Below are 60,948 nucleotides of genomic sequence, written 5' to 3'. Positions count from 1 at the left end.
AACCACTGAACTACAGGCCCCTGACTTGGGACAGGCACAGTGATACATACATACATAACGTGATGGGGTTAAACATATTAGCGGTACCCTAACACTCACTTAACCTTGGACAGTGGTGTAACAGTACAACATAAGAACAAACTATAAAAATCATTTTTTTTATCTCCTCAAATTGATACAAATGGAAATAGATCTAACAGAGTGGACGTGTCCGGGTACTTGTACATGAAGCTTCTGGCATTTATGAACTAACGCTCTTCTTCTGAATCTGAATCTGAATTCTAAGACAAATCATTTGAAACAACCTGATCATCCGCTGTCCTATCACAGTCTAAAATCTCATCTTCTTAAACTGATTTAAATGGACAATAGTTCTTCAGTTCTCACTACACTGAGGGTTTACACTGGGAATAGAAGTAATAGGAAGAACCATATTTCTATGGACCGTCTTCCGAGCTCGATCATGTTTCTATCTTATTATATAAACAAACTTATAAGTAAGGGTTATCGTACCAATATTGTAATTAGATCTCTGAATATAGTTTACATTGGCACTAATATCGATTTTGTCACTAGCAAATTAAAACATAACTAAATTGTATCTTCTTTTGAGGCGGGATGTATAGAGACACAGACACGTTAATTTTCATCTCTATAGAAGTCGCTCCTCACTATCCTACTACCTACATTTATTTTTGGCATTGCACAAGTCGTGACTTCTCTGACTGTTTATGACGTTAAAAAACTAAATCCCTGGGATCCCAGATGTTGATTTTAGTCTCTGATGCATGATTTTTTATTATTAATTGTTTTTGGCTTTTAACTAGCTGTCAGTAACTGCGAGTACTCTCAAATCGTATTTTCTTGTTTATAATGCTTTTTTGTTATTTTATTTTAAGAATTGAATGCTTCTTTTTGTAATTTATTGGGGTGTAAAAGCGTTGACCGAAATACATTTTGTATGAAGCGCGGAAGCGCTTCATTCTATAAATGTGCGCACGGTCAACGCTTTTACAACCCTATAAATTTAAAGCCAACCAATAACATGGGCTGTATCTAGTTGTTTCGTGTTTTGTTGCTTTATAAGGATGTTCTATCCAGTGGTGCAACATACACTTTTCAATTGGATTTTTTAATCCTCATCATGAGTACCCATCATGTGTATTAAGCTTTGGTTAAACCGCTCGCACTGACCGTTCCCTCGCAAGTGATACGACGATATGTTTAGGCCGCCAAGTCTGCACAGTTCCTGAATAACCTTACTCTCATAATAACGCCCCATAACTTTTCCCATAATGCTCTAGCCGTGGCGGACTGGGTTTTCGAAGGTATAGATTGAGTGTAAAATGATCAGTAATGACCAATATATTTTCATATCCTCCCTTTGATTGCTCAAAAGTTAGAAAAATATACAAATGAACTCCAACAGATAGGAGGAACATATTATGACCAATTATGTGGAATCATGCACTTCGATTTTCTGAGTATGCAGTTTTGACAATTCAAATTTGCCTCTCTACGTCTCTATCAGTACCTGCCCAAAATATCGTGATTTCACAACTGATAAAGTACCATCGCGTCCCTGGTTACATCTTCAGTACTGGATCCTTGTAAATGTCTCTAGAATAAAAAAGCTATCAAATAGAAGATTTTATATTTTGTATAGAAGCACCGTTACATTTTTAGCATAATGAAAGTTTGTCTATTTCAAACATGGAATACTGTGACCACTATTGGTATTATATGCTATACCGACATAAACTGATCAATCTGTTTATTCACGTAAAATTAAACTAGAAATATTCAGTATATTGGTTTTATTTCAATATGTTTAAGCTGTCGCATATTTCAATCAATCAAAAAGTATGGTTGTCTTTCCTTACCTACCGACTTGCAGACATTTTCAGACACACCAGAGGACGAGATCTTGGTAGATGTACAGGTTGCTGATGGAGTAAATACTAATTAATAAAGGTATGTTCTGCTTAATATTTTATTATAAAACGTTTTATTGTACTTCTGAAATGTTTTCTGCAGTGTATAAATTGTCAGATAATAATGAAAAATAATGAAGTAAATTTACATAGTGGAAAGCTATAGTGAGGTTTGCATCGATTTTACGCGATTCGATACTCATGATGTTATTACAATGCTATACGTTTGTATACAGATCTTAGTACACGTTAAAATACAAATATTTCCTCATAAACAACACTACTAAAAAATAGTTAAACATAATTGCTAACAGAATATTATATGACCTGTAATGGGTGAACAATATTCTTGGCTCTGAGAAATTTTGAAATTTGTTTTTGAATATAAGTATATTAGAGGGACGAAAGATACCAGAGAGACAGCCTAACTCACAAATCGGAAAATAAACTATCAACGCCATGGCAAAAAATGAAAAAGACAAACAGACAAACAATAGTACACATGAGACAACATAGAAAACTAAAGAATAAACAACACGAACCCCACCAAAAACTAGGGGTGAACTCAGGTGCTCCGGAAGGGTAAGCAGATTCTGCTCCACATACGGCACCCGTCTTGTTTTGCTCATGTTACAACAAATCCGGTAAATAGTCTAATTCGGTAGGGCACATTCATGAAAGGGAAGGGGATTGTAGTTACGACGTAAGGAACATATCCGATATCATTTGTGAAAAGGTTATTCTATAACGGGCAACCAACTCATGATGGCGTCCGTAAAATTTACGAAGGGATGATTTCAACTTCACCATTCGGAACTCTTGGTTTTATAGCTTCCTTGTGAGCAGCAATCCCCTATCAAGAAAGTCATGATAGGAAATGCAAGCACGGGAATATCGTATCAATTGGGAGATATAAACCCCGTATGCAGGTGCTGCTGGAATGTTGCTACTTAGAAATGGAAAGTTCAAAATTGGAAAGCTGAAATCATCTCTTTTGTCTTTTTTTTTGTCTTCTTTTGTCTTTTGTCGTAAAGTTTTGTTTTCAAATGTATATAGGGCCGTAAGTGTTCACAACAGTAAAACATTATACATATTTGATTTTACTGGTCCGAGACCACAATTGTCGTCCCTGTCGTCCCTTGATTTTCGTTGTTCATATAGTCCCTAGTGTTGACAGTGGGTTACTTGCCATTAATTTTTATACCCCTTCCAAATTTATTTCTGTAATTTTCACTGTAAAAAAAATTTGGGTCCAGAATTTTAAAGAAAAGTAGTGATTTGGTCCAGCTGAAAAAGGTTTAAAATTAGCACTTCGGAAGCTGTCAACAGATTTCAAGACGCCCTAAACATAAAATTGTCCATATTTTGAGTTAGAGCCGATGAAGTTTTCTATAATTTTGAAATAATTTGTCCCAAAAGTAGTACAACACACTGTGAAAGTTTCTTTGAGAAAGCGCAGGTGGGATTTTTTGAAATTTTCATTTAAGTCCTAAAAGAAATGCACTACGAAATAATTGTGGTCTCGGACCTACTACAGTACCAAACAACGTCGCGTCGTAGCTACCCGCCTCGAGTCGAAGAGGTTGAGTCCCGGTCAAGTGAAATCAATGATGTACTAATAGGCATTTGTTGATCCTCCCTTTGGAATGCAAGGTTGGTCGGCCTGCATGTATTCGTAATAACGTGTCAGGATAGGGTGACATTATACCTTGTGAACTAGCATGTTGAAAATCCTGCTAATTAAGGGTGTCAAGCATCAAAATGTGTGCCTTTAAGTTATTTTTGTTATAAATCTGTTTAAAATAATTGTATATTATTAAACTTGACAAGAACAAATCGTAAACATTAATTTAACGAAGTCATTTGTTTTTAATTTTCAAATCTGTTTCAGAATAAAACCCAGGATGTTTAGCATGAGAATAGAAGAAAATTACACAAAAATGGCATGGGACAATATATCACAAATTGACAACAGAACCGTCATCTTTAGAAACTGGACAAACCCTGTAATTGGCTGCTCCACCTGGACGTCACCCAATCATTTTCTTTTTCAGCTGGCAAACTGTGTTCTATTAATAGCCCTGTTTGCTCCAGATGGAAAGAAAGGAATACTTTTCATGCATGGGTTCTTTGTTTTGGGTAATAGTCCTATTGTTATCTTCTATTAAAATATTGCTCGCTAACAGTTTCTTTATAAATTAAAAAATATAGTACTATGCTGATGGTATATTGTAAATTAATGTAATACAAAAACCTTGCACGAATGTATTTTTTATGTAAGAATTTTTAACAATGTTACAGTTGTTTTTTTAAGTTTAAGACAAATTATTCAAAACCGATAATTTAAATTATTAACATATTTAAAAAAAACGCCAGAAGTGTTTTTTTTTACGTTCACATTGCATATACCATTTATAAATCTTTTACAGGATTTTTACTGTTATCGGTGTGGTCATGGGTTGTACTATGTGCGCCTGATTTCTTTTCCTGGAATTTTTCTTTCATGGTTCTGAATGCGATTCAGACATTATTCCTGATGTACCACATTAGACCAGTTAAGTTTTGTGATGAATTAGAACAAGTTTATGTGGCTCTCTTTCAACCGATGAAAATACCAAGGTATGTACCAAACAACCTTTTGATCAGTGAAAATTGAAGACGAGTTCCGATTTAATCTGATTTGCGATTATTGTATAGACGACATACTTTTAAAAATGTTTCTTAAAAGTAATATAATTTTGTAATAAAGAACTTTCTGCAATTCATCAACAAAAAATAAAAAATAAAAAATCAGTAGAATTCTTTTTCAGCTGACCACAAGTGTAAGCCTTTTTCATACGATCGTATACAGTAGAGTATAAGAGAAATGTTATGAGTATTATTTTCAAAATAAAACTATTCTTTATCGGTCTTCCCTATACCTGCATACGCCTGCGCAGCTCCACGCATTTGTTGCTATATCAATTGTTTATCCTGGCCTTTATAACTTAGACCTTGACTTATCACCACCTATGTCACAATGATTGACTTCCACTTCATACCATGTTAAACTATTGTTACGACTTATACAATCCGGTCACTCGTTATCATATTGCCCTTATGTATATATTGCAAGATATCAGCTTTCGTGTCATTACAGTTACAAAGGTGTGAAATAACTAGGCTTATGCCAAGGAAACATATTTTCATTTGGGACTATTATCATCCCCTAAGGAATTCACATTATACATTTGATAATTCCATCATTTTATTTGTCATAGATTTAGTGAGGCCTCAATATAAGCTTAGCCATGGGAGGTAACCTTATAATCAGTGATCCATGTATACACATTTTAGTAATGTGAACAAGAAGATGCAAATTTTCGTGCGGAAGAACTAAGCTTATTCGTTAGTTCAAAGTAGGCCTCAAATTACAACTTATAGTTACTGCCAGTCTGAGTACTCTTATATATATACTCTATGGTGTTCTTAAGCAATCTGGGGTAATATCGAGCTTCCAACTTCCAATACAAATACGCCTTTGTTCTCGAGAGGAGTCAAACAATTTCAAGGTCCACCAGTTGATGATAATAACTGAACCTTTGTTAAGATTTTTTGCAAATAATATGAATGTAATATTTGCCACTAGACAGTTAATGACTAATGATCAATTAACTCATGTTTCAGACATTTGTTTAAGAAACTGGTCTCCACAGATTATTGTACTTTGACATCACTCCACGAAGGCGAGGCATACGCTACACAAGGGATCAGTAAGACGGACAGACTCGGTCTTTTGATGTCTGGAAAGTAAGCTGTCTCATTTATATGTACTTTTAAACACTTCAGTATACTCCCGCGGATCAAGCTATATTGTCAGAAGGATATAGCTATTTGTATGAACGTACTTCATTTTCGATTATTATGTGAAAGAGTTTGTCCATTACTTACCAAATATTGGTCGTTTACCTGTAGGTTGAATGCAGTTGCAACAGTTATATAATAAAGTTTTTCTGTCATTGAATCAAGGTCTGAGGTTGGTAATTTACCAGTATATGCTATAGTTTATGTAACTTTGTGAGTTTGTCTTTTACTTACAGTAGGGAAGCCACCCAGCAATATTTCTACCGCTACAAAACATTACAGATTACAAGTTCGGCACTAAACAGTATGCACCCAAAGTTTCTTGTTTTGTCATATCGATCCATTATAAGCACATCAATTTCCTTATTCACTATAAAATTGTAAAAACATATAACATCAAGGAAACATATATGTCTTTGTGTTGAGGTAGCATTTTAAAAGTTACCTTCATGTCCGTTTTTTTTCTAAACATGTCACATATTCATGATTTTTTTCTTCTCTTTTTTTCTTCTTCACAGAATGAATGTTTACAGTCATAACAACCTCCTTCACCAAATACACGAAAAGGAATTTATTGACTCACCTGAATTTGAATCTGGTGTTGGCGGCGACGAGAAATACCAGGTAATAATCATTTCATTAAAAAATATAGTTTTAAAACAATATGATTAATTGAAAGTTAGTAAGATTTGGTTGAAAATATTATTTTGATAGTCATTCAAAACTGAATCACACTTAGCACCAAACGAGGCAACAAATAACAGCTGTGTATGTTGCTCTTTGTTAATAATCGATAGTAGGTTTCAACAGTTCTGGGACGAGATTTGCGCTTTGACAAAGAAATTAATACCATGCAAAAAAGTCGGACAAAACAGGTCTAAAGTCATTTCATTTTATATTATATGTTTCACACAGACACGTCCCGATTAATCGGTAATCTATTATATTCCGCATGTACGTATACATTCGTAAGACATCGATTGACCGTCTAGCACTTATTAGTCGGTTTATATATATATTGATATTGAAATATTTTTACACTTACGAATATCATAACATTTTGTACAAATACGACTACAAAAACTCAACACCAACAATATATTTAAAAAATCTTACGTTGATATGATTGAATGTATACTTCGCTTTGTAGGTATCAATCTTTGCCGGATCTATGTGTAGATATATATTTTGGTCAAGACACAGTTTGGAATATTTGTTGATAAAAGAATCTTACCTTGCTAACGTATTCAACATTATCCTAGGTCGAGATATTACCAACAAACTATATGCTTTAAATGAAAAGGTAACAATACAGATTTTGAAAGTTTCAGGATGTTATACTGATGTTGTTAATGAAAAGAGATTTGGTATAATTGTCATTTAGACGAATCTCCTCCGGAAATCAAAATGACACAGACGTAAGCAATTTGGATGGTTGTTTGCTTTTATTTAAATTCCTTGATTATTGAAATTATAATGAAAGACAAGTATGGTTCACTCGAAATAGATACAAATCATATATTAGCATGCGGTACCTGTTATTGTATTTGAATTTGAAAACAAATATGTTTTTTGAACTGAGACATACATATTGAAAACGTAAACTGGTCTTGTCAATTAGGGTTTTCACTTGGAATAATAGCCCATTAGCAGTGCTACCAAACAGGAAGTGGTACACTGGTGTTGACTCGACGATCTTCTGTATTGAATTTGAACGGATATATTTTTTTCGAACGCTTTGAATCTCAGAAACAAAATACAAAATCAGTACTGAAATATACTTTAATGAAGCATTTTCAATTTTGATAAGCATATTAGCCATTGTTAAGAAAACAGAATCAAAAGTTTTTATAATCTATAATTCTGCAGGTAGCATTAAGAAAAGGGTCACGAGTTGACATCAGACTACCGAGTGTTTCGTCCTCTCTAAAGGCGAAACAAGATTTACGTAAAACCGTAGCTGGTGTAGGAGATGAAAGTCCGTCTCATGCTCCACAAACCATCATCGATGACACAGGAGACGATGACGTGTATCTAGATGGTATGTGTTCATTATTGCAAAACGAGTTAGTTGTTATGATTTTAATGAGTATTTCAACACTAATTGATAGAATTGTAAACCATAAATTCTTAAAGGGGCACTAGCTACGAGATATATAAAAATCTAAAGTTTGATTTTTTCCTGTTCAATCAATAATGAAAGTGAAATAGTGAAATAACAATTCACTTTTTGCAGCCAAAAAGGTTCAATTTTGTCAAATGACGCTAAGAAACATTGATAATTAGTAATTCACTTGCAAGTGATTCAATTTAACCCCTAGCTAGAGATTGACAACGCATGCATTGTACGTATACTGGTTATTTTAAGAAAAAGAATGTCAACAATGAAAGTGAAACTACGGTAAATCATTTGATTACTAATTCGATGCACATAAAATCCTTCTTATACGGTTAAAAACAATGAGAAACATCTATTTTTAATCTATAAAATAAAATCAAACAGATCTATAAAAATCCAATTGCACGTGCTGGTTTAATCTATTCATATCTTTATTTATGTTTACATCGCTTATATGGTCATCTGAGGTCAAATCGGTAGGTAATTAGATGGCGTCTGGACTAAAATAAACACGAAACGAACCTATATATTATCTACCCCATGCTCTGTAAACTGTTTATTTTAGACTTCTGATAGTTTGGATAAATGTTTTACATTGTTATAAATCAAATATGAGACTTTGAGTCAAATCGGTGACCATGAATTTGACAGCTAGTGCCCCTTTAATGTTTCAAGACTACCATACGTTTAATTTTAAAATTCGAGAACACGATTTGCTGTGTAAATTTGGGCTGATTAATGTTCAGTGACATTTAAACAGTTTAAGCGTTGATAAGATTTAAAGGGGCACTAACTGTCTAAAAATTCATGTTCATAGATTTGACTCATATTTGATTTATAACCATGTAAAACATTTATTCAAATTTTAAAAAGTCTTAAACAGACAATTTAAAGGACTTTGGCTCCATACTATGTAGCTTCGTTTCGTGTATGTTTTAGCCCCCACGTCATCTTAATAAACTATCGAGTTGACTGAATACCTTCGATGGTCATATAAGCGATATAAACATAAATATAGATGTAAATAGAAAGCGAACTCGGTTTTCGTTTTTTTAAATGATTTGTGCACGAAAATGCATGAATGTTACTTAACCTTCATAGCTGTTGCCCTCATATCACCAGGGCCCCTGTTTTTTTTTATAATTTTGCTCTTAATATTTTTTAATAAACATTTGGCAAACAATACATTAAATGATATGAGGGCAACAGCTATGAAAGTTAAGTAATGTAATGATCCAAAACTTGAAAAATGAAGTTAATATTATCATTTAAAAGTATCATCGATAAGAAATGTTTGATTGCGATGCGGTTTTATAAAATATATTCACAATATAACCTTAATCAAACTTTGACACAAAATGGAAATGAATTTAATATTTCAGTCATTACTAGAACAACTGATTGGACATTGGACCTTGTCATGTTACTAGAACAAAAACTGAATTGTTTAAGATAAGTTTTGACATATTTCTGCATTGTACATTTGACATATTTAATATGCAGTATCAAAGTGCAACGTTAACTTATCGAAAGAAAGATATACGAATCCTTTTATATTGATTACCCTTTATCTGTTTTTCTCTTTGATAAGATGCAACCTGTATTTGTACTCCTGTATTGACGCGAAAAATCATTGGTGCACTCAGGTGTGTATTGTTATTCTTTGTAAAACGGAAAGTTTTCTACACTTAGGTACTCATAAAACTAATTTTATGAAGAAAAAGAGAGACCCTGGTGTGTTGTGGGTTTGCTTTTTGTCATAATTTTATCTTTTTCTTGCATATTTCTTTTAGGTTTCATTCCGAAAAAAATAAGATTTGAACCAATTTTTCTTTATTGTGTAACATCGTCCTGACAATACGGGGCATATTATTTTTCTCACCGACTATTCTACATAATATTTAACCTCGCATAACATATTATAAAATGCCATATATATAATACATTTTTAGAGAGTGTTGAAGACCAGGAAAAAGAAGGGCTATTGAACGGTCATCTAAGACAACCATATTTTCGGGGTCCAAGTCTATCAACTTGTAGTGAATTTTCTCGTGGAGAGTCACCAAGATGTTCCATTAATTCTCATTCAAGCAATTCTGGCATTCATATCAAAATGTGACTACAAAACTGTTTTAGTACCGTTGGATGATCATTTTAATCACTAGCTAATGTGAAATAATTTTGATAACTTGAGTAAATGAATATATATAGTTCTTCATGTCAGAGAGGTATTTGTATGTGCACACATATGTCAGGATAAAATTTGAAGATCTAATATTGTTGGGATACATTAAAGACGAGTTATACATAAATTATTGTGTAGGCCAACGGTTATCGACAGAGAACGTCTGTCGTTAACTTGATACATATTTATACGTATATAATATACTTATATGTTTCCATACTAGTACTAACATACTCGGATACACACACTTTTTTTCTTGTGTCGTTTCACATTTTGAGATCTACAGTGTCAGTAAGATCATATTCAACCCCTCCTAAAAACTATTTCATAAGGTTTTTTTCTACCAATAGAAATTTGACCCAGTTCGAAAAAGAATGTTGTAGAAGCTTTCTAACCCAAATGTTAACAAAAAATGTATCAAAAATACTAAACAATGTTCATTAAATAAGTGACAATATTCACAAACCGAACAGCTTAAAGCAACTGTAATATTCTTGACTTTGTATATGCATCCCGAACATAATGGTGGGTTAAACCTGTTTTTATAGGTAGCTTTTATAACTTTAATGACAGCTGTTGATAGTTCCGTCGTATTGATACATATATAGTGTAAGCAATCCAAACAGCCATTGTTGGTTGGCTGACAGTATTAACGGAATCCGGCAGCCAAAATTCCGTTAACATACATCATAGATTAACAACACATCTGACATAAAAAAAAACCAAAAAAACATACAGAATTATCTCTCAAAGATGCAAAAGAGAATTTTGACCAATCCGCATTAGAAATACAACAGCAAAAAATAACAGCTAGATACACAAATACTGAGCCGGCCCACGTTCACAGTCATACGACAAAAAGGAACAGAGAAGTATTGACTTTTAAAAGACAAATAAATGGAACATATTTTAATTGTAATATTGTGATCTCATGTGCTCCGGAATGGTAAGTATATCATTCTAAACTTTTGTCACTAGTAATTTTGCTTATGTAAGTACAAACCCAGTGATAAATTCAATTTGTAGGTCATATTCGGGTAAAGGGGACGGGATTGAAACAAATAAATGAACACTGAAAAGTCAATAAAAGGATAGCAACGTCAGCACCGAGACTATCAGATAACTCCTTGTTTTATCTATAAAGGGGTTCAGTTTACTCTTGCTTTAGGTTTTATTGTTGTTTCTTGAACCTTTATCTTTTGAATGTCTGTAATGTATAAACTGATAACCGTCTTGCCTATACTTTATCATGAAAAACTTTGTTTCAGTTTCTAAATTTCACACTCCGTCAAGTTAAAAGACTAGAAAGTTTATGTGAGCGATTGTTTATGAATTTGATGACGTCTTAGGGCTTGATAATAGTCCTTTGCGAATCTGATATAGCTTAATCTATTGATATTAGTAATAAACATGTTGAAAATGAAACTGCGACTGGTGTCACATGTAGAGCAGGATCAACTTCTCCTACCTTAGATTACATCCAGTTTTTTGTGTGGTACGTGTGTATGAGTGTTTTATTTTCTATGTGTGATTTGTAAATTGTTATTTGTTCTCTGGCGTATTTTTTTTTGGATGTTATGGCGTTGTCAGTTTGTTTAGACTGGTGAGTTGGAGTATAGGTATATTTCGCCTCATATTCCCAATGCTGCGTTCACACGCTGTATCGTTGGTTGGTTTTACGTTTTTGACCTTTTATTTTTTTGCGCTTGTGTCAGTTTCCTTATTCTTTTGGCTCAGATGATATTGATATTGATATATTTATATTTTTTCTTTAATAATCATCATTATATAAACACGCTTAATATCACATACACAGCCTGAAACTTATTTGAATTGTAATATTGTGATCTCAGGTGCTCAGGAAAGGAAAGCATATCATTCTCCACTTGTGTCACTAGTTTAATATGCTCATGTAAGTACAAACCCGGTGATAAGTTCAATTCTGTAGGTCACATTCGGGTAAAGGGGACGGGATTGAAGCTTCGACATATAGAACACATCTGTCGTCATCTGTAAAACAGAATGACTTCATCTTTAATACTTGCAATTGGTTTAATAGCTTCCAAGTGAGCAGCAATCCTCTATTTAGGAAAGATGAAAGAAAATACAAGCCCTGGGATATAAAATTAACTATAAGATATATACTCCGTATGCGCTGCTGGAATGTTGCTACTTAGAAATGGAAAGCTTACAATTAGGAACTAAAATCATCTTTTTTTTCGCAAAGTTTTGTTTACTACCGACCCTCTTTCTCTATTTCGAAATGTAAGTTAAGATATGTGGCAGACTCAATTGTATATGTTGTATCTCAAGTTCGATGAGATAAAGGCGTTCAACATTTATCAAATATTGAATTATTTACGGAAAACACATCATCTCAATAGCGAAAGTGAATCTAAAGGGTGCTACTAACTTCTGGTATGAATTCAGCTTCATACGAAATATGAAACAAAACTGAAACAAAAGGAGCACAGTTTATTGTACAGATTGTTTGTTGAAAAACACATCCTGCAAACATAACAAATATGTTTTCAAACAAGTAATGAAGCCTCTTGATAATGTTTGTTTCAGAGAATTTTTTTTTAAATCAGAGACATTTTGTACAAGATACGTTTCATCCGTCTCTTCGACACGATGTATGTAAATTAATTTAAACACTGTTTGATAGTAGGGTCTTTGCAATTGTAATATATTTTCGTTTTCTCCTGCCAACTTCTGAAAAGAACAAATAATTTGATCTTTTTTCGTTTTTTGCTTTATTTCACACCGTCTGATAACAATATATAGCTTAGCACACCAGTTGACATTTGAACAAGTGAATGTAATATTTATTGCATTATATTTTTCTTTGAAAAAGGCACTATTTATAATCAATCGTCTATATACCAAGTGTTGTTTTAGGCATTTAGATAAATGTGTTATAGCGTTATCTTTATTTCTTTGTACTTATGATGTGCAGTTATTCAGCTTCTCAATGGTTTGTTTCAAAACTATTCTTATCATATAGTTTCTGTTATTGATTATTACATTTTAAGACAATTTCCATTCTCTATGTGAATGTCATACATGTAAACACATCAAGTTTAAAAATATTAAATACTTTTGTGTACTATCTTTCACATATAAAAATACATTATCAACCACCATGAAAGAATTATACGGAATACAAATGCACTACTTCTACTAATGGAGCTATAACGTATATATTGTGACATTGATATAAACAGTTTGAAATTGTCCTTTTGGATACCGTTTCTCCTCACGCGTTTATACAATGTTCAAACATAAGCAAATACTTCTACTTCTGCTACTGCCATCACAGCGTTTTTTCCAACTCTTGATAATTTGACAAATCGACCATCTACAGGTTTCTTGCATTTTAATATCAGATGGTCCTTGGTACTAGCAGGTCCACTATAATGTGTGCACAGTGTCATATTATTAGTTGTTGGCCCAACTGTGATATCCATATCACGAATGTAATCCCTTTTGAAAGAAACAAACAGAAACTGATTTACATATGTATATGTAAAAGCATACAAAATCTATGTCGGTTTGGATTAGAAAATAGAAAACATAATAGAAAAATTACACGATTGCTTTATGGAGTAATCTCAAGACAATACTTTGTATTAAATGAAAATATTATCAACAACATGATGACAACTTTAATAAAGTTCCATATTCATGCATATGAATCTATGCAGTTTAAGACCCAAATAATGGGGTAAATGAATTTTAAAGAAAACGTTCTCTTTGAATTTTCCTTTGATATATAGTATTGATTTCAAACTTTTACAGGCTCTTCTTGGAAGATAACCTATTTTAATTAGATTTTTTTAAAAGGTTTTGTTTAATTAAACAGCCAGGTAACAATGTATGTAGTAGTTCAAATAAAGACAACAGTAGTATACCGCTGTTCGAATTTCATAAAATCAATTGAGAAGAAAACAAATCCGGGTTACAAACTTAAACTTGGTACAGGACATTGTAAGAAAAAAAATGATGGGTTGACCCTGGTTGTGTGGCTAGCCAAACCTCCTACTTTTATGACATTGTTAAATATAACATTAAAATGACAACATTACATGACAGGACTTCAATACAAATAAATGGGGAAACATACAGGACAGAGAAACACACAAATAATAGCTATCAAAAGGTACCAGGCTTATATTTTAATACGCCAGACGCGCGTTTCGTCTGCATAAAACTCATCAGTGATGCACAGATAAAAAAAAGTTCGAAAGCCAAAACAAGTATAAAGTAGAAGAGCATTGAGGACCAAAAACTTCAAAAAGTTGTGCCAAATACGACTAAGGTTATCTGCCTGGGATAAGAAAATCTTTAGTATTTAGAATAATTCATACTTTTGCAACCAGTTAATTTATAAAAATGACTATATAATAGATATACATGTTAACACTGAAGTGGTGATTGACTACAGAATAAAAACGAATAAGTAAAACAACCTAAATCAGCACTTAAAAAAAAAACACTGCCGAAAAACGTATTATATGTTAGCCAAAGAGATCGACACAAAAGTGACGTCACATTTAAATTCCAAAAAAATTCCAAAAATAGGATAGAGGTCAAGATTAGGTTTGTAATACTGATATTACATGTATTGATAACAATGAATATTACAATGCTTATTAATATGAAATTGTGGTAGTAATTAGGTAATTAATTGTATTATCTAGCTATATCGGTATTTAATCTAAATCGAACAGTAAACCAAATACATCGTGTAAATTTAGTTTACCCAAACTTAAATCTTATAAATGAACTGGATGGTTAATTATATTTCCCCTAACACACAAAACTACAAACGATAAGACATTTGACAATATCCGATGAGAATAAAAAATATAACATCAAAACTAAATACATGAATTCTGGATTACACAGAAGTCCTATTTTTCGATCCAACTCTGTTTTCACTTTGAAGTTTCTTCCGGAAACTATCGTGTAAGTGTAACTAAAACTTTTACCAGTATGTCATCAATGTCATGTTCTTTAATATTTTTTAACAAGTGAGAAACAATTTTTATATAAATGGTTTATCAGTTAATTGATGTTCCAACCTCATGTATTATAAAGAGGACAAATAATGGTTTACTTTTACAAAGTGTGACTTGGATGGAGAGTTACCTCATTGGCACTCTTACCACATCTTCTTCTAAATCAATGTCACAAACAAAAACTAAGGGAATAAATACAACAAAAAGAAGTACCACAACAAAAGTAAAATAACAAAAAATACTTAACTCCGAGGAAAGTCATAAACTGAAAGTCCCTAATCAAATGTCAAAATCAAAAGCTCAAACACATCAAATACATCAAACGAATGGATAATAACTGTCATATTAATATAAAAAAAGAAATGCGATCGAGATCATTGACAGGATAATTGTACTCTATTATGCATACATTATAGCATATTTCAAGAGATCTTTACTTAGTTGTCCATGTCTAGCATTTTTTGAATATTTTTTACGACCATAGTCTCGAGATTCCTAAATCCAGGTTTGAATGTTTTCTTCTATTGGAAATGTTTTTGTTATCGTTTCTGAAACTTGCGACTTGCGTTCTCATCAATAATGGACGTCAATTCATCACAAAAATAGAAAATAATTTAGGTAATTACAAAATGAAGAAGAATGTTTAAGGAACTATATGCAGCTGTCGAGGTTTAATGTTATATATACATTTTACTTTTTATACACAGCGCACAACAGTGGATAACCATATTTCTGTAAAAGGTTTAAAAAACAATCATGATATCGTTCACATTTTCACAATGAAAAAGAATAGTTGTCACCAGTTTTTTTTTTAACTTACCACAACAGTCTGTACGAGCAAAGACTTGTATTCTTTTCACTGTAAACACGGTTCCCAGGTCAAGAATCCAAAATGGATTGGTTTGTGACGACGTATGTGAGAATGTGGAGAGATCACCATCAATGGCATTACTTGCAGGAAACGTCTTGGTGTAATATTCTGAACTTTGCTGTACATGTTTGTCATCTAAGGAAACTTCAATGATGTACTTGTCTAAAAAAACATTAAGTTAAGAAATACACTATAATTCGAAAATGACACACTTAGACAACACTTCAGAAAGCTTTTAATATGATTTAAGTATCATGATCATATAGCTTGATGTTTTTACATTGTTGTTTATAAATCCAATTTTAAAGTGGACAGAAGAATTTCGTAGATTTAAAAATCTCTCTCAAAAATAGTTTCTGACATGATGTTGAATGTACAATCGTGATACCCAAGATGTATCAAGTTTGAATGTAAACTAGCACTGTTTCTCAACAAAAAATTGTATGTTTATTGAAGTAGGACATCAACAATAATCTTTGATATGACTTTACATAAAGTTTGGATACAAAGGGAACGAATAATTGCAATAACGAAACCGATATTACAATTAGATTAATAAAAGTCTAGCATTGGTTTTATAGATTTGTATGTTTTTGCAGTTTTTGCCGATTGCCTTTTCCCTAGCTACTATTTTCTGGTATGTTATATAAACACATATAAAAAGAGATGTGGTATGATAACCAACTTGACAACTATCCAACAGAGGTCAAATGAAGTGGATGTTAGCAGTTATTGTGACTTCTTTAATACTTTGTTGAAATTTTTTTTTCGTGGATACAGGTGCACCACGAATTCAAACGTCGACGAATTATACATTTCGCACAGGCTTTGTATGCAGAGATTGGCAAAACTACGAAATCAAATATCTAAGATTATGAAAGTTTTCCTTTAACCACAAAAATTGATACCCACGAAAATAAATGAATCCACAGTATATGCCTGCAACAAGGAGAAAAATCAGTAGCAATTGACATGATAAAAAAAACTAAGTTAAGGTAGCTGGGGTATCTTCCTCCTTCTTCTATTTTGAAAAAGCAGATAGCAAGCGGTCTAGATATTAAATAAAATGTGCAAATTTCGATAGATGTTTGTTATTCACGTGAAAGACTTTTCATATTGATAATGAAAACTATGTGTTTATCATATTTTAAGGCTGTATTTTACATAGAAAAAATTCCAACAGAATATTTTTGATAACTATTCACACCACTGGGTCGATGCCATAGCTGGTGGACGTTTCCGTCCCCGAGGGTATCACCAGCCCAGTAGTCAATTTGTGGTGTAATTTTCTATTTATCACTATAAAAAATGTATTTCCCGTTTATAGTCTATAAACAATATGACAATTTTGTATCGTTAAAAAAATTACCTGACCAATATTTATAAAGAAGAGGGGAAAGATACCAGCGGGACAGTCAAACTCAGTCATAGATCGAAAATAAACTGACAAAGCCATGGCTAAAAATGAAAAAAGACAAACAGACAAATAATAGTTTACATGATGCATCATAGAAAACTAAAGACTAAGCAACACGAACCCCACCAAAACTGGGGGTGATCTAAGGTGCTCCGGAAGAAAAAGTAGATCTTGCTTCACATGTGGCACCCGTCGTGTGGCTCATGTTATTACAAACCCAGTAAACAGTCTAATTCGGTAGGTCACATTCATGAATATGGGAGGGGATTGTAGTTACGACGTAAGGAACATATCCAATATCATCTGTGAAACGGTTATTCCATAACGGTCAACCAACTCATGATGGCGTCCGTAAAATTTACGGAGAGAACATCATCTATATAGCGGAAAGTAAAGTTAAAGGATATTGATAACTTCTTATCTTTCTTCCTAAGAAGTTCCAAAACAGACATTTTAAACAATATGTAGTAAAATTATGAAAAGAAAAATAAGGGTTAGCGGGGAAGTTTTTGGGGGCACTAACATGGATAAAACTAGAGGATTCTGAATATTTGACAAAAAGTCAAAAACTAGAATAGTGAACATTCTTAAGTTAGTAACATCGGCTTACCTAATAATGTTTGGGTGATGTTATTTTTCCAGTCATCTGTACTTTCTTGAAAATCGACGAATTCCTTCTTCAAACGATCGGAAAGTTTATTGATTTTTTGTTTGTAATGTCTGGTCATATTAAGAAACACTGCATCAAGTTTCCCCTCGACATCACGTACCAAATCTATCAATGTTTGCTCAAAGTGTTCAGCAGAAATAGATAAATTAAAGGAATATTCCTTTAATTCTGTTTGTAGATAATCCTGTCTTGCTTTCAAACTATCCAACATATTAACAATTTGAATATCAAACATATGTTTTGTGCTCTTTTTTTCGTTTGAATATTCCTTTAACATCATAGACTTGAGCACTCCTAAGTTTTTAACAATCATTTCTTCAATATTCTCATTGTACGTTGAATTAATACTGATTTCGATGTATTGCTTCAGTTCTCTATTAACTTCAGAGACGTCAAGTTCTGCTACAAGTGGAGCCTTCATATTGTCTAGTAACGGCATCCGTACATCACATGTTCTCCCTTTGCAAGACTTTGCAGCAAACATATGAACTGTACATGTAAGGCAAAACAGTAAAATTGTAAAACGCTCTCTAACGATCATCATGTTAGTATACCGATATACAGCTCTGAAATAAAGCTTAATCCGTCGTTTCTTTAACACTATAAAAAACTGAATGCTGTAAAGGCATGAATCATAAGGGTTTTTATACCAAATTGTTTATATGTAATTCCATTTGATAAATGTCAGACGCCTATCAAACGAACCTGTGTATATTCATCCTTAAGTTTTGTTTCATAATGTTTACAATTTATGAGCCGTGTTTCTATTGATAAAGATTTGAACGAGCGATGAACTTTCTCCAGCTGTTTAAGATTTAAATGTGTGTAACGGTACAGATTAGATCTGTCATAGATGCAGAATTAGAACGACTGATGAAGTATAGCAAAAGAGGGACGAAAGATACCAAAGGGACAGTCAAACTCACAAATCCAAAACAAACTGACAACGCCATGGCCAAAAATGAAAAAGACAAACAGAAAAACAATAGTACACACGACACAACACAGAAAACCAAAGAATAAACAACACGAACCCCACCAAAAACTAGGGGTGATCTCAGGTGCTCCGGAAGGGTAAGCAGATCCTGCTCCACATGTGGCACCCGTCGTGTTGCTTATGTGATTACAAATCCGGTAAATTGTCTAATTCGGTAGGTCATATTCATGAAAGGGAAGGGGATTGTAGTTACGACGTAAGGAACATATCCGATATCATTTGTGAAACGGTTATTCCATAACGGTCAACCAACTCAAATTGCCACCTAAGTTAAAGTAATCAAATCAATTAAGAATGACTAATATTTATTATATATAATTACACAGGCTTGTATTCAGGACATAATATTTATACAAAAGTAATAAAAACATAATATAATAAAAAATACAAAATATAAAATTGACGTTACGGGCAACATGCTAGCAATTGATATGTATTTAAAAAATAAAAAATAAAATACATATCTCAATTAAATTCACATTATTCGAGCATCTATCGCGGCACTTGCACTTGACGACAGAGTGTAGATGTGGTACCGTGACTTCAAATAACTTTCACCATATACTTTAAGGAGAAAGTCACGAGCCACTTTAGTATACATCAAACAGAAAAATAACTCGTAGAGTATTGAATGAAACCTCAAACAATGTGAACCTAATAGCAAAGCGAGCCTTTTAAAAGAGAGTATTTACAAGAGCCCGAAGCATAATTCAAAGAACAATTATATGTTACTTCAAAATACCTCTCTACGAGTGACATGTTGAGCGCTGGCCCATCCCATGTCAAACATATGTAACTCAAGTATACCCACTCTTTTAGTTTATTTAATTAATTTTAATACCTGCATGTTGAGCGCTGGCCCAGCCCATGCTTAGAGGGTATGGGCTCACTTTGCAACCTGAGACGGATAACCTCGAGTGAAAAAACCATTTGCAAACTAAAACATGTATCCAAAAGAACTGTCAAATGGACAAACAAATGATTCGTTCACCCGACGAGAGGGCTGCCTAGTTATCCATTTTATTCAGGGCTGCCTGAGAACTCAGATAATAATTTTGTGACAAGTAAAGAATGGATGAAATTCATTATTACATTGCCCATGCAAACGAAATGCTACACATGCTGCCCTTGTAACGCATTGAGTATCCCCAAAATTATTCCGAGACAGTGGTTGTGCCAAATTGAATATTGGTACTTATTTATATGTTTTCGACTAATTAGAGCAAACTTTACAAAAATAAGCAGAAATCGATAGTCTTCTTAAATACAAAACAAAAAATAAAAATTATAATAACGAATCACTAATTTCCCTTCTAACAAAGTTTGAATCGTAATTATTTACACATTTTCGAAAGAGCTTGACGAATGTCAACTTCAGATGTTCTTATATAACGACTGTAGCAGTCAGATTTCCAACGTCCTAAAGTTTGAATCATATGATCTTGGATACCATTAGAACTACAAGTTGTAGCTGCTCCTATTCGGAAAGAATGTCCACTATATTTATCGGCATTTAAACCCAAGTGTGATAGAATTGTTTTCAATTTGTCTATAAATAACGATCGGCGTAAAGCTAAATTACTACTGTCAACCAATAGCGGATCATTATCTGTTGCACCGTTCATTTTTCTGGATGTTACATATTTTGACAACTGTACATATGGACAAATATTGTTATTAGTTTTAAATAGATTACTCCATGACGGAAAATGTCGGTTTTGGATGCCTTCAAACATAGATTAACTTGACAATCAGATAAAAATACTGCATCATCCATAGTTAAATTCAAAGCTGAATCAAATGACTGTTTGCATGTAAATTCAGAACAACGCAGGAAACCGAAAAAACCTATAACAGATGCAGTTAACATAGTAAAATCTAAATGCGGATCGAAAATACTTTTCTGTAAATGTTGGTAAATCTGTTGCAGCACACTATAAGTAATCGGTAGTTTTTGTCGCACACTTTTGTTTTCAGTTTTCTTTATACCATTTAGAATATTTTGTAAACGTAGCAAAGGTTTACCTACATTATCTACTAAAGGATTGACACTACAATTTGCAATAGAAAAATGACATATTCCAGCTAGATATAACTTGATAGTAGAATATTTCAAATCTAACACTGACTGACAATATGATACAAAACAAATTAATATATCCTCGGAAATATTAGACATTACATTTCCAATATTTTCTCCCTCGAATTGAGAGGTACGAAATTTGAGAAAACACTTATATCCAGATGTGTACACATCTCTTGTAGCACTATTAATACTTTTACTCCACAAATTATTAATCACACAACTTAATTCCACAGAATTTCTGAGTGGGGCGGGCAGTGACAAGGTTCCTCTGATGCTGTCGGACACAGTTGACGAAAACGATCCATCTGAAATGGAGAGAGAGCATCATCTATAGTATTACATTTTCCGGCTACATGAGTAGCGTGAATAATAAAATTATATTTTGCGGAACACCAAGTTAGACGTCTCATTAATCTCATAATTTCTAATGATTTTGATCTCCCTTTCTTTATAATTAAAACTGTTGCCATATTATCACAGTAAAATAGAATACGCTTCCCTGACCACTCATCACCCCATATAATAGCAGCAATTACTATAGGATATAATTCCATGTAAGCCATAGACATTGATAATTCCTTATCTAATTTCATTTCTTTGGGCCATAACGCTTGAAACCATCGATTTTTGAAATAACCTCCAAATCCCACGGTTGACGCAGCATCAGTATATAAATCAAAATCAGACGCATTTACTATATTATCATCAATAAAGAAAGAAATTCCATTCCACTGATCTAAGAACTTATGCCACAATGATAAATCATTTCTACAACTAGAATTTAAAGTGACATGGTGATGAAGTTCTTTAACAGAGTGAGCTATGTTAAGTAGATAAGATATAAACGATCTCCCAGGAATAATGACTCTCATAGCAAAATTTAAATGCCCCAATAAACTTAACATCTCACGTTTTGTACATGTTTTGCGATTGAGGAAAAACAATAGGTATTCCTTAATTCGACATAATTTCTTTTCGGGTAATCTAGCTTCCATACGAATAGTGTCCAATATTATACCTAAGTATTCGATGCATGTTACCGGTCCTAAAGTTTTATGTTTTGCGATCGGAATTTCAAGTGAAGCAAACACGGAAACTAAAGTTTTCATAGTAGCGTCGGCATTTGCTGACGGTCTGTCGATTGTTAAGAAATCATCTAGTAGATGTAGAACTGTATTAATTCCATAATTATTGTGTAAAATCCAACACATAGCGATAGATAAATTGTCAAAAATTTTAGGACTGGAACGACACCCAAATGCTAATCTAGTGTAAAAGTAATACATATTTTCCTATTTAAATCCATATAAATGCCATAAACTCGGATGAATAGGGATTAATTTAAATGCATTAGATACGTCCAATTTACAACATCTTGAGGCAAAACCGTATTCTTTGATGATTTTAATGGCATCATCGATTTTAATATACGAAAACGAAAAATCTTCTTTGTTGATGAGGTCGTTGACACTACTATGCTCATCACTATTGTGAGGTGCAGATAAATCAAGTATAAGTCTTTTCTTTTTAGAATATTTACCTTCAACAATGCCAACAGGACTAACCCTGTATATATCAAAAGGGGCTTTCGTAAATGGGCCTATAACAAAATTATTGTCTAACTCTGATTTGACTAATCCGGACACGTCATCTGGACATTTTGTAGTAGAAAGCAGGTTTTTACATTCTAAAACCTTTTCCGGTAGAGATGAAACGCCCGTAAAAAATCCTTTACGTAACCCGTTAATTAATGAATTTACGAAATATCTATCAGGATGTCTCTGTAGCTCCCATGCTAACTTATCTACATTAATTGGTGTCGTGGCATGCATTAACACATTATCATTATCTAGTCATATATTTGCTTGTTTGGTTGTTTTTGGTACACTTGTAGAGGGTTTGATTTGAGTTGACGATTTCATATTCATGTCAACATGAGCATAGCGGCACGCGGATCCCCTGTAGCAATTACCAGCGAGATAATAGTTGCAGATTTCTCTCCCTTTGTGGAATAGCTTTGGTCTTCCGTACTGGTCAATATCGGCTGATTGTGGTTTAGAATACGGTGTTGTAGGATTGCGCTTTTGTTGGGAATGGTTGTTTTTGCCCTGTGATGTATCGGATAAATAACACATTTCAGTGCTATGCAATGAACTTCCACATACGCCACATGTATTGATAGCTCTCCCTAAGCAAACTGAAGAATACAATTTCTCATCTCTGATTGACCAGTCGACGGTCAAACCTTTTGTTAATTTAATTGCCGCAACTTTCTTAGCGAAGGCCTTATGGTATTCATAGAAAATGTTACCTTTGAACTTCGTTGCCATTTCTATGACATCTTGCAAAAACATGTCAAGTTCTACCCGACAATCTTCGAATTCGCACACAATGTTTTTGTAAATGTTAAATGCCTCTATGTATTCTTGGATAGATAGGTCACGCTGCAGGCGATGATCTTTTGGCTTAAGAAGGAAAATAGATCCATCTGCCTCTATTTGCTGTGTATCACTTTGATTTTCATTTACAGGAATAAGCAAAGAAACTAAATTAATGTACTTACCTTCTTTAATATTTTGTCGCTGGATTTGTGACACTGTTTGTATGTGCGGAAACATACCAACAGACACTTTCCCGGAAGCACTATATCCCTGTGTTTCGATAAATTGAGATGACGATTGAATTTGAGTACCAGTATGCGATACATCATTCCCGGTAGCATTCTTTTGAAGATCCACTACTGTTTTAAGAATTTCTCCTTGACTTTTAACTGTTTCGGTCAACGATTTAACATTGGCCGATAGTTCACGAATAGTTTTCTCTGATATGATATCATTGACTACTTCTGTGTCATCATTTGTTTGCACATTAACAGCAGGCATAGGTTGACGATTTGAGTGTAACAAAGCTTGTAATTGTTTTTGGCTAAATGAAGCAGGAGCATTAACTCCAATCACAATTAGTTCTGCTATTAATTCCTCTTTTGATTTTTTGCTAGAATCATTTGAATTTACAACATTAGCGGATTTTCGTTTCTTTGAAGCCATTTTAAATAATTACAAAATAAAAATATTGCATAAAAATAAACATGTGTATCTAATCCATATAAAAATTACATCCATCAAACGAACCTGTGTATATTCATCCTTAAGTTTTGTTTCATAATGTTTACAATTGAAATATGCCTTAAATAGATTGTACTAGGCACGAACGTCCTTGGTGATCAACCAGAAAACAATAATTGTGTTTTATGTGAGAAACAAATATGACTCGAAAAACATGCAGTTACTTAGTACTTCGAGGCCTCAAATTCAGTGACCTCGAAATCCTTTTCTTTATAATATATATAAAAAGTAATAAACCGAAACAAAGTAACATATTCCAGCAAAGTTGTTTTGAATTATTTATCATTTAGCAGTATAATTAGAAAATTGATAAAATTTAAATTATACAATGCAGGCAATGAATATATCTGTTATATAACATATTGTGAATTATATACAAACACTATCTAAGATGATATGATTGTTGCAATAAAGGTGATTTCATTTAAGTACATGTCTTTCTATTATATCTTTGTTTACAGGCAGTGAAAAACATACTGAACTGGGAATAAAAATTTAGTAAAACGATGAATGGCAACCATTATAATATACAAAGATAAATGCCGATCAAAGTGTACTCAGATGGTCTAAATTACAGACTTTCTTCAGACACCCGCATGTATTCCCAGTAATAAGCAAAAAAAAAAAACAAAAAAAAAACTTGTGATAAGTCAGATTCGATTATAAGTCATACAGGAGGTAAAGATGCCACATCTTAAAAAAAAAGTAAGATTACAGGAATAAATAGTACATTTCCCAAAAGCCAGATTTAGATTAGAACCATTAGCAAGTTATTATATTATACTCAAGTCTCTTGTATTTCTATCATATTGTGGTTATGAAGTGACCCACTATTGGTTATATCTCACAGAAACATAGAAAAACAACCACAATATGTCATCACAATTACCCAAAATCAGTTTAATGTGTATGATTTTTTTTTAAAGTAAAATGCATAAACGCAAAAATCATAATAAGCTTTGTAGTGTATTTTTTTTATAATTATTTGTCTGTTTGTCTTGTTCACAGGCGTTGTCGGTTTATTTTCGATTTTTGAGTTTGACTGTCCCTCTGGTGTCTTTCGTCCCTCTTTTATCTTACCTCCTATACATTTCTAGGAATATGATTGGTTAAACGCGTTCGCGTGGAGACCGTGTATATTTAATATTAGATTAGAAGAGGCGGGGTTTATTTCAATACGGTAAGTAGTGGTATTACGTCCCTTTATAAAAACAAAACGATACTGAGAACAAATATTAAAGGTTTCAACAGATGTAGAAATTGATGATGAAGATTGAAATAAATTCATAAAACACATTTAAACCTAACAAGTTGTTATTGTTGGCATCTGTTTTTGTAGGATCAATATAAGTAGTTTCTTAATGCTAACGGTATAGAAGACTTGCTCATTTTATAGGTCACTTGTCTACATTTCACACGTTAAGATAGTCGGTAAGATAAATTCGTTACAAAGTGTACTATTGACGTAATACGATCTATATGGGATCAGTAAATTCCATATGAGGATTTGAGCTTCGCTCTCACCCCATATGGAATTACTGACCCCATGTATACCGTATCAGGTCACTAGCACACTACGTAAATAATAGTATCCCCTTTTGGTATAATCTTCGATTTTCAATTATGTAAATAGTGGTCAAAGGTACTCGGCTCATAGTTTAATACGTCAGACGCGCGTTTCGTCTCAATAAGACTTCATTGGCGCGCAAATCAAAATAATGATAAAATCAAAAAAAAGTACAATGTTGACGAGCATTGAGGACCCAAAATTCCGAAAGGATGTGTCACATAACATACAGCTAATATATTCTATGCCTGGGATAAATAAACCCTAAGTATTCCGAAAAAATCATACTTTTGTATACAGGAAATTTATATAAATGACCCTTTGATTGATATTCATGTTCACACCGAAGGGCTGACTACTTGATTGGTGATACACCCAGGGGCGAAACGTCCACCAGCAGTGGCATCGACTCAGTGGAGTAAATAGGTATCAAAGGTACCAGGCATAAAGTTTAATGCGCGAGTTTGTCTCCATAAGATTCGTAAGTGACGCTCAGATCAAAATAGTTATATAGCCAAATACTTACAAAGTTGAATGTGGATGGGTGTAATGTGGTGGCGTTTTGATGGGTGGTACGAGATATTTTTATATCTCTGTTTTGTACCATGTTACAGATGATAACAGTTGACTACATTGAAAAGAATACCACTATAAATGAGTTGCATTTGAACACTTTTTAACTAGTTTGTCAAGTGGAGTAGCTCCAATACCAAGGGCATCCAATAGAAATTGAAAAAAAAAAATAATGTGAAAAATATCATTGATAGTACCTGATTTAATACCAAAGATACAAAGCTGAATTGGTTATGGGTTTGGAGATTAATATTTATCATTTAAAAGAGTAATAGTATGAAAAGTTTTCACCAGGCTGTTAAATAATTCAATGATTTCTGCTGCACGAATTCAGACCAATACGTATTCTAACAGTTGAAATATAAACTGTCGTCTATATTAATTAATTGGTATAGTTGAATGTCTGTTGACGACGTAATCAACTACATCAAGAAATTAATATAGACGACAGGACGTGACCAAGGTTTCATCAAATTGTGGATAGATAAAAACTTAAAATGATTGGATTATCAGTAAATAGCATCAACGGTTCCATTGTAACTGCACATTATGCGCATTTTGAAAATTAAAGTTTCTTCTGTGAAGCTCGTGGCCAAAATATAATTGAAAAATCGAACACCTGCTGATCAGGACAATGAAAAAATATCTAACTCAGTAAGACATACATTTAAAAAGAAAATATGTGGATTTGTATAAAGATCTGTGCTGAACCTTTTAGCACCAAACTACCACGTTATCATTTTCTTACTTTTGTTATAGACTAACTGGAAACAATAGCAATCATAATTTGCTTCTCCGTAGATATACATGATACCTTAGCAATTTTCATAGCTTATTTAAAATAAAATTTATATTGATATAGTTAGGTACAAGTTATATTTCCAAGTAAACCCAACAGCAAACAATGGAGGTTACACAAAAGATAGCCATAATATTTGTCTGAATCAATAGGACAAGTTAAATAGTGTTCCTGGTCTAGTCAGACCGTGAATATGAATTCAACAGATATAAACAAAGATCTATAATCAGGACTAAAGTTTCTGACATAGAAAGAAGGAAGAAGAAAAACATTTCTAAACAAGTTTCCGACTGAAAGCAAGTTTGTAAACATAAAACAAATTAATGTTAGTATTTTTATTTAATACTTTATTAGTTGTGATAATACGCAAACACTTTTAGTTCTGCCAACTGCATAATGCCGTTACCAATTATGGACAGTTTCACGAACCGGCCAACCATCGTAGCTTCGCATTCTAAGACGAGATGTTCCCCTGTTTTTGCAGGACCTTTGTAGTGGGTGCATAAAGACATGCTGTTAAGGGAAGGTCCGACAGTAACGTCCATGTCGTGAAGATACGAACCTAGAAATATATTTATATTAATGCAAGTTATTAAATTAGAAGATTGAACTAGATGTTGTTAATTGTATTTTTTTCAAATAATTTCCCTTTAAATAATATCTACTCATACTAAAAAAGGTGGTTTTTGTAAAAATAGAAGAACGAAAGATACCAGAGGGAGAGTCAAACTCATAGTTTGTCACTTACAGCAGCCTAACACATAATAACACACACATGGGAAATAGAGATATAGCTATTACTGTATGTAAAACTTTGTATTTCTTATAGATAAAAGTAATAGTTTGTTTCATAAAATTTTGTCTCATAACCGTTTTGGCAATCTACAATATTTAGAATAATACAATATAAATTTTTCATAATTAAAGAAAACATGAGAATTCGTTTGTATTCATGACCTAAGCTGAAAACAGATATTTTAAAAGTGTCGACGAAATCTCTTCATGTGCCAAACGTTTTTTTAGCTACTCAAAATTATCTTATTTATTTTATGATATTGTTGAATTTCCATTGAATGTGTACAATTTATTATCTTGAATATTATTATATATAGCAATGAACAGTAAACAGCAATAGTGTTCAGAAAAGTAAGAGCTACAAATAAGTTAATATTGTCAAAATTGTCAGTTGACCTCTTAAGGAGTTATTGCCCATTATAATCAATTTTTAACAATTTTTCGTAAATTTGTTTTATCTTTTACAAAAATCTTCTACTACTGAGACACACTTGGCCACAATCATCATTCGGTATCTAGTTTTAAAAATGTGTCCTATGACCCAGCCCACTAACCAAGATGGCCGAAATAGCCGATATATGATTTCTTACATCCACTGCATTTAAACTCTGGTGGATAGTTGTCTCATTGGCAATCACACCACATCTAACTTTATTTCAACTCCTATGTTTCGTTTTGTATACTGCAACATTGTTTATTTAGTACGCATATCCCGGAGCCCTCTTTTCGGAAGCCCGAGCAAAAGCCCTTGTTCCCGGCGATAGAAAACTTAATTACGAACTCAAAAAGACATATAAAATAGCTCGAATTTCAGCTCGAAATCTTAATTAATATAAATTAGACTAAAATTCGAATCCTACTCAAACTCTACCTCAAGAAGTAACTCAAATTCAAAGTTGCAACTAGAACTCTGCCTTTAAATGTGATTCGAACTCGAAGTCCAACTCGAAACTCAATGCTAACTAGAACTTTAATTATAAGTATGTATTGTCTTGAATTCGAAAACTAACTAAAAGTTTAACTCAAACAGTACCAGTAACCCGAACTTTAATTTGAACACTAATTAGATGGATGGCCAAACGCATTCAAGGCACATACAATATGGAAATCTATCTAAAAATAGAACAGGTTTTCCGAATTGGTCACGTGGTTTTACCTCTTCAAGTAATGGGATAACCACATCAAAGAATGACAGGACCACATCAAAGTATGACAAGACCACATCAAATAATGAAACAAACACATCAAGTAGTGTAAAATGGCCAAATTTTGAAACATCATTAAGTAATGTTAAAACCATATAAAGAATAGACAAATCATCATTACGAAATAACAAAACCACATCATGTAATGAAACAACTACATTGCGTTAAGTCACATACACATCAAGTAATGGTAAAACAACATTGACTTATGACACAACCATATTAAATAATGGTGAAACCACATCGAGTAATGACAAAACCATATTGAGTAATGACAAAACTATATCAAGTCAATACGAAATCATATCGTGTAATATCGAAATATCATTAAGTAATGACTATTCATATTGAGTTATATCAAAACATCATTACGTAATGTCAAAACCATATCAAATAAAGACAAACTATTATTAAGTTTTGATAAAACAAAATAAAGTAATATCAGAGAACCACATAAGACAGCTGTGGCGTTCCATACATATCTCTGAAACCAAAGCATTCAGAGCAAATCTGACTGGGTAAAATTGTTTATTAGGTCAAGATCTATTTGCCCTGACAAATCAGGCAACCCGTTGTTGGGTTGCTACCCCTGAATTGTTCATTTTAATGAACTTTTGCAGTTTTTATTGGTTATTATCTTCAATATTATTATTGATGGATGACCAAAATGGTCCATTGATCCCTTGAGGAGTAATTGCCCTTGATAGTAAATTTTCAACAATTTTCCTAAATTTTGTAAATTTTTGTAAATTTTTACAAATATGTTCTGTCTGAAACTACTGGACCAAATTCATTTTAGATTAAGATAATTGTAAGCAGTAAGAATGTTCAGTTAAGTAAGATCTACAAACACATCACCATCACTAAGACACAATTTTTCTTGAATTAATGTGTGTCCTTTGTTTAATATGCACACCGACCAAGGTGAGCAACATATTATAACTAGAGCCTCTAGGTTGTTTTACCACAAGAACTTACCACAACACTCCCTACGGCTATACACTTCAATCCGTACAACTCTGAACAGTCTTCCTAGATCAACCCACCAAGACGGATTTCTTTCGGTATTGGTGTGAGAAAAAGTACCAGTATTTCCATCAAGGGCCAAACTAGCAGGAAACTGTTTACTATGATGTAATGAACTTTGCTTTGCTACTTTTCCCTTTGCTGCTTCATATAAAGGCCTAATGATTTCTGTAAAATGAATTGATTAGACAGATGATAAACAAAAATATGAATTGAATAAATATAAAAGTTTAGTCGTTTTTTTATGAATAATTTCGATGTTTCATTGGATGAGACATCAAGCAATATATGATTTCATGTTCCTGACTGCCAATATATTGGTCATATAATGTCCGATAATACAAACGTTAATGTCACTTTCAATTTTACGAATAATAAATTTAAAAAAAGGTTGCGATGTTTCTAAAATCTTTTTATATGATGTAAGTATCATGATCATAGATCCCGATGTTTTTACATTAAAGTATATATATCCAATTTTAAAGTGGTCCGACGGATTTCGTAGATTTAAAAATTCCTCTCCAAAATAGTTTCTGAAATCGAATCGAATATACAAGTGTGATATCCAAGTGTATCACTTTTTAATGTAAACTAGCACTGTTTCTCTAAAAAAATTGTTATGCTGATTAAAATGGGACATCAAGAATAATCTTTGGTATGCTTTTAGATAATGTTTGGATACAGAGGGAATGAAAAATTACAAGAACGAAACAGATAGGACAATTGGATAAATAAAAGTCCTGTATCGATTTTTTAATTTAGAGTTTTCGCTTTTCATGTTATTGCTTTTAATTGTCATTTTTCTTGTATGTTATATTAACACTTATAAAAGGAGATATTGTATGGTTCTCAATGCGACCACTATCCGCAAGAGTTCAAATGAAGTGGATGTAAGCAGTTATATGCAACCGCACGGTCATCAACAATGTAAAAAAATCATTAGCAATTGACATTACATAAAAAAACTAAGCTAAGATAGCTGGGGTGTCTTTATCCATCTCAGATTTTGAAATAGCACATAACAATCAGTCCAGAAATTAAATAAAATCTGCAAATTTCGAGAGAAGTTTTTTATACATGCGAAAGACTTTTCATGTTCCTAGTGAAAATCTTGTGTTTTACAAAAACATATCAGATTATTTTTTGCTCGATTAATTTTTCTCTCTCAACTAGTCGCATGAGGTGAGATATATAAGAAAAAGTAACTTTTATAATAGAATGTAAATTTGAGAATGAAAATGGGGAATGTGGTGTCAATGAGACAACAACCCGACCAAAGAGCAAAAAACCAACCGAAGGCAACGCAGCGCAAAAAATCCAGCAACCGGACCGGAGTTAATCAAGAGCTGGACTCTAAACAATCATGTGTACTAGGTCAGTGAAAATGAACGTTTTGAATTTATCTATTTCTTTAAGTAGCGAAAAAAGTAGTCAGGTGACCTTATTTTTATTTTTCTTATCTGAAAGCAAATTATTTGAGCTATCTTTTCGTATTTCATCTTAAAATTATATGCTGTAATGTTTTTTTCTCACACAAAAATGTATTTCCCCATGCACAATTTATACAAATTATGACGATTTTGCACAATCTGTAGCGTGAAAAAATCCATATACTTTTAATATATTTTTGAAAAATAAGATGATATGAACTACATGTTGACAAATAATTAAAAAATTGAATATTGATTTTTATTTAGAATCCAATCTGCCTTAATCATGCAACATGATCACGTTTCTGTTCCGAGTTGGACGCTTCGTCTTTGGTGCTGTTTGTCATATCTCAATAAAAATCTTCTTCTTTGGAGAATAAGCTGTAGTAATCCTTATTTTGTTACCGATATTATATCTTTTAAATTCGTTTTTAAATTTTTACAGGCAGGCCATTTTCGGATTTACAAGTTGTATAACTTTTTTTGTTTTATTGTTATAAATCGTGTGTTACCGTTTATATATCTTTTGTTTTGTGTATTTCCTCATTTACGTAAATTCTACACTTCATTTTAATCGAACATTAATAGTATTTAAGCTAGTAGTATCGGCTTACCTGATGATGTGTGAGTGATGTTATTTTTCCATTCTTCTGTACTCAATTGAAAATCAACGAACTCCTTTTTCAAACGATCGGAAAGTATATTGACTTTTTGTTTGTAATGGCTGGTCATATTGAGAAACATTGAATCGAATTTTCCCTCGACATCACGCACCAAATCTATTAATTTTTGGTCAACATATTCAGCAGAAATAGATAAATTAGAAGAATACTCCTTCAATTCCGTTTGTAAGTGATCCTGTCTTGCTTTTAAACTATCCATTATATTAACAATTTGAATATCATACATGTGTTTTGTTCTATTTTGTTCGTCTGAGTATTCCTTTAACATCATAGACTTGTGCACCTCTAAGTTTTTTATAATCATTTCCTCAATATTCTCATTGTACGTTGAATTGATACTTATTTCTATGAACTGTTTCAATTCTCTATTAACTTCAGAGACGTCAAGTTCTGCTACTAGTGGCGCCTTCATATTATTCAGTAACGGCATCCGTATATCACATGATCGCCCTTTGCAAGACTTTGCATCACACATATGAATTGTATATGTGAGGCAAAATAGTAAAATTGTAAAACGCTCTCTAACGATCATTATTTGAATATATCGGTGAAAAACGCTGGAAAAAAGTTAATCTTACACTATAGTTGAATGAATGTTGTACAGGTCTGAAACATACGGTTTTAAAGCATGATTGTTTATATGTAACTGCATATAATTAATACCAGACGCCCAGCAAATGAACCTGTTTACGTAACATATATCGTACAAATACACAAATGTCGATTGAGATCGACCAGAAAACAATATGTGTGGTCTGTATGAGAAAAATGTACTTCGAAAAACATGCAGAAACTTGGATGTATCAGCTAAGTGACCTCATAATCCCTTTCTGCATAAAATGTTTAAATTGTGATAAAACGGAACAAACAGACATGTTCCAGAAACTTCTTAAAATTTGTTTTGAATCATAAATCATTTTGCATACTTTAAAAGTTGTTGCATTTAGTGGTCATGTTGTTTCTTTGTTTTCCTTCTAGTTGATGTGTTTTCCGCAGTTTCAGTTTGTAACCCGGATTTGTTTTCTCTCTAGCGATTTATGACTTTTGAACACCGGTTAACTACAGTTGCCTCTTGTGATATTGGAAAAAAAAACCAATTGGTGATAAATCGGATTTGAGCATAGATCATTTAGGTTGGTATTGAAATGATTATGGAACACATTAGTGTTCATCTATGTGATTCGGCGGTCCTACAACTTACTTCTTCTTTTCACTTTCATAAATTAAGATAACTGTATAATTTTACTTTAAGAATTATTGGATCAAAAGCTTAGTTTTACGCATTTATACAAAGATCGTCAAGAACCAGCTGTTTCGAGTTATGTGTAACTATCTGAAGTCTGTCTTAAAAAAAAACTGTTATCTAAAAAAAAAACCCAACATGGACGATATGAATAAATTGTAAGTCTCCATAAAACAAAATTAGATGTGAACCATTCCCAAGTCATCATATTTTTTTTCATGTGTCTGATAGTTCTAACATTGTTTGTATGTAAGGTAACCATATTTTTTAACAGTGAAACAGTTCAACAAATACCTAAAGCGGCAACATGTGTGTGATATCCTACCGTACAATGAAACAAAAAAGAGAATTTTAATGCGATTAAAAAAATATATTATTAACACTAAAAGATTTTAGAAACGACTATGATATTTTTATAGCATTTTTTTTTATATATATATATATATCGACTTTAAAGCGATCTAAGCATTTAAGCACGTAAAATGATTATAATTCACGAAGGTATTTAAACATGCGTTGTAACAGTGAATGTGTTTATTCGTATAACAACACGTGACAATACACTGGCTCGTATTTTCAGATATTTTAATTATCACTTTATAGCAGAAAGATGCCCCAAAACAGGTTCAACCCACCATTTTTTTCTTTAAAAAAATGTCCTGTACCAAGTCAGGAATATGACCATTGTTATATTATAGTTCGTTTATGTGCATGTTACATTTTAACGTTGTGTTTCTGTTGTGTCGTTTGTGTCCACTTATACTTGAGTGTTAATTCGCATTGCTATAAGACGTGTCACGGTACTTTTCTATCCCAGATTCATGTATTTAGTTTAGATGTTATATTTGTTATTTTCATCGGGTCTTATGCTTAGTTTGTTTCTGTGTGTGTTACATTTTAATGTTGTGTCGTTGTTCTCCTCTTAAATTTAATGCGTTCCCTTAGTTTTAGTTTGTAACCGAGATTTTTGGTGATTTTTTCACCTCCTTTGCCCTTTTTGAAGCGTATTTGTTTGTTACCTTGATGAGATAATGTTATGTGCAAATATGTTAAACATCACATGATAGGTGCCTGATATCTTTTGTTATTCATATCTTTTTAAATCCTTTCACCATGATGCACACAGAATAAAGATATTTCAAAATCATTTTATAATTAAAATATTTATTTTGGCATCCTGATTGAATTATAAACGATATGAATTATAAAGAACATCACGTACCTATATTTGATAATTGATCATGTGGTGTTTAAATAATTTGCAGATGAATTTTTACATGCATGTTATGTTTATTTTATGCTGAGCTTGGTCCTAATTATGAGAGAAATCAGCAATGAAAGACATATACAAAGGTTTTAATTTACTAAATACATTAATATAAACGCACTTGTTTGTAGGGGGAGTGGGGATGGGTGTAATGTGGTGGTGTCTGGGATGGGGTAGGGGTTGAAGAGATAGCCTTTGTTATATTGTTATCATTGATTTTTATTTTATCTCAGTTTTGTACCATGTTGCAGATGATAACAGTTGAGACTTCATTAAAAAGGATACAACTGTTAATGAAATGCATTCGAATACTTCTTTCAACTAGCTTGTCAAGTCGAGTAGCTCCAATACCAAGGGCATCAAATAGAAAATGAGAAAAAAAAAATAATGAAAAATATAAGTTTTATTAGTTATCTGGTTTAGTGGCATAGATACGAAGCTGATTTGGTTATGGGTTTGGAGATTATTATTTATCATTTAAAAGAGTAATAGTAAGAAAAATTGTCACCAGGGTAACTTCGAAAAGACTGCTAACTATTTCAATGATTTCTGCTGCATGAATTCAGACCAATATGTATTCAAACAATCCAAATATAAACAAATAAACTGTCGTCTATATCAATTATTTTGTATAATTGATTGTATGTTGAATTAATGTAGACGACAGGATGTAGCTTAGGTGTCATTAAATTGTGGAAAGATACAATTTAAATTGATTGGATAATCGGTAAATAGCATTAACGGTTCTTATGTAACTGCACAATATGTGCATTTGGAAAATTAACGTCTCTTCAGTGAAATTCGTGGCCAAAATATATTTGAAAAATCGAACACCCAATAGGGACATTGAAGAGATCGTAAACAAATATCTGAATCAGTAAGACATACATTTAAGAAGAAAATATGTGGATTTGTATTTACATCTGTGCTGATATTGTTAGAACTGTCACTACAATTTTATTTTTTTCTTACTTTTGATACAGACGTATTGGAAACAATGTCAATCATAATTTGCTTCTTTGTAGATATACATGATACCATAGCAATTTCCATAGCTTTTGTAAAAGAAAAGTAATATTTATATAGTTACGTACAAATTATATGTTCTAGTAAACCCAACAGCAAAAAATGCATGTTACACAAAACATAGCCATTAGATTTTGCTGAAACAATACGACAAGCTCAATATTGTTCCTGGTCTAGGCAAACCTTTAATATGAATTCAACAGAGATATAAACAAAGATCTATAATCAGCACGAAAGTTTCTGACATAGACCAAAACCGAAGAAGAAAAAACTTTTCTGAACCTGTTTTCGACTAAAAGCAAGTTTGTTATAATAAATCAAATAAATGTTAGTACTTTTATTTTAATACTTTATTAGTTGTGATAATACGCAAACACTTTTAATTCTGCCAACTGCATAATACCGTGACCAATTATGGACAGTTTCACGAACCTTCCAACCATCGTAGCTTCGCATTCTAAGACGAAATGTTCCCCTGTTTTTGCAGGACCTTTATAGTGGGTGCATAAAGACATGTTGTCAAGGGAAGGTCCGACAGTAACGTCCATGTGGTGAAGATACGGACCTAAAAATACATTCATATTAATACAAGTTATGAAATTGGAAGATTGAACTAGATAATAGTTAATTATATTTTTTCAAATAGTTTCCTTTTAAATAATATCTTCTCATACTAAATAAAGATGGTGTTTGTAAAAAAGAAGGACGAAAGATACCAGAGGAACAGTGAAACTCATAGTTTGTCACTTACAGCAGCCTAACACACAATAACAGAATAAAAATTGTCAGTTGACCTCTTAAGGAGTTATTGCCCTTTATAGTCAATTTTTAACAATTTTTCGTAAATGTTTGTTATCTTTTACAAAAATCTTCTACTACTGAGACACACTTGGCCACAATCATCATTCGGTAACTACATTTAAAAATGTGGCCTTTGACCCAACCAAGATGGCCGAAATAGCTAAAAATATTACATTAACGGTTAAATGCAGTTTTTTTGCTCACATCTCTCAAACCAAAGCATTTAGAGCAAATCTGACGGGGTAAAATTGTTTATTAGGTCAAGACTTATTTGCCCTGACTAATCAGGCAACCTGTTGTTGGGTTTCTACCCCTGAATTGATAATTTTATTGAACTTTTTCAGTTTTTATTGGTTATTATCTTTTATATTATAATAGATTGATGACCAAAATGGTCCATTGACCCCTTGAGGAGTTATTGCCCTTGATAGTCAATTTTTAACATATTCCCTAAATTTTGTAAATTTTTGTAAATTTTTACAAAATATTTTCCATCTAAAACTACCAGACCAAGTTCATTATAGATTGAGATAATTGTATAAAGCAGTAAGAATGTCCAGTTAAGTAAGATCTAAAAACACATCACCATCACTAAGACACATTGTTTCGTGAATTAATGTGTGTCCTTTGTTTAATATGCACACCGACCAAGGTGAGCAACATATGCTAATTAGAGCCTCTAGTGTTTTTTACCACAAGAACTTACCACAACACTCTTTACGGCTATAAACTTCAATCCTTACAACTCTGAACAGTCTCCCTAGATCTACCCACCAAGACGGATTTTTTTCGCTATTTGTGTGAGAAAAAGTACCAATATTTCCATCAAGGGCCGAACTGGCAGGATACAGTTTACCCTGATATAATGAACTTTGCTTTGCTACTTTTCCCTTTGCTGCTTCATATAAAGGCCCAATGATTTCTGCAAAATGAATTGATTAGACAGATGATAAACAAAAAAATGAATAGAACAAATATAAAAGTTTAGTCGTTTTTTTTATGAATAATTTCGATGTTTCATTTGATGAGACATCAAGCAATATATGATTTGACAATTTCATGTTCATGACTGCCAATATATTGGTCATATAATGTCCGATAATACAAACGTTAATGTCACTTTCAATTTTACGAATAATAAATTTAAAAAAAGGTTGCAATGTTTTTGATGTCAATGAATATACGAGGCAACATTAGTAATCATATGTTCAAACTTTTATGTCCATATGCAAGACAAGAGAAAAACCCTGAAGAAATGGCACGAACCCCAAAGGAAGCGTTAACAGGGCATGGAAATCCAACATCAGATGTCATAAATAATTTCATATAAAATTATCAAATTATACACACATTTCAAATGCAATATATTAATGAAAGCGGTGTTATTTTAGAGTTTCTATTTGTTGTCATGATTTCCTTGATGGATTACTGCAGCTCATAAGCACGCTTTTAAAGTTTGAAGTTATTTTGTCAAGCCAAACTAACTCCGTCTTTTGATTATATAATTTTTATCTATACATTAACAAATAATTTTACCATAGTGATATAAATGATATATATATATATATACACATACCCTTACTGCATTTATTTTCTATACTCTGTTGAAGTGTAGTCATCGTTTTCTCAAATTTTTTATCCATCTTTCTTTCCAAATTGTTTATATCATTTGTAACGGTCTTATAAAGATCCTTATATGACTCTATAATTGATAAGCAGAAGACATGCAAATAAGAAGACAAAAAATATACATATTTGCTTTACTACGTTCAATGAAATGTTCTACGCAACGTGGTATTGAAAACAGGGAACACATTTTACTCTCAATCGATTTATTGTTGTAATTCTATATCTTGCGTTGTACTTTATACATGCAAATATAGTATTATAGTATTTTCATCTGCATTTGTATAACGTAGCATTTCTCCGTTTTTATTTACAAAAAAGCAATCAATTTGCAAATCAATCCGTTTTCCGCCTCTCATTTTATAAGTTTTTGCAAGTTGCGAAAAGAAATGTAGACACTATCATGTGCTATATATAGTAATTATTCCGTCTACTCACCGCTATAACCCAAGCACTGTAGTACAACAATATATAAAGCTGAAGCGAAATGACATTTCTCGTTAATCGAAAGCTGTACTTAAGGAAAATGAAATATTTTGTAACTGTCAAACACATGAGAGGTCACGCTAACAATGTAACCAGGTTTATTGTTGGATTTTTAACATAAGGGTTTGCCTGTGCTAAGTCAGGAGTTGGTTTTTCATTCTGATGTGTTGAAATGATAAAGGACCTTCATGAATATACAAGTAAAAATGTATAATTCGAAATGCATGTTTCCTGTAAATATTAGGCACCATTTATTAAGATAAAACAAATGGTAAAATTTACTATAACTGTCGTTGTACAAAAAACAATTATTGCATAAAAGCTTTGCTATTTAAAATAATTTGAAACTGTGTTCATCTATGTGAAGGTTTATCACGTTTGGTTTTAAATTGAATGATGGATATTGAAATAGAGATTGCTTTTATCTCAATTATTGTTTTACAATAAACGTTGATATAAAAATACATATATCAACAGAGATAATATTCAATTTTCTCTAATTCTATGGAAATTAATCCCTTTCCGAACCCTTTGTATAAAAAAATGTATGCAACGTGTGGTTGCCGATTATCTCAAAAGATCATTGAATGATTTTAAGGGTCATAACCTTTTTAGCTAATTGGATGAATCAAAATATGCTAACAGGTGTTAATGAAATTGACAACTTCGTGGAATGTTAAAGGCACTCGAAGGGGATTTTCGTTTCACAACAAAAAAGAAAAGAATTTTTCTAATCATTAGAGAAACAGATTCTTACATAGTTACTCGTGGATTATCGGATTTATCCAATCTCGATAGTTAAATTATAAATTTTAAAGTCCTCGCCAAGGCTCGGACTGTAAAATTGATAATTTAACTATCTCGATTGGATAAATCCGATAATCCACTGGTATCAATGTAATAATCTATATATACCTCGTATTAATACATAATGGGTAAATTGCATGTCCAATATAATCAATCCTGTTGTAATGAGATGACGTGAAAAAGATAAATAATCAGATAAATCGTCACAATCATTCAGCATGTATCAAATAACAAGTTTGTCAAAATTTGTCGTTGCTGAACATCATTTTGTTTCAGTTGATATTATATTCTAATTGTAATTGACATCAATTCCAAGTATTTAATTAAGTCTGTATTCTTAAAAAGATAATAACCATTTAGAGATTTACTCAATCCAAAGCGCTTTTCCTGATGTTTATTCATCCTGAATGCTCATTTGAAAAATTTCGACGGTGTCTTAGTACCTCAACAAACTACATGATCAAACGGGGCTATAATGAATAACCAAACCCTGTATTTTAAATTAGAAAGGCTTAGTTTGATTGCGTTTTAAGCCAGAAGAAATTGGGCTATTATTGTGCGCTGATTTTTTGAAAACTTTGATGCCATTAGGTTTTGTTTTAATTGTGTTTCATTTCAATACTTTGTTAATCAAAAGTTCATGGGTGTTTGTTGTTGTGTGCCATATCCAGTGAATATGTAGGCTACTTGAGCTCAATTATTTGTATTGCATATAGTGCAGGGAGTCAGTTGGTAAAGTTACACCACAAGTTTCCTAATTAGTTTTATAATTTTTGAAATATATATTTGTATCTATGAATGTCAATACAGCTAAAACTAACTATACTCATTTTTGTTATGACTGTATTCATTTGTTTGAGGGTTTTGTGATGCTCAATCTGCAGTTTCTCACAATGTGTTATGTAGGTTGTTGTTTGCCTTTTGATGTCTTACCAGTAAGCAGTATCCCCTCTTTTTAAACTATACGATTATTTGCAAATAAAGGACTTTACTATATCTTCGGATTTGATTTTAGTATAATCGTTTTCATCTTGTTTTGATAAATATGGAATATTGTGAAAGAAAAAGTAACAACCTAATAGTCGATCATTTGGATGAATAAAGTAACAATACGTTTACCATATAAAAGGCTGTCCGCCTAAAAATTTTATAAATAGCATATCCCAGGTACTAGTTAAAAGGATACCTTAATGATGTCCTGTAAAATATCAAATCATACTAAGTCAATGCGACAATGAATTTATAGCAATGAATTCAAACAAAGTACCTCTCCCTCCCCACTTTCTCTCCCGTCTTCATTTTACTTGAATCAAGCTTTATAAAAATAAAAGTTCTTATCATGAAAATATAAAATAAATTCAACCTAAGCCCTCATATCAACTACATATCTTCGAAGCACATTTCATCAACCAGCATTATAAAATGTGAGTGAAGCGATGATCTTAAGAAAAGAAAAAGGGTTAATTTTACTTTAGAATTTCAATGAAGAAAAATAATGTAAATATTTTGTTATGCTGCAAAAAGTAAAACAACACACATACCGAACTTCAAGGAAAATTCCGGCCCTTAATTAATAGCAAACACATCAAACGAATAGAAATCCACTGTCGAATGTATGTTCCTTATGTAGAAAATGGTGAATTAAACAAAAGAAAAGAAATGAAATGTGTCCAAAACTAGATTCTTAATTGAATAGCAGCATTACATGTACAATCACGTGACATTTGTTATGATTTTAAAGTCTATAAAGTGTAAATAAATTGTTGACACTTTCTAAAATTGTTAGCTTTATAACTGATTTTGCCTTTAGAATCTACATGTTTGTAAACGACATTTGAAAATTAATGTCAGTGTTGATAATATTTCATGAAAATGTTTGATATTTCTAATTATATCCAGTAGCTGTATACATCAAGAATGTTGATTTATAAAAACAAATTTCCTTTCATGTTTATTGACATCTTAAAGTTTACGGATAAATGCATTGATCACAAGAATCCAACCCGCCAATCGAAAACGAATTCATTACTATTCTTGCAGACATAACTTGATCCTAACCCTCGTTAAAACATGTACAATAAAAGGTCTATCATCTTTCAACATAACATATTTACTCCGCTTACATGCTGTAATGTGTTTAAAACGTCATACATCATCGTCATACTGTCCAAGGTATTGATCTATGTATGTCTGCATTATCATATAAATATTGAAAACAAAAGGCTTTTTTGATGGCTCACATTTATAACAAAGAGATGAGATGTAAGCAATACTTTACTAGTTTTCTACAAAACACTTAAACCAAGTGGACAAGATTAATTTCTAATAAAGATATATTAGATAACAAATTGAGGCAACAGTAGTATACAGTAGTATACTGCTGTTTGAAAGTCATAATTCGATTGAGAGAAAAGTTTCTTTAACAGTTAAAAAAATCGAACCTTGAGCTATTTTGCTTTCGGGACATAATCCCACTGACTGTACGTATTATTTATACAGGAAGATGTTAAGCGATGGTTAGGAAAAAGCAGCACACGTTTCAACATGCTTAAATCGCTATCAAATAAAGAAAATGCCCGTAAAAATATCAGGAATATGTAAGTTGTTTAACACTTTTTGTCATTTTTAGGAGTTCAGTATTTTAGATACAATCTTTTACATAAATTCTATGAATCTTTTGAGAAAAATACAACCTATACTGAAAATCAGTCAACTTTAGCGTTTGATAGTTCATTGATAACATTCTGGCGTGTCACAAACAAACAACTCATAACGTCTCATTTCATTGGTCGAAAGATTCAAATACAACAACATTTGTAGTTTGTACTGGAATTGACACAGGTGACTATGGAATATACCATGTTACTACGAACGTAAAAACAAACATTTGACAATGTATAGTTTACCAATCTTTAGTCAAAAGAATTAAATAAATGTTTTGTGAATTTCAAATAGTAATGTCGAAATTATACTGCAGGAACATAATTATCGTGTACATAATGTACCGTATTATGAAACATATAAGGATAAAATAAAATACATGTGCCGTTTTTATACATGATTAAGTCACCACTTTTAGTTTCTTTCAATGTAGTAGTTACTTATAATAAGGATCTTATAATGCTGATCCATTATAATAATTACAAAAAGTTATAATGGGTTGCATATTCCTCTTTTAGTGTTTTCATGCAATAAAACATGTAAAACGAAGATACAGAAAGTTACACAGTAGATAAGCGTTTGGTCATTAAGAATTTACGTATCATAAACGGAGCAAATTGTCCCCGAAATATAGAAACAAAAACAAAAATAATAATCGTATCATTTGTGCACGTGAATGAAGACGTAGTATGCAATGTACTATCAGGATCACCACGAAATTCAAATGAATTCAGTGAAGGCATTTTGGTGTAAAAAGGATCGAAATGTTACATCGGCGAAGATTTTTTCTTTTGTATGTGTGGAACTAAAACAAATTCTTATCGTAGTTTATAAGGAACAAAATAAATGTACTGTTTTCGATTTAAATTGGCTAAAAACCTCTCCTCTAATTTAATACCGTAAGAAAGTGATATGCATAACATTGTTAAACTATCCGCCAAACTGACGTGAAGTATGCATGCGTATTTAAAATGAAATACAAAATCATACATGTAAGATAAACTGATAAACAAAATATTAAGAAATTATTAATAAGTATGACTGAATGCATGTACTAGAAGGGGTTCACCTTTTTATCAATACATTTAATGAATAAATACTTTTTTAAAAACTGATTGTTTTCTCTGTAACTATTTAGATATTTACAAATATATAATCTACGTTCGAATTTCAACCGAGAATAGCAAAACAGTTAACTTATAAAATTCATTAAGTATATCGCTGGAGTTTATAAAGTACATATCTTTCCACTGTGCCATGGTTTGCCATCTCTATTTTTCTCTAAACAAAGTATGGTTGGTTACATGTTCTGAATTAACTTAGAATTTCGGGGTTTTTTCTCAAAATTAAGTAAACTGAATTACAAAAATGATCACACTATTCTTAGTCGAATACCTAAAACTTGCGAAAGATATAAGAAGGCAGGATTAGCAACTTGGCAAAAAGGCCGAATAACGATTTATGTAAAAAAAAAAGACTCCGGACAAACTAATAAAAAATAAAAAGGCAGGACCAAATAGACTAAAAATAAAAATACAGGACAGAGAATACAACTTCGAAAAAAGAACTAACTGTTTCATTAAAGTCCACCCTCCCATCAAAATAAAATGGTAGATCTCTTAATCCAGAAACAACTGAGAGGAGAAAGTTGAATTAAATATTTCGATGTGAAACCTTAAGATTTTAAAGTTTAAAATTTTACTAGTGCACAAAATTATAAATTCAATGAATTTTACATGTAAATACATGTATCATTGAAAAGCTAGAATTGCTATGGGATAATCAAGAACACAATAATGTACATGAATACGACGATGGAGGTTATAACAACCTTGACCGGCTACGTGAATACTGATCAGTTCATTCAACTTATAGTACGCGTGTTCTATTTTCGCAGGTGTGAAGGCGAAGGTTTGGATTGGCCAATTAAAAAGATCGTTCCTTTACGAGTTAATCTAATAAAGTTTGTTTGACTGATTACGTCGCACTACCTTTCGCTAAGCTTGGCCGTATATAAGTGTAAGTTTTATGAAAGAGAAGAACAGGCCAGTGTACCCGTTCGTTGTAGCGTGGTATAATAAGAAGTACCAAAGTGTAATAAACTGTTTTTGTTATTTATGACATATAGCTGCGCTGAATAAAGTTAATTATTTTAAAAATTCTAGGCAAACCTCAATTGAATTATAGTGACAATGGGATACCAGTAAATTTCGTCGATTCATAAAATGGAACAACGATCTTTTGCATTTGAAGTTTACCAGAGACATATTTGTATGTATGCGAGGATAACTGTATTTATTATATTTAATGTAAGAACAGATTGTGGATTCATTTATTTTCGAGGGTATCAATTTTCGTGGATTGCTGAAAACATGCATATTCGTGGATATTTGATTTTTTGGTTTTTCCAATGTTAGTATATAAGGCCTATTGAAAATATGTTATTCGTTGAACATTTAAATACGTGGTTCACCTTTATCCACGAAAATTGGTATCCAACGAATAATAGTGAATCAACAGTATTAGCCTGTTGATTAGCTTGGGTAAAAAAAACATCAACTAGCAGTGGCATCGTCCTTGTACCGGTACAAACGAATTGAATTTAACAGGGTATAATTTTGATTTTTATATTTAATTTGATGCAACCATACCACCTTAGATTATTCGCCATTTTATATTAATGAAATAACCATTATTACAGGCTCCTCTGTCAAGTCTAGGTCATTCACATTTTTATTGTATCACACTTTTTTTAAGATGTCCACCAATGGTAAACGAATTGCTCTGTTGATATACTTGATGTCTGTTACACGTAACAGATGTCAAGAAAGCAGTTTAAATCTCGATGATGGCAAATAAAAATAGCAACAAAAATCAAAAGGAAGTTTGAAAACTAATTCCATGTGTGATCAGAAATAAAACAAAAGTATTAACAAAACTAATGAAATCCAAGGTAAATACAAAAAGGGGGACGTCCATAAAACCTAACAACATCAAAACGTTTGACCAAATCAACCAATATTGATTGAAAACAAACGAAATTTTCCTGACTTTTTCAGGGCCTTAATCTTGATTTTGTATTTAGATGATATCCCACTTATATGACAATTGTTTATATTTCCGTTATATTTTCAAAATTGTGCGAGCAACCCATTAATACATCATTTGTAAACGGGAAAGTTATTGGGACTCACCACTCAAAACTGTGTTAACATACATCAAATAAACTCATCATAGATACCAGGACTAAATTTTGTATATACGCCAGACTCGCGTTTCGTCTACAAAAGACTCATCATTGACGCTCGAATCCAAAAAAGTTAAAAAGGTCAAATAAAGATATACACAACTGATAAACAACCGATACATTAATCTATTCCAATGTTAAAATTAAATTTGGCGAACAACACAGTTATTATCACATTATCTGCGTTTTTGATTTGTTTTCTAAATTTCAACCTTTTCCCCTAATATACTTTTTTCATGTATGTGAAGTTAGCAGCCGTTTCGTTATTCGATATTCGATAATCAATATCCAACCGGCTGCTATCAGTCAGATGGATATTCAAAATTAAGTTGAAATCATAACAAAACAAAATACTTAATAACATTAAAAGCATGATTTTTTTACAGTGAAGATCTGATAAGAAAATTGTTTCATGACCTCTTCAGGCTGCCGTAAATTCTCGTTTTTCTTGAATATAAACCCTTTTCTAACTTGCATATTTGTCTTTATGTAATATAGATTGTTGTCAATAAAAAAACTTCAAAGATGTACTAATATACATGATATTTTTCTTAAAACAAAAAGAAAAACCGCTAACTCTAGAAAACATTTAGGAATATAAATAGAAATGTTTATGGAAAGCCAAAAAAAGAAATATATAGTGAAAACCTACCTGAGACCACTTAAATGACTGTGAGACCCCCTGGTCTTTCAATGTCCATAACATTTAAGTAAATCATATACTCTGTATATATAAAGGTTGTATTAGAAGGATTTCCAAGAATAATGTCACATTAAATATCTATGGAGGGCTTATATTGTCACTGTTCAGCAAAAAATGATCAAAATCTTAGGACAAAGGGCATAGGACAATGGTGATAGACCCCTGATCTCCTAATCTGCCTAATATTTAGCAGACACATAGTCAATAGGTAGATACAAACATGACTAAAAGAAATTTGGGTACACTTTTTGTCTTTCATGTTTACTGAGCGCCCAAAGTGCCAGTTTGATATTCAAAATATATAGTGAAAACCTACCTGAGACCGCTTAAATGAGTTTGAGACCCCCCGGTCTTTCAATGTCCATAAAATTTAAGTAAATCATAGACTCTGTATATATAAAGGTTGTATTAGAAGGATTTTCCAGAATAATGTCCTATTCGATATCTATGGAGGGCTTATATTGTCACTTTTCAGCTAAAAATTATCAAAATTTTAGGACAAAGGGCGCAGGACAATGGTGAGAGCCCCCTGATCTCTCAATCTTTCTAATATTAAGCAGACATTTAGTCAATAGGTAGATACAAACGTGACTAAAAGGAATTTGGGTACACTTCCTGTCTTTCATGTTTACGGAGCGCCCAAAGTGCCAGTTGGATATTCAAAATATATAGTGAAAACCTACCTGAGACCGCTTAAATGAGGGTGAGATCCCCCTGGTCTTTCAAAGTCCATACAATTTAACTAAATCATAGAATCTGTATATATAAAGATTGTATTAGAAGGATTTCCCAGATTAAAGTCATATTCGATATCTATGGAGGGCTTATATTGTCACTTTTCAGCTAAAAAATATCAAAATTTTAGGACAAAGGGCACAGGGCAATGATGAGAGCCCCCTGATCTCTCAATCTTTCTAATATTATGCAGACATTTAGTCAATAGGTAGGCAAAAATTATAACCTTGTGCGGGAAGGGGGCAACATTCCGCACTTGGGGATGTGAGAGATTAAACAAGCATTGTACCAACGTCTGGACAAAAAGAAAGACCGATTAAACTGTGCAAATTGTGAGCTATGGAATTAAAAATCCAGGCGCACCGGGTATGATTACCACGACTTTTAACCATTGAATTGGGGAAAGTGGTTTTGGGTGATCTAAAATGACTTTTTTTATTGTTAGGATAAAGAAATGAATCGAATAGCTAAAATGGAATTAGTTGTTGAAAACGTCAAAGTCCTGAGAGGTATTGCCAAAATGAACACCTCAGAGGGTACTCCCGGATGAGGAAGGATCAGTTGGTTGAGTTGGATCGAAATGAAGACCAACCTTAAATTTAAGCGCCGTCCCAACCCTAGACGAAGAACGAGCTTATCACCAAGGCAAAACAACATGGGTTGATAGGGGTTAGCAAGCTGTCGAAAGATCGACTGCTGGAGAAGGTACAGGGAAAGATACGAGAAGATAGGAAAGCCATTTGGGATAAAATTGAGGTACATTCACCGAAGAAAGCCTTTAAAGATGTATTTACTACCTGGAAGATGACCCCATTATTGACATGGATGTGCATACCTTCCTTTAGGTCTCTCGGATGTATGGGTGGAACTGATAGAAGATTAGGCATTGAAAGAAATAAAACCAATTTGGTGCTGCACTGTACCTTTGAGGAGATTAACCCAAGAGGTAAATTGAAGATGAGAACGTGGGATAATTTCACTCGGAAAACCAGATTTTACCTCAACCACGTGCACGGATTTGAAACTCTTGAGGAGATGGATGAAAAGATCGGAGAAAAGATTGCCCACTGGACGTCTGAAAAAAGTGTCTGGACATTGAAGGCAATTGCAAAACTTCAAGTCAACATTAACAAACACCGACCGCTGGGTGGGTCCCAGTACATTGATTTGCTGGCGTGGATCAAGCCAAGAAGGCTGTAATCAATGTGAAAAATAAAGACGAGGAGTATTTCAAGTGGGCCATATTTCGGCCTTGCACCATGACGAGGTAGACCCAAAACAAACGGACAGGTATACACAGTGCCACCACTGGCAAGAAGAGCTCAATCTGGTTAGCCTTAAGGATATTAACAAATTTGAGAAGGCCAATTCTACCCCGGCGGCTAATGTATTTGGAATAGAGGACAGTGAAGTATACCCGCTGCGTATTTTAGACGTTGGCGAACAGCTGGAGAGAGACATCAACTTGCTGCTGATCGCGGACGACGGGGCGAAAGCACTACTGCTGGATCCAAAATATGTCCCGGCTGGTGTCGTGCCAGATTTCGGAACACGATGGAGAGATCTACCTGTGCTATAGGTGCTTAAACCACTTTTATAGCAAGGAAGTCCTGGAGATACACAAAGAGCGGTGCGTAAACCACAAGGCGGTCAAGATCGAGCTGCACAAGAACGGGACCTACCAGCTGACCTTTGACAACAACACCCACTCGATGAGAGTCCCTTTCGTGATGAACGCGGACTTTAAGTGATTTATCGAGGAGGTTGAAACCAAGAGGGTTGAAACCAACAACGATAAGGTAGCAGTACACAGTTAGAAGTTCGCATTATGGCCATGGTGAATTTTTGAAATAGGAAGGTATGTGAACAGTAAAAATGATTGTTAGATAAATGAAGAATAATTTATCCTTATTAGTGGGTTGATATGAACATTTAGATTGTTTTAGCATGTTTCATAGGGCATTTATCTGGTTGACATTTCGTATTTTCCGATCCGTACCGCCCATATGTCCATGAATTATTGTAGTATTTATCAACAAAGATTTGACGCTGGATCTTTTCAATTCAATTTTATTGAAAAACGAGCAGAAATGCATATGATTTTTGTTTACCTTATGATAGACATATGCCTATAGTTTCAGGAAAGGTATCACTGTAATTGATTGAAAATTTTCCTTTGGACCATATTTTGGAGACTTTTGTGACATGTTCACCCTCCTTTTTTGCAATATTTTGTATTAAATAAAGGCAGATTGTTGCCATAGTTGCACCAAAAAGAGATTATATTTCTTCATTATATACATTTGAAATAAGAGCCTTATTTGTTAGAAAAGAGGGTGTTTTTTTCCTAACTGTGTATTGCTACCTAAACCACATACCAAAGCCTACCAGAAGCACACGCCGTCGTGATTTTGTTATTACAGCAAGTGCTTTGATGACAGTGTGTTTGCCAAAGCATCGGTAATGTGTACTTTGCAAAAGCCGTGTGAAGATGAGGCGCAGATTTTTCTTGAAAGCCTTTGGAAAGAAATCAAGGTCATTTAATCCGAAAACAACCTTGAGAAGCCGATAGTCTTGACGGAAGCGGACAAGAAAAATCACACAGTGCTGGCTGTTTAATGCTGAGCTCGGTAAGGACAAGGTGAGGGATCACAAACGCATGGAATTCAGGTCGCAGTATGATAAGTTAGAGCCATTTTCTCAACCCCAATGCCCTGCCAAGACGATTCGAGGCCACCAGTGTACACACCGATGCCAACCGCGTAAAGACTTATGCCTCAGACACTTGAATCTTTCGAAGAAAAGGGATCCGTATCAGCTACTAGTATGTAATACCTTCATGTGCAATCCATCGCTTATGAGCGTTCAAACCTCGCTTAGGGGCATTTAAACCAACGCTTAGGGCGTTAAAACCAACGCTTAGGGGCGTTCAAACCACTGTTTAGGGGCGTTCACTCCAACGCTATAAATAAATGACGGTTATCAAGATTACAGACCCTAAACAGTGTGAGGCGCTCGCCAGGGAGGTGCAAGACACCAAGTGGAATATTCAAGCCAGTATATTTGCAATATTGTCAAAGTATATTTGTTCCACCTGACAGAAGTTTCAATGAAAACTTTGTTATAAACATTGTCATAATTTTTATTCCTGTTGGAACAAATATTCTATACCATTTATTCCGTTAGGAACATATTCTGTAATATTTATTCCTGTGGAAATAATATTCCAGAATATATTTTCCTTTTGGAACTTATATTATGAAGAAACCTTTATTCCGTGACAACATGCAGCATCGCCTCGACAAGATTGGACTCAACCGGGACCTTTCCCAGGTGTTCAAGTCTGTGGTTGGGGCTCAGCGAGAGGCAGCTTCACCGATCACCAAAACATCGTAGACCTGCCTGCAGCAGTGCCAGGCCTTCCTCCTCCACCTCCCGAGTTTGCTTACCCACTACCCATCGCACCACCTACAGACACCACCCCCGGACGTAGAGCACAGCAGTATTTTCAGCTCAGTATGGCTCCTTCTGCCGACCTCCATAGATATAAAATATGACATTATTCTGGGAAATCCTTCTAATACAACCTTTATACACGTAAACATGAAAGACAGGAAGTGTACCCAAATTTCTTTTAGTCACGTTTGTATCTACCTATTGACTAAAGTATTGACTAAATGTCTGCTTAATATTAGGCAGATTGGGAGATTAAGGGGCTATCACCATTGTCCTGTGCACTTTGTCCTACAATTTTGATATTTTTTAGCTGAAAAGTGACAATATAAGCCCTCCATAGATATTGAATATGACATTATTCTTGGAAATCCTTCTAATACAACCTTTATATATACAGAGTCTATGATTTACTTAAATTTTATGGACATTGAAAGACCAGGGAGTCTAACCCTCATTTAAGCGGTCTCAGGTAGGTTTTCACTATATATTTTGAATATCCAACTGTCACTTTGGGCGCTCCGTAAACATGAAAGACAGTAAGTGTACCCAAATTTCTTTCAGTCACGTTTGTATCTTCCTATTGACTAAATGTCTGCTTAATATTAGGTAGATATGGAGATTAGGAGGCTATCACCATTGTCCTGTGCCTTTTGTCCTAAAATTTTGATAATTTTTAGCTGAAAAGTGACAATATAAGCCCTCCATGGATTTATAATATGATATTATTGTGGGAAATCCTTCTAATACAACCTTTATATATACAGAGTCTATGATTTACTTAAATGTTATGGACATTGAAAGACCAGGGGGATCTCACACTCATTCAAGCGGTATCAGGTAGGTTTTTACTATATATTTTGAATATCCAACTGGCACTTTGGGCGCTCCGTAAACATGAAAGACAGAAAGTGAACCCAAATTTCTTTTAGTCACGTTTGTATCTACCTATTGACTAAATGTCTGCTTAATATTAGGCAGATTGGGAGATCATGGGGCTATCACCATTGTCCTGTGCCCTTTGTCCTAAAATTTTGATGATTTTTAGCTGAAAAGTGACAATATAAGCCCTCCATAGATATCGAATATGACATTATTCTGGGAAATCCTTCTAATACAACCTTTATATATACAGAGTCTATGATTAACTTAAATTTTATGGACATTGAAAGAACCAGGGTGGTCTCACACTCATTTAAGCGGTCTCAGGTAGGTTTTCACGATATATTTTGAATATCCAACTGGTACTTTGGGCGCTCCGTAAACATGAAAGACAGGAAGTGTACCCAAATTCCTTTTAGTCACGTTTGTATCTACCTATTGACTAAATGTCTGCTTAATATAAGGAAGATTGGGAGATCAGGGGCTTTCACTATTGTCCTGTGCCCTTTGTCCTAAAATTTAGATAATTTTTAGCTGAAAAGTTACAATATAAGCCCTCCATAGATAAATTGAGAATCAGATCTCGAGAATATCATAACTTTTTTGTGAACTCTCTCTCTCTCTCTCTCTCTCTCTCTCTCTCTCTCTCCCTCTCTCTCTCTCTCTCTCTCTCTCTCTCTCTCTCTCTCTCTCTCTCTCTCTCTCTCTCTCTCTCTCTCTCTCTCTCTCTCTCTCTCTCTCTCTCTCTCTTCAAACACAAAAAACGGTTTGATTTTATAAGTTCATGTCTGCATAGAAGATTGTGTTTTCTTTGTTCATGGTCACTTCATGAATTTGTATGATTTTGTTGATTTCAAATGTATACTGATTTTAATTGTAAAATCAGTAGATGAAACTGACATAGATGACACTTCATTTCGTACAACATTACAAAGATCACTGACAGTTTCGGAAAAGCAAATAAACAAATAGTTTAAACACATCAAACCGTTGAAACCAATAGGAGGTATAACCAATGATGGTATCGCTATACACCACTGCTTCGATGCCACTGCTGGTTGACGTTTGAAATTTACAAAAAATTGTCCAACATTGACTCCGAAGGGCAAACAATCCTTCAGGAGTCATTTGATTTATTTGTAGATCCTACTTAGCTATTTACAGTTTTCTCTATTTATTATGACATTCAAGATAATAACCAAAAAATGAAAAATGTCCTTAAACTTACTAATTCTGAGACAGCAACCAATTACGAGGTTGTCTGATGCGTCTGAAAATTTAAGGGCAGATATGAGTTGACCTAATGAACATTTTCATACCATTAAATTTGCTTTATATGCTTTAGTTTCAGAGCTATAGGCCAAATACTGCATTTTACCCCCATGTACTATTTTTAGCCATGGCGACCATCTTGGTTGATGATGCATTTTTCAAACAAGTTAACATAAGTATGATTTAGGCCAAGTTTGGTTCAGTTTGGCAAAAGTGTTTCAGAGGAGAATATTTTTTCTAAAAGTTAACGGACGACGACGGACGACGGATTCCTAGTAATTATAAAAGCTCAATTGGCCCTTTCGGGCCAGGTGAGCTAAAAAGAACATTTGCCAATACTAGTATCATGGTATAGCTGAAATATGGTTTTGACTTGGGTTTATTTACCTGTTATAATCTTATCTAATTCTACTTTCACTTGTTTTACTTCCATTTTCCTCGATTCCAATTCTACTTTCACTTGTTGAAGTTCATTTCTCGTCGATTTTAATTCTACTTGCGCTTCTTTTACTTCCGTTATCGTAGATTCCAATTCGACTTTCACTTGTATAAGCGCCTTGTTGGTCAATTCAAATTCTACTTTCACTTCTTTAAGTGCCTTGTTGGTCGAGTCTAATCCTTCTTTTCCTTTCCTTATTTCATGTCCGTGTTGAAGTAACTCGTCTTTTATTTTGATTATTTTTTGTTCCACTATAGTTACATATAATGCACCAAGCAGAACAAATATAGACAATATTAAAATAACTAAATAATTCTCCATTACTGTTATGTTTATATTACAACATACAATGTCCTTATTTAAAAGTAACCTTTACGGATGACTGACATATTTAAATATTGTTTCAATAAAGAAGTTTAAAGTCCATTAGGTCTGGCTTGTTGGGTCTTCAGTTCGTTATTCTTTAAATGTTAACTACTTTTACTCTTTTCTTTTTTTTTACCATTATTTATTTTATGTTTGAGCAAACTATTACTCTCTATTCATTATTTATATTGTCCTATTTTTCTATATTCTCAAATATATGGATAATTAGAGATTCTTTTCATACTAGATTAGTTAAAATCTGACACTTTATAAAATAGTAATTACTATTAAAGACAATATGCACAACCTGGATGTCTTTCACCGAGGCTAATATTTGTATAAATGTAATGATTAATACAAAAGCATTATATTAAGACATGGATTATAGATTAACTCCGACAGAGTACATTTGATCCTTTATCTCCTTTGTCAAACACAGACAAATTATAAGAATGTTGCTGTAACTGACACTTCTCAAATTAATTCGTAGAGAAACATTGGTATTTTATCATTGTCTTTCCGTGTCTAGTTATCCTACACGATATAATGGTGAATATTGACAGAATTATTGAACATCATTCGACTATTATGTAAACAAGATCAAATATACAGCTATATCAGGGGATGAGGAAACCGCTATCTATGTTTGTATCGTAATGAAATATATGTTGAAATCTCAAATTGATGTACGTTTTGTGATGTTTATTGCTGTTATTAATCTTTAAAAAGACATTTTCAATTAAGAAATATATCTCCCTGATGTATACCTCTGTTTCCTTGTTTGTTTGACTATACTTCTGAATCCATTTATGTAATATCAGTTTTTCAAAGTTCGTATAAAATTTATCATTTTCATTTTGTTTCCAAAAGCATCAATAAATAGATATTTGTTGTTGAAATGCCTATCTGGTGAGGTACATTGTTGAAAAAATTTTATTTAGGTGAACGATCGACTTCAATAGGAAATTCAATATGAACCCCCAATAGCCTATCTAAAAGGCGTTTTCCTCCCCACAATAACAACCATTTTAAAGTTTTTTTGGATTCTTGAATGTTTTTTGTTATTCGAGTGTATTGAATACTGCTAACAATACTTTTATGGGAACAGTTGAAATATAGATTTAATAAACCCCTTCATTCTAACAAGCAACTTATACCGTATATCCTTCCAGAGCACATGAGATCACCCCTAGTTTTTGGTGGGGTTCGTGTTGCTTATTCTTTAGTTTTCTTGGTTGTGTCATGTTTACTATTGTTTGTCTGTTTGTCTTTTTCATTTTTAGCCATGGCGTTGTCAGATTATTGTCGATTTATGAGCATGATGAGTTTGACTATCCCTCTTGTATCTTTCGTCAACATTTCGGTGTTGACATGAATATCAATAATGTGGTCATTTTTATAAATTTCCTGTTTACAAAACTAAGGATTTTCTTATCCCAGGCATATATTACCTTAGCCGTATTTGGCACGACTTTTAGGAATTTTGGATCCTCAATACTCTTCAACGTTGTACTTGTTTGGCTTTTTATTAAATATTTTGATATGAGCGTCACTGATTATTCTTATGTAGACGAAACGGGCGTCGGCGAAATAAATTATAATCCTGGTATCTTTGATAACTATCGTCCCTCTTTTATAACCATTGACTTTAGTTTAGTTTTGTTCTTTGATACAATAGACTTTGCAATGATCAAATCGGTTTGTACGTACATTTAGAATTTAAATACTACTACAGCACCTCAAAACAATATCACAGAAACGATATATAGAACCTCAAATGTTTCAAATTGATACAGGTTTGATGAACCATTAAACAAAGTTAATTATGTTTGTCAATAGTCTAGCTATGTTAGAACGGTTTCTCATTATATAGTTCAAATAATACTACATAAGAACTATTACGGCTGCATCGGAAAAACAAATAAAATGTTTTTATTTTATATATAGCAAGCGACAAATTGCACATTTTGAATACACGTTCTGTTTCGATGCGTCCTCGTTAGTTTCCTCGTTTAATGCAGCAGTCAATAACCTTGTATATACTGACCATTAACATCATGACAGATGCTAATAGCGAAGAATAAACTGCTATCCTTGTCGCAAAGCTCGGAGTGAAACTCTGGTTTTCTGTGTGTTTCGTTTTGCTAGATCTTTAGTTTGGAGTGTTGTTTGTCTTTTAATAGTTTTTAATCCATTGTATTTTTCTGTGTCGACTAGATTTAATTGCCTGTTTAGTCTGTTGATGAGTTGTTTGCAGAGTGAACCCACGTTTGACGTACACATTTGTCATCCTGGTACCTATGATGAGTTTATTTGATATCTTCTTTGGGTTTTAACCATTTGTTAATACTACAAACCAGTTTCTGATATAAAAAAAAAGGATGAGTAAAAGAGGTAAAATAAGCCAGAAAGAAATATATCATTTCTTCTAGAAGGAAGATTATCTCACTAAAGAGCGATGACACCATACTATTCTATGATTTGTAAACTCTTGTAAATGAAGATATAAATGATTCAATATATTTTCAGGCAATTGATTATACCATTTATCTGAAAATAACTTAGTGGCAAACGTTCATCTTTCAGTCTACTAAGGATTCCTGTGAAATAGTATCTGATTATAGGAGAAGTCGATGGGAATGTTTTGACTGATCAGATCAGACTAAATCAATCAAAATAACAACAGGGCTAGACGAGAATCATTTTTAAATTCAGTGATTTCATTCAACACATTATGTTGTCCTTCTAACAACTTAGAATCAGAAGTGTTAATAATTGACATTGAATATAATGACTAATTATTCTAAGGACATGCCTTCGTCATCTTAAAACAGATTGCTGATGTTAAAGGGATGCTGAGATTATTGATATGTCATTTTAAATGTTGCATTCAAGGTAAGTTTTTTTGTAGTTAAAATGTAAAGCTAATTGAAAGAAAAACAATATATTTGTTATTTTAAGAAGTAACCGTTATGTCGATGTGTTTATAGTGCCTTTATTTTGACTGATAAAGAATAGTCTATAATCATGACGATGCATTGTAATAAATGTCCATAAAGTTTTCTATTTTCTTTAAGAATAGATGTAATCAGCTTTATAAAGAAACATAAAAGCTAAATGCGCAACCAAATAAGATAAAATAAGACGTGTTGTAGCTATATGGATTCTATGTAATATAACACACTTATACATAATTGTCTTGTTGACTGTTTTCTGAAACAATGAAAGAAGTTTAAAATCACAACTCCAGCACACGATGACTTGAACTGTGTTAACCGTTTGAGACAGTATGGATATTATACTTGTTGACAATGTGTTGAACATAGGCCTGCAATGTAATTTTTGCAATTTGGTAGTATGCCGAATTTATAATATTTAAAAGGGACATTTCAACTCATTAAGCTATTGACAAAAAAAACCAGAATAGGACCAAAGATAAACAACAATATACAGATTAAAATATAGATATATAAGGAATGAGCAACACGACGCCTATTAAAATATGGAGAACAATTCATTTTAAAATTCACAGGCTATTTTTGAAAGTTTCCCTTTTCAATGCTCATATTGTTTTTTTTTAAATGTTGTAAACTAAATGACATATTGTGGTAGAACATTAAGCGATTTCAGAATGAAACAAAAAGGAACTGAAAGCAAACAGTTTGAACAAGTAGTTAAATTTTTAACAAATCAACTGCATAAACATTACCTTAGTATTTATTGTATGTTCATTCATGAAAAAAATCCATGAGAACCTCGTGGGTATACAATGCAGAATGAGGACAAACAAACACTCTGTTGTGAACGCATTTTATTGAAAGTATGTTGAAAACAACAAACAAATTGAAATAAGTCATTCGTCTATGGTCATGGTAGTAAGAGTACGATTTGGTGCTAAATATTTTTCAGGAATACATGAGAACACTATTTTAATTAAAAAGGACTCTAACTTTATGTTTGTGACTTAGTAAACCACTAATTGTAAAAAATCAGTTAATGTTTCCAAACCGATATCGTCTACAACTTTTGTCGGATTCGAACTCTCTCCCGTAATGGTCATGTTTTGTTAGACATAAGTATCAATCGCATGCACGTTGAACTGACATTTCACGGAAGGTATTTACTATAGCTAAACTTCAAAATCCTACTGTAAATTGTTTTCTTTAATGCCAATTCTGTTTTTCACTCGTGCATTTAATTAGGAGCTATGTTATTTAAATAATTTCCTAATTGAAATATCTAGTATGTCGAAAGGTTAAATAATGATGATATTTCACAATACATAATGGTAATTTACCCATATACATTTTTGATTGATAACAAACACAACATATTAACGTATAAGTGTGTCTTCAAACTTCCGACTTAATTTAGAGAATAGACGAATTATCGACTTCCAGTAATTCATCTCTCACACATATTCAATGCATAAGCCTTTCCCAATGAAATTAGCAAGAACTCTGCAGAAACTGAGCTTAATGTTAACTGTCTAGCTCATCAGATATTGGATATAACAAGCATGATATGAACTTCATCGCTAATTTAGTGAAAATTATAATCAACCTGTAACTGTGTAATACTATTTATATCAAGAATCATGCCTCATGTGTGCAATATCTGTGTACTTTTCAAATACTTATATTAGATCTCCAACAATAGAATTAACACTTCATGACCTTGGTGCGTCTGTTGTACTGTTCTTGATTTAACAAAAACTTTAAGAATTTGTTGACTATATAACTGAATGGTATTATTAGAAAAGACTATATACTAGTATGAATTCCACCAATGCGATGATGTTAGCTTTACAGAACAATTAAAATGATAAGATAGAGTTGTCTTTTTTCGGCAGTAATTCATGCTCAGAATGCATTGGTAGTGAAATAATTTATAAGATAAGCACCTTATCAATTAATAAAATGCGTTGATTAAGCTTATATTACTTTCTTTCTTCATTTGGTGACTTTATTCACTCTGTGTCTTCTTATAATAGGTTTTGGTTTGTTACCCAATTTGTTAACACTTAATAGATTTATGACTATTGAATGGCGGAATACTATTGTTGCCTATATTTGTTGAATTTATAACGTTGTTCTCTTTAAATGTTAAAAGGTGCTTTCTGTTGGATAAATCCGATACACGTTTCCTTTTATTCAAATCAAACTGTTAGATCAAGTCAGATATATAATGTAAAAGAGGGACGAAAGATATTTGTAAAGTTGAGGTCTTGTGTAATTGTTTTATCTAGTCCGTACAAATAAATCTGATGCAGGCTTGTTATCATGTTGATATTTTTCAATTGATAAAAACTAATTTTTTTTCGTAATTGTATTTAACAGTTAAGTAGTTAGACGCTTTATTTCACAATTAAGCTGAGTGGTTTTATAATTTTTGCCGTTTAACAATTGTTTTGACAATACCTTCCAATTTGTATCTCATTTTTATAAATAAAAAATTTAACAGAGCCTATCACTAAGGTGTCTTTTTGTTTTAGTTTTTAACCCCTAATGACCTTTAAATAAGTTAGTGTTTCTAATGAGGTATCTGCCGGCTCTTTTGTATTTCAAGTCGCTGTGATTAACATCAGACATACTAGTAAGTGAAAAGACATCAGTGAGAACATCTAATAAGTAAACTTGGTTGTGTTATGGCAGACGTAAAATGCAAGATGACGACATAAACAACTCTGTTGTTAATATATTTTGATGAAAGTATGCTGAAAAAAAAAATTATAAAGAACCTTGAAAACAATGAAATTTTATATAGCTTAAATCTTCAAACAACGTGACTTTATGGATTATTTTTTTTATTATATCATCTATTTTGTTTAATGATCGTTCGAATTGTTACACATCTGGTGTCCTTAGTTATGGTTTTAACTGTATGAAAAGGCAAACTCTTTATATATTTTTATGCTAAGAACTAAGTTAAACACAAATTGTAAGAAATGGATGTTTTAAAACGTAAATCGAAATACACTTTGCGGTTGTTTTCTGTAATGTTCGCGTCTTGTTAGAATTGAATATCAGTGGAAAGCACAATCTACTATAATGTTGCAATATTATTAACAGAAATATCTCAATTGGACAGGTACTTCTTTATACTAAAAGCAGTTATTGGTTCAGACAAAAAGTAAAGCTTCTAATGAAACTAATTTTAATCTTCAACCTATGTTATGTAATTTAGTTAATTAGATTAAGTTATTGCGTTCGTTGAACTGACATTTCTCTGAAGGTATTAACTATCGCTGAACTTAAAATTCTACAACAAAGTGTTTAACTTTAATGCCAATGTTTCACTCGTACATTTAATTACCGGCTTTGCTATGCAATGGACATTTTTATTTAGTAAAAAGATTGAACAATTATGATATATCATAAAACATAACGACAGTGTACGAATATGCAATTTGATTTACGACAAAAGCAATGCATTAAAGTATTAATATATATATGTTCAGACTTGATTTAGAGAAAAGATGAATGATCTACTTCCAGTAAAAACATATTTCAATCCTCCAAAGCAAACAAATTTTCCAGTGATATAAGCTATAACTCTGCTTTGTACAAATGTTAACATAAAAAATCATCTGATACAGGAAATAACATTCATGACACGAACTTCAATGCTAAGTAAGAGAGACAAAAACTATACCAAAGCATTTACTGTTTTTTTTTTATACTGGATATTTTTCAAACCAGGCATCATGTGTTCAATAACTGTAAATAATTTTGGTAGATCTTCAACAAAATAACAGTTGATGACTTTTGTTCGTCCAAAGGGCTCTTCTGAATTTTCCAAACTACCTTGAAGGCGTATAGACGGAAAATGACGTAAACACATATTTTAAATGCATAATACCCATGTTGTGATGTTAATTTCACATATCTGTATATATTAGAAAGGATGCAATGAATAAGTTTTACTGTTTAAATAGACGGAAATTCACGGACGCTTCGTTAGCCAAAACGCTCATCCGATAGGAATCACATCTTTTAATCCATTCGATAGGAATATCATCTATTACTCAAATATGTGTGGCTACCTTGTTTCTCTTTCTTTCTTTTTTTAATGATTTTTATTAAGTCAGTTAGATATTACAAGAACTGATGTTTATAAATTTTATCATTGTTAAGAACACTTTATGATTTTTTTCTAAACTACGATTCTAACAGACGTAATTTCACTTTTCAGTCTTTTTGTACGACGCATTATGTCAAATAAACCTGCATGTTTCAATTATTATATATCTTCTTCAGTTTTTTTTTACGTCATTCACTTCTAATGTCAACAGCGTGTCCTCACCAATATACATTTTTAAGTGCCTATACATCATACAGTTTCGGGTGTTTTCATATTTCAGTCCTAAACCTAATGAACTTTAGTTTCCCCTGAAATAGTGTTTCATATCAAATATATGAAAATACCAATATGGACCATTGATGTGCTGTGAATCAATTCGCATGCATTGTGTAAAAATAGTTGGCTTTTTTGTTGTCATGAAAATACTATTACGGATTGAAAATGAGTTTTATACTAATTAGTTCGAAACTATAAATAATGTAAAATTAATTGGAACGACACA

At 32.6% G+C, this 60,948-nt stretch overlaps 6 protein-coding genes across 7 annotated transcripts; 1 reads left to right on the top strand and 5 right to left on the bottom strand.

Moving 5' to 3' along the window:
- The first annotated feature begins 1,865 nt into the window (after positions 1 to 1,865).
- On the top strand, positions 1,866 to 10,560 carry LOC139490828 (popeye domain-containing protein 3-like). Its single transcript, XM_071277866.1, has 8 exons — positions 1,866 to 1,974; positions 3,826 to 4,073; positions 4,364 to 4,553; positions 5,601 to 5,723; positions 6,296 to 6,401; positions 6,928 to 7,080; positions 7,647 to 7,818; positions 9,849 to 10,560. The coding sequence occupies exons 2-8, from the start codon at positions 3,839 to 3,841 to the stop codon at positions 10,013 to 10,015; spliced, it is 1,146 nt and encodes a 381-aa protein (XP_071133967.1). The 5' UTR covers positions 1,866 to 1,974; positions 3,826 to 3,838; the 3' UTR covers positions 10,016 to 10,560.
- Positions 10,561 to 13,359: 2,799 nt separating this feature from the next.
- Positions 13,360 to 18,944, bottom strand: LOC139492692 (uncharacterized). Its single transcript, XM_071280843.1, has 4 exons — positions 18,004 to 18,944; positions 15,926 to 16,138; positions 15,236 to 15,287; positions 13,360 to 13,567 (listed from the first exon to the last, which is right to left on the bottom strand). The coding sequence occupies exons 1-4, from the start codon at positions 18,605 to 18,607 to the stop codon at positions 13,360 to 13,362; spliced, it is 1,077 nt and encodes a 358-aa protein (XP_071136944.1). The 5' UTR covers positions 18,608 to 18,944.
- Positions 18,945 to 21,367: 2,423 nt separating this feature from the next.
- On the bottom strand, positions 21,368 to 22,357 carry LOC139492691 (uncharacterized). Its single transcript, XM_071280842.1, has one exon. It carries the CDS (start codon positions 22,355 to 22,357, stop codon positions 21,368 to 21,370), a length of 990 nt encoding a protein of 329 aa, XP_071136943.1.
- Positions 22,358 to 22,438: 81 nt separating this feature from the next.
- LOC139492690 (uncharacterized) lies at positions 22,439 to 22,978 on the bottom strand. The gene has a single exon (XM_071280841.1). The coding sequence runs from the start codon at positions 22,976 to 22,978 to the stop codon at positions 22,439 to 22,441; it is 540 nt and encodes a 179-aa protein (XP_071136942.1).
- A 4,552-nt stretch (positions 22,979 to 27,530) lies between these two features.
- LOC139490847 (uncharacterized) lies at positions 27,531 to 33,675 on the bottom strand. Its single transcript, XM_071277925.1, has 3 exons — positions 32,281 to 33,675; positions 30,189 to 30,404; positions 27,531 to 27,772 (listed from the first exon to the last, which is right to left on the bottom strand). The coding sequence occupies exons 1-3, from the start codon at positions 32,879 to 32,881 to the stop codon at positions 27,561 to 27,563; spliced, it is 1,029 nt and encodes a 342-aa protein (XP_071134026.1). The 5' UTR covers positions 32,882 to 33,675; the 3' UTR covers positions 27,531 to 27,560.
- A 2,545-nt stretch (positions 33,676 to 36,220) lies between these two features.
- On the bottom strand, positions 36,221 to 53,361 carry LOC139490848 (fucolectin-like). 2 transcript variants are annotated; one of them, XM_071277927.1, is made up of 5 exons: positions 53,147 to 53,361; positions 52,946 to 52,978; positions 38,263 to 38,388; positions 37,393 to 37,608; positions 36,221 to 36,450 (listed from the first exon to the last, which is right to left on the bottom strand). In XM_071277927.1, the coding sequence occupies exons 1-5, from the start codon at positions 53,316 to 53,318 to the stop codon at positions 36,239 to 36,241; spliced, it is 759 nt and encodes a 252-aa protein (XP_071134028.1). In that variant the 5' UTR covers positions 53,319 to 53,361; the 3' UTR covers positions 36,221 to 36,238. The 2 variants fall into 2 exon arrangements, with proteins under 2 accessions (XP_071134028.1, XP_071134027.1); XM_071277926.1 differs by having other exon boundaries at positions 52,946 to 53,361.
- Positions 53,362 to 60,948: the final 7,587 nt, after the last annotated feature.

This window comes from Mytilus edulis, chromosome 10, assembly GCF_963676685.1.
Source record: "Mytilus edulis chromosome 10, xbMytEdul2.2, whole genome shotgun sequence".
Taxonomy (NCBI): Eukaryota; Metazoa; Mollusca; class Bivalvia; order Mytilida; family Mytilidae; genus Mytilus; species Mytilus edulis.
Note: the sequence above shows the minus strand (reverse complement) of the source record. Positions and strands in the feature narration are given on the sequence as shown.

Bases quoted from the DNA above. Each gene is read 5' to 3' on its own strand.
- LOC139490848 (XM_071277926.1), bottom strand. From the start codon at position 53,318: ATGGAGAATTATTTAGTTATTTTAATATTGTCTATATTTGTTCTGCTT. The intron at 38,389-52,945 runs GTAAATAAACCC...TATCAATTATAG, and splicing joins ATTAGATAAGATTATAACAG to AGTCATATAAGGATCTTTAT. The intron at 36,451-37,392 runs GTAAGTTCTTGT...ATGTATTTTTAG, and splicing joins TAGCCGTAAAGAGTGTTGTG to GTCCGTATCTTCACCACATG.
- LOC139492692 (XM_071280843.1), bottom strand. From the start codon at position 18,607: ATGATGATCGTTAGAGAGCGTTTTACAATTTTACTGTTTTGCCTTACA. The intron at 16,139-18,003 runs GTAAGCCGATGT...ATGTTTTTTTAG, and splicing joins CATCACCCAAACATTATTAG to ACAAGTACATCATTGAAGTT. The intron at 15,288-15,925 runs GTAAGTTAAAAA...TTATTCCCTTAG, and splicing joins TGCTCGTACAGACTGTTGTG to TTTTTGTTTGTGACATTGAT.
- LOC139492691 (XM_071280842.1), bottom strand. From the start codon at position 22,357: ATGTGTTGGATTTTACACAATAATTATGGAATTAATACAGTTCTACAT.
- LOC139490828 (XM_071277866.1), top strand. From the start codon at position 3,839: ATGTTTAGCATGAGAATAGAAGAAAATTACACAAAAATGGCATGGGAC. The intron at 5,724-6,295 runs GTAAGCTGTCTC...TCTTCTTCACAG, and splicing joins GGTCTTTTGATGTCTGGAAA to AATGAATGTTTACAGTCATA. The intron at 7,081-7,646 runs GTAACAATACAG...ATAATTCTGCAG, and splicing joins TATATGCTTTAAATGAAAAG to GTAGCATTAAGAAAAGGGTC.
- LOC139490847 (XM_071277925.1), bottom strand. From the start codon at position 32,881: ATGATCGTTAGAGAGCGTTTTACAATTTTACTATTTTGCCTCACATAT. The intron at 30,405-32,280 runs GTAAGCCGATAC...TTCATTTTACAG, and splicing joins CATCACTCACACATCATCAG to AAATCATTAGGCCTTTATAT. The intron at 27,773-30,188 runs GTAAGTTCTTGT...ATATATTTCTAG, and splicing joins TAGCCGTAGGGAGTGTTGTG to GTTCGTATCTTCACGACATG.
- LOC139492690 (XM_071280841.1), bottom strand. From the start codon at position 22,978: ATGCATGCCACGACACCAATTAATGTAGATAAGTTAGCATGGGAGCTA.